This window comes from Chrysemys picta, chromosome 14, assembly GCF_011386835.1.
Source record: "Chrysemys picta bellii isolate R12L10 chromosome 14, ASM1138683v2, whole genome shotgun sequence".
Classification (NCBI taxonomy): Eukaryota; Metazoa; Chordata; order Testudines; family Emydidae; genus Chrysemys; species Chrysemys picta.
This window is the reverse complement of record NC_088804.1, coordinates 28693549-28765637: the sequence shown is the minus strand read 5'-3', so window position 1 is coordinate 28765637 and position 72089 is coordinate 28693549. Positions and strand designations below refer to the sequence as shown.

The 72089-nt window shown below is 39.9% G+C and overlaps 1 long non-coding RNA gene across 1 annotated transcript; it reads right to left on the bottom strand.

Moving 5' to 3' along the window:
* Positions 1-14684: 14684 nt before the first annotated feature.
* LOC135975628 (uncharacterized) lies at positions 14685-70184 on the bottom strand. Its single transcript, XR_010592604.1, has 3 exons — positions 69989-70184; positions 25587-25823; positions 14685-18326 (listed from the first exon to the last, which is right to left on the bottom strand). It is a non-coding gene; the product is annotated as an uncharacterized LOC135975628 (long non-coding RNA).
* Positions 70185-72089: the final 1905 nt, after the last annotated feature.

Sequence of the window (72089 nt, the reverse complement as noted above, 5' to 3'; positions counted from 1 at the left end):
TCTTGCAGCCATGTTCTCATTAAATGTTTATGGATTTTTTTAATATAGAAAGTTATTGTCCCATATACCTACATAATCATACGCTAATCAAAAGAGTTGAAAAAGCAGCCTTGCCTGAGACTGCTGTAAGGCAAATGAAGGAGGAAGAGAAAAGGGTAGGGAAAGAGGGGAGATCACTTATGAATAACCAGTTAAGTTTTGCCCATGTAAACCCAAGCTACTTCCAGCTGTTTAGGCAGGAGTACAGCCCAGGGAAAGGTGAGACAAGAGGATGGGGGGAGGGGGAAGGAAAAGATTAGTGTAAGAATCCATTTACATGTCAGATTTACAGTCTCATAATGGAAAGCAAATCCCTATCCAGTCCAGCTTTGGACCTGACCAGGAACCAAAGCCATAGAGTCAGGGGTAAATCCAAGGTGATAACTACAAAATTGAAAGTCTGGCTGAAGGTTAGTGCTGAATAAACTTTCTGTTTGTTCCACTACAACCTATGAGGCTATCCAGGCTCATGAGGAGAAATTATGGTCAGGATTTTCAAATGTGGTACAACTGTGTATTTTTATTATCCCATCCTTTTAATGGGTAAAACCTAAATAGAGTTATGAAGACAAAGCTGCCTAAGAATGAATGTTGAGCTCTTTGAAATATCAATTATTTTACTCGTAGTAGGATTTGAATGTTATGAAAGACCCAGTCTCTGAAATTGCACCCTCTGGCACTAAATAGTAATTCCCCTGGGACTAAATGCTGTTCAGAGCCCTCATGATTTTGGAATAAATTACCTCAAAGGGCATCATTATTCAAAGTTTCTTTTTGGTTATACAATTAGCATTTGCAGTTTCAAATTAGTTCCTGTTGTTCATGCATTTTTTACCAATCTAAACAATAACTGGAGGCACTCTTCAAATGATTAGAACTGAACACAGCAATGCTGAATAAAGACATTTATGATATTTTTCGATACGAATGGAAGAAGTAAAATTGTGTGTGGCAAGCCCTAGATTGTATTCCTGCAGTTTGCTGCAGCACCTAACGTCTTTGCTTCAATAGGTATGTTTCTCCTGATTTTTACAGCCCTTCTGCTCAAAGCGCTTGATAACTTGAGTGGGAGTTGCACATCATCATACATTCTTTGCACACTCAAAATGGCTATTAGAGTTAATGGGAGTTAGGTGCACATGGAATGCAGGACTCAAAAATGTGTAGATTATGGTCTGGGTACAGCATAATAGCAGTAAGGTGCGCTCTACACGTAAGATTAGCTGCCAATACTGAATAGCATGGAATTCGTTTACACTACAGGGAATGATCCAAAGGAAACTAATAACATTCAAAAAGAACAGAGAAGTGTTGAATCAAAAAGGTTTTATAGGTGGAAGCAGAAAATGATATGAGGAGGAAATTGATGTTTCTTTCCCCCACCCTCAGTTGCATAATAGAAAACCAAATCTTCCCTATTAGGAGTTACATGACACAAAGTTGCAGAGCTGGAAACACATAGGATCAGATCAATGTTTGTTTTGAAATTCAGGCAACTAGTCAGAGGCAACTTTTTTCCATTATTCATTTAGCTTTAAACAGGAAGGGTCACCATTTGTTATTCATCATAGTATTGCTCTCAGCTAAGATTAGTTACTATTTCCCTTTGGTGTACTGGTTTACAATAGGAATCATTCCTTAGGAACTGTCCTGGCAGAAGTGGGATTTATTTCTATTTATATGCTTTGATATCTAAATGGATCCATCATATTTGCCCTGCATCACATGTATATAAAATGTTTTAAAATAATACAAAATTAGTTGACCAACATTCAACTAAATATTATTGACTCAAAACCCAGAGCTCAGTTGTAAATATAAAAACATCACATCTATTATTTTGTTTCTATATACACATAGCTTCCGGATATTAAGTATCAGAGTGGTCAGAATGTACAGTGACTTCCGGCTCACATCGGTCACTGAAATGCTGGCTGGTTTTGAGAGGAAAGTGTGCTCGTGTTGTTTCTAGTCACACTAGGAATAGCATTTCCCATATTAACAACAAGGAGTCCGGTGGCTACAGACTAACACAGCAACCCCCGATACTTGACACTATTTCCCCTATTGAATCAGAAATAGAAGCACTTATGAATCTGTGACTATCATCCCTATTCGGCCATCTACTATTTACTAATTACCAGCAGCCTGCTCAGTGCTCTGAAAAACACAAAGGAAGATACAGGTCCTGTTCCAAGGAGCTCAAAATCTGAACAAACATTACAGCTCGGACACACAGGGCGAGATGATCACTGGGGCCTCAACCCAGCCTACACTTTTGTGAAACTTGAGTGCACCCATGGACTTTAATGTTTGCAAGTTCTATTAGCTGCACATGCAGGTTATTAGCTCTGGAAAAGCACTCATATTTGAAGCCCAAGATCTGTAAACAAAGGTCTGCCCCATGCGACTGAAAGATGGAATTATCATAATGTGGCTATTATGTTTGATTACAGCTGGTAGGTTGTGCTGAAGAAAGGTGTTTAAAGCTGGATTGCAACAAAAGGAGTGTGAATACTTGGTATACCAGGGGAGACAGAGTGGTCTAAGCATAGGAGAAAACATGGAGGAACTATGTCAAAGACCGTGTGAAAAAAACAAAGAGCATAGTTAGGCAGGAGTGTTGATAGAACAATGGTGTTGGTGGTGATGTTCTGAGAACCATTTGATTTTATCTGCCTGAAATGGATGATGGATTAATCCAACCCAGGAGATTAAGAATTATATAAAGCAAGTACTGAAAGAAGTTATCACTCAACAGTCTGCCTTAAATTAAAAAACATGTTATTTTGTCTCATCAGGTAGTAAGCTGTGCTAACAACACCAGTGTAAAGCAGGTACACAGAGTACACAGTGCTCTTTTGTGGCCTCAGAAATTGGGAAAGCAGAGGCCACAAAAGAGCAACGTGAAGAAAAATATTCATATTTTCTATGCTACCATGAACATTATCACCTTAAAAGTCTTCCTAACTCAGCCTGTCAGGAATCTGGCATGTCAGATATTCTCCAAATGTGGCACATGCAAAGTCTTATTCTTGATACATAATATAGGAAGAGTTTAAATTGTGTTCCCTATCCATAGCTTCCCATCATCTCAATTTAGGGGGAAAATTAATTTTGGATAAAGCTTATACACAGCATATGGTTCATGGTGGATTGGTGTATGTGTGAGTGTTTGTAGCTAGTGCTTATAAACATAATCATTACCCAACTATCCCTCTGACTTCTCACAGGGATAGTTGCCTGGATACAGTAATCAGTGAAGTTTTCCAGATTTAACTAAAAATGTGAGGCATTCAGCCCTTTGCACTAAGCAAGGGGCTTCTCCCTTTTAGCAACATTATTTGGAGTACTGAAAATGTACTCTAATTACCTGTTGGCTAGTGTGCAAGCTGGGTAGGGAACAATAGTTTTTGCTAAAGCTAACCACAACTCATTGGGGAGTTTGTCGGTTCCCAATAAATTATCTTCACTGACATATTTTTATCCTTCATCATAGAAATCTGCTCCCACTGATATATAGTATATGAAGACTGAATTTCCGTAGATAGCCCCAGCCAATTCTAGACTGATGACAAAAACTCCGAGCTATGCATAAACTCTGTACATTTACAAATGGGCCAGGCACAATAACAGTATTTGATGGTGCTGTAATCTCCTACTGATGATGTGGCTATCATCAACAGAAGTGATTTGGGTACTAACCTGGGACTTGAAAGACCAAGGTTCAATTCCTTGCTCTGCCACAGACTTCCCGTGAGACCTTGGGAAATCACTTGGTCTCTCTGTGCCTTAGTTCCCTGTCTATAAAATGGGGATAATAGCACTGCCCTAGCTCACGGGATGCTGGGAGGATATTTACATTAAAGATCACTGTGGTAATGAGTTTCAGAGAAGTACGAGTATTGCCATTCAGTGATCTGACTTCTGCACAGTCCATAAAACCACACACCTTTTTCTTCATTAAATGGATTTCACTTGGTCTGTTAGGACATTGTGACCTTTGAGAAGAGAATCTAGCAGTATATAATATGCCTGTTTGGTGTGGAAATACTGCAGAAATCTACTCTTGTATACAGGAGTTCCCCTTTGAAATGACATTTCAGCAGCGCCCCGCTCGGTTATCTACTCCCCTCCTGTCACAAGCACAACTTATTTGCAAAAAGGGCAAAATCGCCTGTATCCATGTAAACACCTTGTTGGATTATTGACTTCTTTATCATTGTACTTGGGGGCATAAATGGATGTTTAGGAAAAGTGCAGTAGCTCAGCTGAAATTGCATTCCATTTTGGCATGACACTGGAATTTGATTTCTGCGTTTGGCTCCCTGACTAAGTTTTTACATGATATGGTTTCCCTCTTCAGCAGACTCTGTTTCTTACAGACTCTGATCTCCCTGTTACTCTGCAGCTTGGCAGAATTTTTGACTGTTTCTGTACTTTAACTTTCCCATCAGACTCCAGTCCACTACCTTTCTCCCCAGGTTCAGTGGGAGTACTTAATGTGCTCATTCCTTTTGACAGAATCTGCCAGATTGAGAGAGATTCCCTTTACATATAATGAGGAATACAGCTGGGACCAGTTCACACTGTCAAAACAGTGGAACTTTTTAAGTCTGCCAACTGCAAGGGGAGGATTATGTTGGCTAGTGGGATGAGAATTATTATAACCCTCAGCTTCCAATAACTAAGAGTCCCTTCAGTTCCTTTTCTCTTTACATTTTGCTCTTTTCCCAGTTTAAAGAAGTGAAATGGGAAGCAGGCCCTTAGTGTTAATATTTATCAAGTTTTGAGCACTGATATTGCTTTCTTGATATGTTTGTTGGACAGACGCTACACCATTGACCTCGGGGAAAGTTAACACAGGGCAAAGCAATGACAAAAAGATACAAATGGATATAAACTGTCCAACCACAAATTTAGGTTTGAAATTAAACTATGGCTTCTAATTGGCAAAGGAGTGAAGTTTTGGGAACAGCCTACCAAGGAGAGAAGTGGGGGCAAAAAACCTAACTTGTTTCAAGACTGAGCTTGATAAATGTATTGATGGGGTGGTACGATGAGGGTGCCTATCAAAGCATATGACCCCTCCAGGACTGCTATTAGCAAATATCTCTAATGGCTGGAGATGGGACACAGACAGGGAGGACGCTGAGTGACTACAGAGAATTCTTTCCCAGGTTTCTGGCTGGTGGGTCTTGCCCACATGCTCAGAGTCTAACTGATCACCATATTTGGGGTCTGGAAAGAATTTTCTCCCAAGTCAGATTGGCAGAAAGCCTGTTTGTTTTTTTTTTTTTTCTCCTTCCTCTGCAGCATGTGGCATCAGTCACTTTCTGGTCTGAACTAGAGTAAATGATGGATTCTCTATAAGTTGTTTTAAGGACTTCAGTGACTCAGCCCGAAGTTATGAGCCTATTATGGGAGTGAGTAGATGAGGTTCTATGGCCTACATTGTGCAGGAGGTCAGACTAAATGATCATGATGGTCCCTTCTGGCCTGACAGTCTCTATGTTTATGTAACTCTAGTATGCTTGGTTAGCTAGAAGATCATACTGAGCCTTTGAAAGTACGATTCCCATAGTGTGTAGATTTTCCTTCTGCAATTTTATTGCTCATCATCTCGGATATTGTGATAGGGCTCATGACAGGCCTAGGCTCCTAGAAAATGCCACCACTAGTGATTAGTCAGGCAGTTCACAGAAGGGTATGGCTAGACTACCTAACAGTCCTTTACACCGCAAAGGATCCAAACAGCAACCCTGCTAATCTAATTCTCCATTCCTTTTTGTTAAGTAGTAACACTGAAGGTTTGATTGTTAAACCTTTATTCATGGTAGTGAACTCGTACACAAGGAATCCCATTGATTTCAATTAAAAAAAAATCAGGCCCAATGCTGCTTATATCAAAGCTAGAATAGAGGAAGTAGCAATGAAAGCGCAAGAGAGGTAGAGCAAGTGTTACATTTTTTAAAAATGCAACAGTGTCCTAAATGTTCAGGGTCCTTTTAAAACAATAGAGCAATACACATAGTGTGATCAAGGGATAAGGCAAACAAGACAGTTAAGAGAGTGGAGTTACACTATGGAGGGATGGATTCCTGGACGAAATAGGTTTTAGGGAAGGATTTGAAAGGGAACGAAGCAGGTGATTGGAAGACAAGGGCAGAAAGACTGCTGAAAGTAGAGGGGACACCATGAATGGAGGGGGAAAGTTGAGAGTGGAAGAAAGAGACAGAGATGAGGAGAACAGTTGGGGATGAGGTTTGGGAGATGACTAGGGAAAGGCTTGTAAAGCATGACTTGTCTATTGCTGGCAAGAGGAAGTACGATTGTAAGCATAAAAGTTACTCACTTACTAATGCTCTCCATTTTAGACAGGTATAGAATTTGTAATTATATTGTACCTCCTTGTTAGCTTTCCCTCTTTGCGTTTATTAAGTCATAAATGTTCCTCGGTTTAAAAAGTTGTAAAACTACTAATTTATCCAATATAGTCTAATAGGTAAAAGATAAGATCAGATGATGGGACAATTTTTATCTTGCACTCTTCCAAACCCCCGGCCCACTGAACTGCATTTCTACTTTCTCTTGTAGAGCAGATTTGTGGCAATATCTTTCTCAGAGCAAGAAAATTCAGCAAAGATCAAGAATCTCAGCAATCCTTAATTTGTATTTTATTCTAGTGTAGCAATAGAGATGTGTTACTTGAGTGGTCGTTTATTACCCCAGAACACCCTTCTAATCATGTTCCCGATTCAACAAGTTACTTAAATGAATGCCCAAACTTAAATACACAGGTAGTCCCATTGACCAGTAAAACCACCATTTCTTTTTTACATTTTCCTAAGAATCCATCACAGTGTTGGTTGATTAGCTCTAGTCAGTGCCAAGGTCTCTGTGTAGATGTACACCTTTGAAGAGCTGCCCTTCTGGGATTTGGAAGTATAGCTTAAGACCAAACCTGTTTGGCCCATCAGTCACACATCATGCCATTACAGTATGAGCACGAAATCCTCTCCCACTGAGAATTTCCTGAAGTATCATAAATGCAAAAACATATGTTCTGAAATAACTTGGTTATGATCCACTCTAACTGATCATCAGCTTTCAGCATTTCTTGTTTCTTAGTACACCTCTACCCCGATATAACACTGTCCTCAGGAGCCAAGAAATCTTACCGTGTTATAGGTGAAACCGCGTTATAGCGATCTTGCTTTGATCCACCAGAGTGCCTAGCCCCCCCCCCCCCCCCCGAGCGCTGCTTTACCGCGTTATATCCGAATTCATGTTATATCAGGTCGTGTTATATCAGGGTAGAGGTGTATGTTACAAGTCAGGCTGCTATGTAAACTATACTTACTCACAGGTTCAAGACCTCTTAAAGAATTTATTTTTCACACAGCCTTTCAGGCACTCTTGCATTGCTTTATTTCCTTCCTTTTATTTTGCCCTATTGAATTTAATTAAGTCAGCCATAAGGCCAGTAGCTTGAAAAATACTTACAAAGAGAAAAAGTGGACTTTTTTGTGCATGTGTGTTTTGCCAGGTGTAGGTTTCTTAACCATTTTCATCCCTAATAACAACAGTCTTTTTCAACATTGGTTAGCCCTAAAGTAGAATCAAATGTGTTCTGGTCAAGTGTAAATAAGTCATGTCAAAGCACTGTTCTTTTAGCCCTTATGAATACTGTGTTTTGAAAAACAACTATTATAACTTCACCGGTTTTTATTTTGCAGCCAGTCATTTGGGTGATAAGATCTCACTGATGTGAAAAGATATAGAAAAGTGATTGCAAAGAAGGACTGCTGGGTATCTCTTTTTCATTATGCCTGTACCTGTATCATACAGGATTTGGCCCAAGAGAGATGAGGAAATTCTATTCCAAATAACAAGCACTAAATGCATCCCATTTTACCAATCTTGAAGGGGAATTAGTCATCTAAAAGCTCGCACTGACATGGGGAGAGGTAAAATGTTACATTGATTTCCCCCAAGTGTCTAACAAGTAGATCAAGTAACACTAAAATGAAATTGTCAAACTGGAAATGATTTTCATCAGGATAACTTTTATACTCTATAAATAAATGTTTCAGACCATTCAGAGAGTAGTGCAGTCCAGCTCTGAAATGTCCCTTTACCAAAACTTACCAGTTCCCATATACATTTTTATTGCACTTGTTTTTAAACCACTTATTTGAAATTAATGCATAATTCGATATTCTGTCCAAGAACTAGGTATTGCAAGCTATTTGGAACCATCCTGGTTTTTTGTGTATTGGACTGCACCAAACACATTGCTACTGGTAAATAAATCATCATAATGATAAAATGTATATATTGGTGGTAAATAGGTACTGGGGCCCTGATTTTCAGTCTGGCATCCACTTTGCCCAGGCACATACCAGTGCGTGCACTTTTCCAGCACTAACTCTGGTTATGAAGGTGAAAGAAATTTTAAGCACAACACACATTTGTGTGCACATGTCCAGTCCCAGGCTGTCTCCCAAATAAAAATCAGGCCTTACATTTATGTAAGGTAGAAATAATCACTGACCGAGATTGTTGTGACTATTTATGTAAAGCAGGAAGCAGTGTGACATTTCCAGTGTTGGAAATATCTTTTTATACTTTGTCTTATAATTTTCCACCTCTCGTGCTCCTGAGTCAGCAGTGAACAAGGAGCTGTCAGGCGCCACCTACGCCCACTTTTAACACAAAGACATTGCTCAGGCCTCAAATGAAAGAAAAACAGATAAAAATAAAATAAGTAGTTTTTAGAAGTCCTATTTAGAAGAATCTTAAGGAAAAAGTTGATGAGACAGCATAGGAACAAAGTAATAATATGTTTGTTGGCTAGGGAATCAGAGATTCAAGAGAGAATGTGGGGGTTGTAAATTCAATCCTTGAGGGGGCCATTTAGGGAGTTAGTTGGGGATTGGTCGTGCTTTGAGCAGGGGGTTGGACTAGATGACCTCCTGAGATCCCTTCCTACCCTGATATTCTAGGATTCTATGAATGTGGTATTTTAGCCACAGGTGGGGCAAGTATGGGTGGGGTATGAGGTGCAGTTGACACACAATGGTGCTGGCGCTGGCTAGCAGAAATTACCACCACTATAGAGAACTAGGGAAGCAGGGAGGAAATTGCCCTAGAGTGGTGTCAAAGAGTCATAATGCCTCCCAGCTCTACCCTAGGGTAGTGTAGTTTACACATCCACTTCTTGGCTCTGGCACGGGCCTAAAAGTCCAATCCTAGCACTATGACTTTTAGTGAGAAGATTGCCCCTTAGACACCTAAGGATTTCAGTTCAGGCTGATGCTAGCCCCCCTGAAACAAACATTGTTCCACTTCTTAGTGTAAAGTGTGTGCAGATCTAAGATCAGAAATGAATGTATTGAGAATGCTCAAAAGCTATTCAAGAATTTTCAAAATCCACTGCTCTCTGTGTGGGTTGGGTGGGATAGTCAGACAGAGTTTGCTTTGGAGTGCATTAAAACAACAACAACAACAACAACAAAAGGTTGAGAATAACTGCACTCCAGGCAAAAGACAGACAGGCAGAGGAAAGAGATCACCTAAAAATCCAAAACTGTTTTGAAAAGAATTTAAAAGTTTCATCAAGCAGAAAGTGCTTTTATAAAATCCAGAAGAACAAAAAAAGGGACATGTACATTTTATTATGAGCTTTTCCTTTTAACTTTTAAAGCAGAACTTCCAAGCGTTCTGTCTCTTACTGACACATTTATAGTATGAGCAAATAAAAGAAGGAAAAGGGAAGTCAAAATGAGAAAAAAGGCAGACATCATCCTGAAAACAGAGCACTACAAGAGACGGATGTGGTGTGGGCTTGAGGTCAAATTACAGCAGAATAATGAGACAGGCTTTTCTTCTGGAAGCAAACACTCAGGAAAGAAGTAGAATATGCAGTTTCTAATAAGCACTGGAAAGTTTCAGGGCTGAGCAAGACAATGGCTCAGATTGCTTGACTGGTTGAGAAGTAGCTGTATATATTCCAACCTTAAAATAGAGAACTCATATTAAACTTATCGAAAGAGCAAAGTCACTGAGTTTATTTATCCAGACCAGTTTGCCCAGTCTTATTGATCTGTCTAAGCACTTCTGAAGTACCCATCACTGCAGGCACTACCATGTCCCAGTACATGGTGACACCCAAGGAAGTTTTTCATTACCAGACATAAGCCTCAGATGGTGTAAATTGACATAGCTCTATTGACTTGAGTAGAGCTGTGGTGATTTATACTGGTTGAGGATCTAGCCCCAAATTTAAGGAATGATGACAGCATAGTCCTGGCATTCAAAGTCATACGATATGCTAGAAAATACCTGCAAACTGCATGTCAGTGTGCTTTTTAATCTACCTCAACACAGACAAAATTAGGTTCAGATTTTAAACTGCCAGAGGGAGGTGATTAGAAGATTCTCATCAAAGTTTTACAATGAAAATTTCCATTTTCATCTAAATTGACATTTCAACTAATTTGTTTTTAAAAATGAAATAAAACATTTTAATAATATCGAAAGGTCACATTTTGACATTTTTAAAATGGAATTTCATTGTTTTTTTATATATAACACATTTTACAAAGTTTTAAAAGGTTAGATTCAGAACCAAATGTTCCATTGGACCCAAATGATTTTTTTTTATTTCTTTATTTCATTTTGTGAGAAAATTTGAAATTGTTTTCTGTTGTAAAATGGAAAAAGAACAAAAAAATTCAAAGTTATGGAATTTCCTGTGAATGAAAAATCCAGTTCCTGCCCAGCCAATGTAGAAGATATTTCTTTATTTTTCATATACAAATAGACATGGGTCAAGGTAAATTTTCAAAAGCGTCCATTCACTTTCAATGAGACTTATGTGCCTAATTGCCAATGTCAGTTAGGAAAATGAGGCAGACTTCTAAATCACTTGGTGCATCTGAAAATTTCACCATGTCATTAATTCTAAAACCACAAAACATGTCCTAATTATTTTTTCTTAATTAACCCCTCCCCCCAAAAAATAAAACCAAAAAAAGTCCCATAGGCCATACTTATAGAAAAATAAATGAAACCTAGACCTATTTACAATACATCCAGGTTTTGTTTATCCAGCTAGTTATGTGACTGAAAATTAAATAGTTGTATGCAGTGTAGTTGTAGCCGGGTTGGTCCCAGGATATTAGAGAGACAAGCTGGGTGAGGTAATAGCTCTCTCATCAAGAGTTGGTCCAGTCAGAGATATTACCTCACCCACCTTGTCTCTCTAACATAAATAGTTATCTATCTTGTAGTATATTTATAATGCCCTGCTGACTGGGTTAGTGGGAAATTTGAGTTTAACAAATACATAGGTAGAAACTGACTCCCAGTGACTGAGTAGGACTACAGCTAAATAGGAACTTCAGTAGTCTGAGTCTGTAAAATGTTTTGATCCTTTGGAGTCTGCAGACCAGGGGGTTGATCCTACGAGGTGCCAAGCACTCATTTGAGCTCCATATGTATTCAGTGACAGGTGAGGATCTCAGCAGAATGAAGCCCAGAAGAGCAGGAGGAAGTATAAAATAATCTTATATTAGTGTTTGAAATAATCCTGTGTCTTCCAGCCACAAGGTGGTTTATTAAGATCTCACCAGCAGCCAGAAGAGATCATTAATGCACTGTACTTTTGAATGCAGTTTATCATTTCCTTGATAATTCTAGTTCCCTGAATTTCTAACCAGTGAAGAAAAAGGAAAGCATTTTTTTAAAACTATCATTTGATTAATAACAAGCAGCAATAGAATGCCCATGCTGGGCAAGTTAATGAATGCAAACTATGTTTTATAAAATTAGTTAGAGGCTATTAATACATATAATCCTGTTGGGAAACCTCTCCTAGAAAACAATAAAATATGTATCATATGGACACCTCAAATCATTCATTTTTAAAAAGATCTTGTTCCCAATCACTCTATAAACAGGAATAAATCAAAGATACTTCAGCTGTTCACTCTATTGAGGTTGGGTATGTACTAATGCTTTCTCAAAGTAAATTGACAGAGAAATATTTAAGCACTTTAAAATAATTTTGAGTGACAGAACTTTCCAAAACATCTATATTTATTTCTGTATTTATCCTATCCCCTTACATTTGTAGCTCATGCATAAAAAAACATTTTAATGGGATCACACATCTATGTGTGAGCATTGGAAAATGCATTATTCTCTATATAAAATCAGGTTAATGTGTGTCCTTATTCTATTGCAGAAATATAATGCAGGGAGATGAATACATGTGAAATGTGAATGGCATAAGTGTGCTAGTGATACAAATTAAAGCTTTGATCTGCTCCAGTTGAAATGGCTTTATGTAGACTATTTGGCTATGTCCTTGTGTACCATAGGAGCTATTGTACCAAAGTATTAACTAATCTGTGAACTTTGAAAATAATTTTGTACCAATGTTTTTAATCATTTGCCCAGATCAGATTCAAACATTGAGCCTAAACATGTAGAATAAAATGAGCACATCTGCAAAGTGTTGGTTTTTTTGGTACTAGTAAAAACATTGGGCCAGAGTGTTGAGTAGCAGCTTACTCCATGAATAGCCTAATTGACTTGAGTGGGGCTATTCATGAAGTTAACCTGGAGAGTAGGTCACAATCTGACCCATACAAACGCAGAGACACCAAGCCAGGCTTCACTATCCCAAATAAATGATTGCCCCTTACCCACTTTAAGTAGTACTTATTCCTTGAGTAGCCTCATTCATTGCAACTGGGTTTCAAGGACTAGTATATTACTCAGTGTGAGTAAGTGTGACCCACAGAGAGTTATTTGCATGGCAGTGACTTTTACATTTAGTGCTCCAAACACACAGAAAACCACTTTGGATTCTGTGTTTGCTTAATGAGAGCAGACAGTGAGTGGCAGAGAAAATAAGGATAATTCTGCAGATATCCTCCTCTAAATTCTGTCACCTGCATTGCAATGAGCTCCAGACATTTGTGGCAGCTCTTCCGGACAGCCCTGAGATTCTGCCTGGCTGCTCTGTCTCTGGTGGCGGAGACAGGTTTCTTGCCTTCCTCCTTATGCTAATTAGAAGCATGCATGCTCTGCTGACCAGACTATGATTGAATACAAATGCTGGCTACATCCCTTCTATCAACTCAAGCATGCTCCCTTTCTCCTTCTATCCCTAGTTGCAAGATGCTTCAGGCAAAAGGCAAGAGCATTGTAATAAAATGACATCTCCAAACACAGCGCCTTTTTCCCCCAAGGCCTCTGGCTATCTCAGTTTCATTACATTTCTCAGGAGGGGGCATCGCTCCCTGACAAGTAACATCTGGCCCAAGAGACCTCCTAATTTAAAACAACAAACTAATTATTGTCACCTCCTCTTTCCTGTAGCTTTTATCTTTATTTATTTTTTTTCCAAGTGGAATTATATCAGCATATTTGCTATTTGTACTACTCATGTTCTATTTTCCCTTCATTAAGTTTAAATTTCTTCTAAGGGAATAAAATTCATATTTTATCAATTTCCACAGCTTACTGTATTTCAATACTCCGTGTAGAAGTACCAGTTTGGAAGAACATCTTGATTAAAGACCTTGAAAATGCCTCATACTGAATAACCAATCCGCCTTCCTGCATCACATGCAGCACAATGCACTGTAATTCTGTGTTTTTAAAAGTTGGAGTTATTTACACAGTTTGTTGGCTCTTTGATGAAAAGCAATAAGGAGCTGCAGGCATTTATTTATACAGTACGACTATTTCCCCCAAACATTCTGGAAAAGATGAGAAGCTTGTGGGCTGCTGTGTGGTAATGTAGTCCACTGTAATGTACACCAGGCTCTGAGTCTAGAAATCTAATGTTCTAAACCTAATTCTGCCACTGACTTACTTTGTAACCACTCACCCTGTCTGTCCTTCAGTTTCCTTATCTTTAAAATAGGAAAGAATTAGTTAATGATTGCACAGCACTTTGAAAATAGAGAAAATATAAGCATTATTGCTACTGCACACAAATTCAGGGACAGTGGTTGCCATTTAAAAGCCAACATTTGCCAAGAGTTACCACACGGCTGTGTCTGATAAGCCACTATTTTCTTCTGTGCTTTGGAAGAAATCATTGTGCATCAGGAAAAGAATAAATGGTGAAATCTTGGCCCCACTGCAGTCAATGGACCTTTTGCCATTGACGTGAGTGGGGCCAGGATTTCACCCAGGCCTTCTGTGCTTTAGAGCATTACGTCTCAAAAGTAAGGTGACAAGGAAACTATTGCTTTTAAAAAAAGAATCAGGAGGAGTTACCTGGCAACTTGGCCTGGAGTCAACCATTGTATAAGTAGTACGAAAGAGCTTATTGGAAAATACAGAAAAAGTTAAAAACTCAGAATACCATTGTTCTTTGTGAAAATAGAGAAGAAACTGATATTGGCTCTGGAAAGGTGCAGAAAATTAGAGAAGAACTTAAAAAAGGGGAAAAGAAAAAGAAAAAAACCCATGAGGATCTGGGTTTTTTTTTTTTTTTTTTTTTTTTTTTAAAGTAAAGCAGATGGAGAGATATTTGCAACTACAGTCACTTCTGCCACTGGCTACACAGTCACTGGAGAGCCTATCAATCAGCTTCACAGATCTCTCTCTACATAAACAAATCCAATAATCCAAGAGGAGACACTAGCAACTAACCATCTGTGTTCGTTAAGATTGGGACTCCTAGTCATCTTTTTTATCACATGCTGAAGTTCCTGTTCTTTGATGTATATCAGGGCTGGCTCTAGAGCCACATGTTTTAAGGTGGTCAACCAAGAGATAACTGACCTCAGGTTACTTGTGTTAAGTTAAGCTTCAAAGCATGTTTAAGGCTTTTAAGGAAACAATTATATTTTTACTCACATATTTTGCAAAACATAGTCCCAGTTCTTTGTATGTTTATAGTACTGGTGATATTAGGGTTTTGCCAGTTTTAGCTGACATTTTTTAAAGAAAGCATGTAACCCAGATATGTAATTCTCTATATCAGTTTAAAATATACTTTTGTGTTGCCTTAACATTTACATGCTGGAAAAGATACTGCAGGATCCATGACTATGTTTATTTATTTTTGCCAGTGAGCATATCGAAAGAGTCATCTACGTGCCTCATGCTTTGGGCAATAAACGGCTCACTTACATGTAAAATGGATGTAGGAGTCTTTAAAATTATCAATATAATTACTATTGTCTTTCTGAAGAGCAATTTTATTATCTTGTTGCTATTATAATAGCAACAAGAGTTCTCTTAGGTGATTTTACTTTCCTTAAGTAGGTTATTTTCAGATCATGGCTGCCTACAACATAGATCTGGAATACATACTACAGTCTGGCTTTTGTTTGGCATTCCTAGGCCTCAACCGCCTTCCTCTTGTGGAACAATCTGTGGGAGGAAGTCAGGGAGAAAAACTCCAGTGGATTGTTCCATCAGTCGTTCTAGGGGCGGGGCTGGGTTGATCCAAAGCAGAATGAGTTAGTGGTGGGAGAACTATGCCCGTAGCCTCAGATGCTGCTGTTCAATAGGAAGCTGGGACTATCCACCTGGAAGCCAGGGAGCTCTGAACCAGTACAGGCTCTTGGGTTCCTTTGGCTTCCGTGTAGTGCAGCTCCTCCAGAGCTTTGACACTGGGGTTTCCATGCTGGAAATCCCCCTGATACCCTCCCACCTTTTGTGAGTGAGGTTTTCAGATGGATGGGGCTCCACGTAAGAGTTAATATAGCCTTAGTTTGCATTACCTTTTTTATATGGTGATGAGGTGACAACACTCCCTCTCCAACACCTCCCTTCACTAGGATCTTCAAACCCATGCAAAGGGAGACCCACACCCAGATGTGTGTGAAAAATCTCAAGGAAGGGATCCTGCCTAGAGCAGGGTACTGTTTGTGACGATTCTATGGGGTATGGTTTCCAATACACCAGGGAGTATTTAGCGATAAATGCACCAAATTTTCCTCATGCACATTTAAAATTCCTAGTTACACACAAAGGCAAAGTGAAAAGAGACGTGATGCAGCTATTCACTTCAGATGAAGAGGGGCAGGAAGTTATTTGATCATGTCCTAGATGGGGACATTGAATTCCCCTGAGCTCCCAGCACACGCGTGCCTCGTCTTTGGTCTGTGTGTTTTGGATAAAAGTTAGTTGTCATTTACAACTTAGCCAGTTATCTGGCACACTCCAAAATGATCTCTGACACATTTTCTTTTTCTGGGGTTGGCTTTTGGCTCCCACTGCGATGACCTTGAGTATAGTGCCAGCAATGAATTTAAAATACTTGATTGCATAGGTTTAAGTGAATCATGACTATAATTTTACCCTGGTGCTTGATAACATTGTTATAGCTAAAAGTCTATTAGCATTTTCATTATAAAGTGGTTTATAACTTGACTGTTTCTGATCAAACAGGGCTGAACTTCGGTAGGCTGTTACTTAAAAAAAAACATCATAGTCTAACCATTTTATAAAAGACAAAAATAAAATGAAAAAAAAATAAAAACCTTATCTGAAGCAGAAATTTTACTCTGAAAATGGAAAGGATTCCATGAAATCCACTCGGGAGTTCACTATTAATATTGAATTCATGTGGAATATACTCAGATACTCCAGTGATGGGCAGTAGTATAAATAGATACAATTCACAAACTAATATTCACAGAATCCCAGATACATTCCCCACTCTCTTCATTGCATTATCAATCCGGCAAAGTGCTGAGCAACAACTGCCATTCCTGTTGACCTCAGTTGGAGTTAAGGATGCTCAGCATCTTGCAGGATCACTGAACAGCTGGAAACATGTCACATGCAGGAATTAATTACATATTGTAAACTAACATGGTTGTCAGCAAATATCTACACTGCAGAAATGTTGGCAAATGACATGCTTTTTTGAGCATAGCAGGGGAAAGGTAGATGGCATCGGAGAGTAATAATATTTCCAGTCTCATCTGTATTAAGCATGAATGGAGAGATATAGGAAATGGACTGCAACAGCAGCCAGAAAATAGAGCTACTTGTGTATTGGAATTTCTCTTCTTGTCATTCCCCAAAGATTCCCTATCCATTAAATTGCAAGTGACTAGCAAACACTGCACAAACCTAAAAAAATATATGATACTTAGCTTCATAATATGACAGCAGCAGGATATTCAGAGGTTGGGGGAAGGGAGGATGGACCAATGCGCTCATTAGTTTGATCCTGTGTTAAGATCCCATACACACTGCAGAGGCATCCACAACACGTTGGATTTGGGCCTCATTACTAGCTGGGAGGCTAGAGGAGAATCCTAAAGGAAAAGTGCTGTTATACCCTGAAAGGAACTACAAGAAACGACTGTAGCAAAAAGCTGTTTCAGTTGTTTCTGTGCAAGTCAGAAAGGTTTAAGGAGGAAGTAGTCTAATCACCTCAGTGAACATCTTGAGTATTCACACCTACTTTTTTAAAATTAGCCAGGATGAGCTTGATCTCACAGACCCTTATTCATGTTAGCAGTCTTTACTTGCACAAGTAGTTCCGCTACTCACATGAAGAAAAGTTGTCACAATGGGGCTCTAAGCAAGAAAAAAATTCTGTCAGCAATTCCAGACAGAGGATCCTCTGCACTCAAGTCACATGATGATGGGGAATTTCTGAGATAAACGCTTACAAGCAGCTCATCCCACTAACATGAGAAAAGCAGCCTCATCTCTGACAAGAATCTCATGGCATTTTTAAACAACCTTCTGTATTCTCCAGGGAACCTCTAAAAATAACTTTTGACATTGACACACTGGGAAATGATTTTGAACTGCACTTGATGTGGAAAAAATCTGTGTTTTTAAACTATGTCATTCAGTAGATTATGGCTATTTTAGTAATAGTTTCATTAGCATAAAGGTACCTTAGAGTAAAATGCAGGAATATGATTTAGGAATAACCTTTGAAGATCATGTGTATATCTGCTCCAGTGATTCAGAACACTCTAAAGTCGTTTCTTGGATTCTTCTGGTGTTTCTAGCATTTCATCTTATTGAACTTTTATTCTTTTTGATATCTCCACTCCCATCTCACAAACCAGGGTTGACCCTTTTTGCCAACAAGATAAATGGTGATTTAGGGCTGATAGTGACAGGAATGGCAGGAGATTCTATGTTATCTTCTTCTGAAAGTTTCTAGCAGTGTAGAACAGGGACAAAGAAGCATTCAGTCATTGTAGGCTTTCCTGGTCTCTGAAGTCACTGCCCTTTTCCTGAATCTCTTGCAGTTTGATGGGCTTTTGTTATGGCTGAAAAATTAGTGGAGAGGGGCATTATTTGTTTATCTATCATGGAGGAAATGTTCAAAGAGGATTTCAGTGACCTTCAGTGGGACTAGCATTCTTAAATTCCACCGGTACGTCAGAAAAATCTCCCCCATATGCTGAGCCTCTCATCAGTGTCTAGACACATTTGCAATCAAAACATAAAGTGACAGCTCAAACCAGTATTAGCTAAAGCAAACAAATTGATTACCACAATAAACAAAAATAAAATAAATTTCCCGAAGACCCCTCAAACAAACTCATCATAAAAATGTTCAGAAAATATAAGTTAGGAAAAGGTGCACCTGGAGGTACAATGTATGGAGGATCCCAGATCTTCAGCAAGTTAGCAAATCAGATAACTAAGTATAGACCTATCTGACACATCATAACTTACCCATCATAATCAATACTAGAAAAGCTTCAGTGGCATACAGGATTCCCCCAGAAGTAATCCACAATGAAGAATGAAGGAAGAAGATAGTGCCTAACTGAAGCTAAAAAGAAATTCTGTGGTTACTCTCATTCGGTCTAGGTTCGCCCAAACATTCACATGTAAACTCATCCCCATATTTTTTTGAGATAAACTTTTTTGGAACACATGATGCCTACAGTTATTTGTCACTGAGTTATTGTTGCGATTTGGAAGCTAAATGCCTAGTTTCTCTTTTGCTAAAAGCTGTGCAAATTACAGAAGGATTCTGATAACATTTGGTGTTAATTGGACTCAAAATGTTAATCTCCAAAATCATTGTGATCTTAAAAATAAAAATCCCAGTATGCAAGAAAGCACAAATTCAGACTGCATTGAATTCTTTCCAAAGTATAACTGAAAGAGGAAAAGGTGATTTGTTGCTCTTTATGATGTTTGTGTGTGATGCTTAACAGTGTGTGTGTGTGTGTGTGTGTGTGTGTGTGTGTATTTTACAAATAAATATATTCAGAATATGATACGTTTTCTAACTAGAAAATAATAGTAAATGATTTAGTGCTCAGGAAAGGTACCAAATTAACAGATGGATTCCTTTAATTTATCAAAAAAGGTTGAGCATTGACCATATACGTAAAGCCTTCCCTGCCAATATGCCTTAGTCCTGATGTGGAGGGAATCACCCAGTCAGTTATTCCTGTCCCTGTCCCACCAGTCTGTCACTCTTTCTTCCTCTCAAATCTCTTTTCAAAATACACCTCGTCCACAGGCCTAACTGCCCACTCTCTTACGTAGGAGAAAACACTAGGATATAAATTAGGTTAAAGATGTGTGCATCACCTGCCGAAGTACCCACATTGTCTTACTGCTGAACCTCCCCCTATGCACCTACACATGCATGATGATATTTATCCACATCCCTCATATGCTTTGCCTGAATACAGAGCCTGGTCCTGCCATGCTTAACACATGTTGAATAGTACTGCACTTCGCATGTAATCTCATTAATTTCAGATGAACATGACAAATGATACAAAATTAGGCCCTTACATATTAAGCTTCTTGGGCAGGGTCATCTGACTTGATTGTCTCTAAAATGCCACACACACTTAAGAGTAATGGTAATATGAATATTGATTTTAAATCAGGTCTGTAGGGGTGATTAAGAGTGCATTATAGCTTCAAAATTAGAGCCAACCAAGACATGGAGATTTAGAAATAGCACAGCGGGCATGCATTTATCCTGGCAATAAATCTTCACTCAAATGTACTGTGCATCAGGTTAATTTCTGAATAATATCAATTAAATCTATTCTGATCCTTTGTGGAACCCGGTCAGTGCTGGACTTGTGGCTGACCAAACCTGCAGGCACTTTGGGAACCTCAACTTTGGGTAAACATCAAGAGTAGACTCAATCATCATAATTTTTAGAAAGGTGTTTAAACCAATGGGATGTGACGAGAGCCTTGAAAATGTAAACCCCAGAGCTCACATGGATAGCTTGTCACTGTGACTTTTCCTAGTAATAATGGGTTATGCAGTGGATTTCCTCTGCAACCAACAAGGGCTGGTCTTTGATATCTGTGAATCCCTTGGCCACTGCTTCTTCTACAGAGGGGTGAGGGATGGACATAATGGCTTCCACTTTCGATTGAAAGAGGCATTGCCAGCAGGAGTCTTGCAGGCCAACCTGAGAATTGCTAAAACCAGCTCTGGACCTTTGCTATTTATTTCAATCTGACAGGTTCACTTAAATAAATAAGACGTGATTAAAAACTATTTAGGGCCAAATACACAGCAGACTGTTCAGTAAAGGACCCACACAATGTGCACATCTTTCTATTTATCCTATTTCTAATGTAACCAGCCCCTGTCTAGAATCTAGTTCTTACATTCAAATGAGAATTACACACAATACTCTTCCTATGGATTCATTCTCTCAGTGTTACTTCTAGCACTTGATGAGCCATTTAATACCACACACATCAGACATTTAAATATATTGTATTTGAAACGTTATTAATTTTGACAGTGATAACTGTAATCCAATTTAGTTCAGATACATGGATCCAGTTGAAAAAAACCCTGGTATTATGAGACATCATATAACCCACCTAAAGATGAATGTGTAAAATTATGCAAATGATATGAAACCATCTGCACGAGAGGATGAAGTGAAAAAATACTTATTGACCAGATTTTATATATGGCATGTGAAAAAAGTTAAGCTACACAGAAAGAGATACTCTGATGACTTTAGCAGCATGATATTAGCCATTATCAGCAATTATTTAAAAGAAAGGGAAAATAAATGTTGTGTCCTTAAGAACTTTCCATCAAAACACACACAAACAGAAAATGACTGGAATGTTTGACAACAAAAACTTGATTTTTTGTAAATAGAAATCAGAGGCTATTAAAATGATGCCGTTTCTCCAACTATCCCATGAGGCAGATTCAAATTTAGTGTGGAAACCTGACTTAATGTACTGTACATTTATGCCAGTTTTAAATAAAACAGCTCTCTGTCTTCATAGGATGCTATATTGGAAGTATAAACTATGAGATTTTACACACAAATCAAAGGGTTCTGATGACATTATAGTAACCGTACAAGAAAAACTCCACTGATTTGTAATGTCATCAGGGTGTGTGAGCACACATGTAGCTACAAAAATTGTATCAGTTCCCCTATAATACAAATACAGTACTTCTCCAGGACATTAACTTTCTTTTTGCCAAGGTGATCAAAACTAAACCTATACAACCAACTTATGTACTCATTTACTTATGCCCGTGCAACCTCAGGTGAAATGCAGGGCAACATTCAGCTCATAGGACCCACATTTTCAACCATAAATTCCTACAGAAGAATGGCCATACTGGGTCAGACCAAAGGCCCATCTAGCCCAGTATCCTGTCTTCCGACAGTGCCCAATGCCAGGTGCCCCAGGGGGAATAAACAGAACAGAACAGGTAATCATCGAGTGATCCATCACCTGTCACCCATTCCCAGCTTCTGGCAAACAGAGGCTAGGGACACCATCCCTGCCCATCTTGGCTAATAGCCATTGATGGACCTATCCTCCATGAACTTATCTAGTTATTTTTTGAACCCTTCACAACATTCTCTGGCAAGGAGTTCCACAGATTAAACGCATTGTGTGAAAAAATACTTCCTTTTGTTTGTTTGTTTTAAACCTGCTGCCTATTAATTTCATTTGATGACCCCCTAGTTCTTGTTATGGGAAGTAAATAACACTTCCTTATTTATTTTCTCCAAACCCGTCATGACCTCTATCATATTGTCTCTTTTCCAAGCTGAAAGATCCCAGTCTCATTAATCTTTCCTCCTATGGCAGCCATTCCATGCCCCTAATAATTTTTGTTGTCCTTTTCTGAATCTTTTTCAATTCCAATATACCTTTTTTTCAATGGGGCAACAGCATTTGCACACCGTATTCAAGAGGTGGGTGTACCATGCATTTATATAGAGGCAATATGATATTTTCTGTCTTATTATCTATCCTGTTCTTAGAGATTCCCAACATCCTGTTTGCTTTTTTGACTGCTGCTGCACATTGAATGGACATTTTCAGAGAACTATCCACAATGACTCCAAGATCTCATTCTTGAGTGGTAACAGCTAATTTAGATCCCATCATTTTATATGTATAGTTGGGATTATGTTGTCCAATGTGCATTACTTTGCATTTATCAACATTGAATTTCATCTGCTATTTTGTTGCCCAGTCACCCAGTTTTCAGAGACCCTTTTTGTCGCTCTTTGCAGATGGCTTGGGACTTAACTATCTTGAGTAGTTTTGTTTCATCTGCAAATTTTGCCACCTCATTGTTTACCCCTTTTTCCAGATCATTTATGAATATGTTGAATAGGACAGGTCCCAGTACATACCCCTGGGGGACACCACTATTTACCTCTCTCTATTCTGAAAACTGACCATTTATTCTTACCCTTTGTTTCCTATCTTTTAACCCATTACCAATCCATGAGAGGACCTTTCCTCTTATCCCATGACAGCTTACTTTGCTTAAGAGCCTTTGGTTAGGGACCTTGGCAAAGGCTTTCTGAAAATCTATATACACTATATCCATTGGATCCCTTTGTCCACATGCTTGTTGAACCCCTCAAAGAATTCTAGTAGATTGGTGAGGCATGATTTCCCTTTACAAAAACCATGTTGATTTCCCCCCCAACAAATTATGTTAATCTATGTGTCTGACAATTTTGTTCTTTTCCTCTGTGTAGTGCCTAAGTCTAACAAATCACTACTCGGTCCTTGAGTCAACAAAGCATTAAAGTGAATGGAATACTTACCTACTTAATATTAATTTTCTGCTTAAGTGCTTTGCTGGATCAAGGTCTTAGAAGACTAGCCCCAGAGTTTTAGAAATGTACACATGGATAATTTGCATGCAGAGTTACTACAGTTGTTTGGTATAGTTCAAGTAACTGTACATTCAAATAAGATGTCTGATTAGTCATTTGCACATACAATTACTGGGAAGGTGGGTGTACTGCACGGTGATAGTTGCACAGCAATTATAGAAGCTCATTTTGTACATGAATATCAAAAACCAGAGTCTTCATTTTATGAACCCAAATACCAGTTTGAATGCCCAGATACAGAACTGGGTGTCAGAACTTTAGTGTCCACATTTGAAAATTGGGCTCATAGTCTTAATTTAAAGGTAATAAAATAGCCTTGTAAACTACCAATATTACCTGTTTGGATTTGTACACTGTTCATTTATGCAATCCAATTTCATGTTTGCCTTTTTTCTGACTCACACACCATGCTAACATCTTAATGGATTTGTCTATAACAACATTTAGATCTTTCCCTTGTCATTATGCTCATAACTGTTCCTTTGTATATACACTTTCTACTTCGGTTCATTGCCTACACCTCAATTATTTCACATTTGTCCATGTTAAACACTAAACTGTATTTTCCACTTACTGACTTAGCCGTTTAAAAGATCCAAATCCATCTGAGTCTAATTGGTTGTTTCCCTCCTCTTTATTAGTTATACATTTAATTTTGGCAGCATTGGCAAAATGTCATCCAAATTAGTCATACAGACTTCGGTATTTCTCACCATGACAATCACAGAATCAGGCTTCTGCTAGCATATTATCACTTTCTAAAGTAGCAGTCACAAAATGGTACTTTGGAGACTGCTGACTGACTCTACTGTGCTGTCTTTAAGATGTTCTGCACCCTCTACTGTAGCAGACTGACTTACAAAAGAGTGCCCCCCCCTTTTCTCCCTCCACTCTCCTTCGAAGAAGTTACTGCGTAGGCCCCTCTAGATCAATAGGGTTGAGTAAATCAGAGTGAAAACCACAAATCAGCACAAGTCAGAAAGTTCAGATCCAGATGCAAATATTCCCGCAATTCAGGGGTGTTTGGGATCCATGGTTTTTCCTTGGTCCCAGCTCTAGTAAGAACACATTTCCCCTTGACCCAATCAGTTTCTACTGACAGGCTCTGGCTGGACCTGGCATAGGTGAAAATGCTGTGAAGAAGATTGTTCTCATGGTATTTCTGACTGCTCTCAGACTGGATTTGGAAGGCTAGCATGCCTAATAGGCTGCCTCCTGAAGAGAGGGGAAGCTGACTGCCAGGCTTCCCCATGTCTCTTGAGCTGAAGATATAACCAGGAACCAGGGCCTGCTGGAAGAAGAATGTTGTGTAGATGGGAAGGGGAGTCATGGGATCTGCTGAGAAATAGGGCTCTGTGGAGTCAGAGTACGGGAAAGCCCCCTAGAAGTCTGGAGAGTTTGGATGGCATCAGAAGTTTGGATCCTGATTTGAGTTGAATTCAAACTCTGAGCCACTGAAAATTCTCTCGTTGATACAAAATACCCAAGGGCACTTGGGTAAACCCTAGTAAAGATATCATTATTTTCTGCCTCATGTATTTAACATATGGGCACGTGGACCTAGATTCTTGTCTAAATAATTTTATTCCTCATGCAAAACTGGAATATTGTTCCCACTTCAGCAACACATGCAAAAAACTCACCAGTCTTTGAAATGTGTGGGTATATGCTCCCTAAAGAACCTGGAGCATAGCTTGATACAGTGGGGGATACACAATAGCCTGCACTCAAGCTTGCATGTCACTTCTAAAAACTCCTTCACTCTTTGTATTTGAACTGATCATTTTGAAATACTATATATAGGACTTCTGTGCCTGATGTTCCAACTGGCCTGACTGCCTTACTGACTGCCAAACCCTTAATATATCAGTAAAATAGTTTCTTTATGATCTCTTTGGGCCTTTCATTATCCTGAGGCTGTGGGAATAAAGCCTTTGTTTATGTTTAAGTAATCGCTCTTACTTTTAAGGTGCAATCTTTTGGCAGCCAATGTTTAAGGAAATGAGCTGGGTGATTTTGTCCAAGGACTTCTGGTAGACGATCCTTCTATTTTGCTTGCTTGCAGTTTTTAATTTTCAGTAATGATGTGAATATTTGAGGTAAATTAAGAGCCATCCCAAACCATCAGCCAAAACTTTAACTGAGCATGGACTAAGCTTTCTGTTTTGGGGTGAGAGGGTGGGGAAAGGTTAAAAAAAAAAAGGCAGATTTTTCTTCCTAGTTATTTGTATTTTTTTTTAAATCTATGTTTCTAAGCTCTGGTTGGGGCTAGAAGCAGAAGTGCTAAACTGTTAAGAGAAAGGGTATTTTCATGAGACTGCCACCCTAGTTTTGCACTTCATGTTATTTTGGATTATTATTATTATTTATAAACTTCAGTGGAGAATCTGAATTTTTGCATACCTGTAAGAACCAAAATATATCCTGAGCTTTCAGAGGAATTTCCATGATTCATTTTCTGCATTCTCTGATTTTTGTTCCTAGAAGAGTAAGGATGACCCAATAGTGAGGATGCAGGTCTGGGAAACATTACTGTCCCTTCTTCATAGATTTACTGTGTGATCTTGGGCATGTCACTCTGTCTCTCAGTTCCCCATCTGTAAAATGTGGATAGTAGTACTTCCTTGCCTTTAAGGGCTGCTGTGAGGATAAATACATTAAAAGGTTGTAAGGCTCACAGATGCTACAATATGTATCATATAACTACCTAAGATAGAAAGAAACATAGATTGTCTTTGCAGGGTCTTTCCTTAAGGCAGAAATTCTTCTTTATGGTGTCCTGGTCCTTTGCAGAAATTTCCAAATTTTATTTGTGAGTATATTAAGCAATTAGATGATATTTTCTGATATAGTGTCATGACCACAGCTATAAAGACCATTCTGAACATCTTCCTCACGTCTGACTCCTCCAAGGCTTTAAGGATAACTTCACAGATTTCTCCTTTGACCTCTTTCACTGGGTCAAATCTAAGCCTTATTACTTTTTACAGTCCTCATTCCTTACTGCATCTGTATTTTCTTGATATCAAAGCAAAAAGGACAGTCTGATGGACATCATTTAGTGCCTTGGATAATTTAAACTTAATTAGTGTGGGCCAAAATTATTTTTCACATGGATACTCCAGGTAGGAGACAGTCAGAATGGGCCAAAAGTCCTCCAAAACATAACCCTCAAGTTTTCATGAACATACATCTGCAAATGCAAATCTTCCACTTATATAGATAAATGACTGATTTTTGAGGTCAAATACATGAGCATATGCTGGCATCTATACAAATCACAAACATTGAGTGTAGTTTGAAAAGCATAGACCCCCAGCCCTATTCTCATTCTCCTTTAAACACTCCCCTGAATTTTTCAACTTTAATGGCATCTGCAACAGCCTTTTCATAATTCTGCCCCATTGTTATCTTTATACTATGAACCCGTAACTCCTCTACCTCATTTGAATAACTAGATCCTTGATCCAGGCACTTTCTATTCTATTCCTCCTCCACTGGAAAGTCAAAATAAAATAACTTAACAACTGCTATTTCTTTCATGTCTGTGTTCAATTCTCTGCTATCAATTTTTAGAGAAGCAATTTTCTCTTTTATCTTCTATAAAGATGAAAATACGTATCAAATAACATGAAGTTATACAGTGTAGGAATTGCAATTCTAATGGATTTAAAATTTTATTTGTAAAAAATTACATTTGGGCTGACAACTTGTGTATGAAATGTAGCCCAGCACAATTTAGAAAGAGAACGTTACATATAAACCTTTGAAAACTGGGAGTTCTAACAGAATTGCTGACAGAAATGTCACCATTCTGTCATAGTGTTACCACTATCTGAATTAATTTTCACAGTCTATTTTACCTAGGGTATTTCTAATGCAAACCTAGTATTTTGGCACTGAATACACAGATTAAAGATAGGTTCCAAGGTGGTAGCCATGTTAGTCTGTATCAGCAAAAAGAACGAGGAGTATGAAGGTGCCACAAGTACTCCTTGTTCTTTTAGATTAAAGATAGTATCAAAATTATTTACAAGTAAACTCACTTCCCTGCTCTTTCTTGTTTTCAATTCCTCTTCTCCTCCCCCTATTCCACAACAATGTTCACTGTCTATCTGCCTGAAGGTACATAAAGAGTATAACCATTAAAAAGTACTCCCCGTCTTAAGCGGAACACCAATAAAGTGATAGAATCATGCTCGGAAATTTACAAATTTTAGATAATTCTTAACCATCATTATGTTTGCAGAGGCACAATGCTGTTACAATATATCTTGCCATTGTTCTGTAACTTTCTTGCCGTGGTTAAAAGGACAAGGGTGAAGAGGTGAGAGAAACAACTTTGGGTGAAAAGTGTGTTTTCATCCCTACCTACTGCTGTTCTGTACCTTCCTTCCCAATCCAGGAGCTAGCTACCATTCTAACCCCACCTCATGCCCCTCAACCTCCTAAGTCCAGCTACACCTGATACCACTTCCCTTGATTCCTTCATGTGTTCCACATTATCACCTCAGTTCTCAGTGGCTGCTTCTCTCCCCTATTCTACTATTCCACCATTACCCACTCCCAGCTCCCAATCCAAAGGCCTGATCTAATAACAATTGGAGTCAATGGGAGTATTTCCCCTGGATGGGCCCCCACTGAAGCCATAACTCCACCAGAAGCTTGATAGCCCCCTTACTCCACCAACAACTGCTTCCCCCAACTCCTAGCTGGAATCTTACCTTTTTAAGAGATTAAGGCAGGAAGGGGAGGAGGAGGAGGAGAGAGGGGATAAAGCAGTGTGGAATGGTACTCAGCTGGTGAAATTAGAATGATTAACAAGACATCCTAGAATCAAATTTGATTAATAGATTTTAAAGTCAGAAGGGACCATTATGATCACCTCATCTGATTTCCTGAATAATACAGGCCCTAGATGGACTGAGCTGTAACATATTTTAGAAAGACATCTGATCTTGATTTAAAGGGCGAGATACACAAAGGGGTCACTGGCAAGCGTGAACTTACCAATGGTACCACCTAGTGGTTAGATCACTGAGTCCCAGCTCTTCCACATCCCTGACATCCCTTGACAGCAATCACTCACACTGTGGTAGGTAGTGACTCAGCCCTCCAGACAGTTTAACAATTGTGTTGGAGTAACAGAGTCCTACAATATATATATAGCCCAACATCCCCACAAACGAAAGGGTCTTGAGCCCATCTCCAGGGCCCTGCAGTTAGTGTGCCCTTGACTCAGGGCTTACAATGATTCCCCCTCATCTGAATGGAAGAGGTTTGTGCCACCTTTCATAAAAGGAGTGGTTGGTAGGTGAGTCCAACCCTTCTTCTACACCGGGATCCAACCCAGAGCCTTTATGAGAGGCAGCGACAGCAAATACCCAGAGTGTTTCCCACCACCTACTATCCCAGTCCAAGGGGGAAAAAATAATACACCAGAAGTTAGAGTGAAGGGTTTCCAATCCCGAAGGAAAGGCTAGTCCATCCTCTAGGGCCTGGGGCAGCTGCTGCTTGCAGACTTTTCCTGTGCAAACAGGACTCCTGTTGTACCCTTACTTTGGAGTAGGGTGACCAGACAGCAAGTGTGAAAAATCAGGACAGGGGTTGGGGGGGTAATAGGAGCCTATATAAGAAAAAGACCCAAAAATCGGGACTGTCCCTATAAAATCGGGACATCTGGTCAGGCTACTTTGGAGCTTCCATGGTAAATCTCTCCTCTCCTGTCTACCCCCCTTCTGAGCTGTCTAGCGCTTTATTAAACTCCTCCTCCAGCTGGAACAGGCTCTGGAGATGCCACAGGGCAAAGTCATCTGGGCCCAGAACTGTTCCTTAATCCTTTCTGTCCCAGCGTGGGGTTTATACACCCCATCACAGGGCCTTAGACTTAGCCTTGCAATGCCTAATGTTTAAGCATCCTGCAGCCTAGTGGAATCCACAGTGCCGAGTTAGGTGCTCAGGCTTCCTATGTGGTGTTGGGGAGAGTAAGGCACCTAAGCATGGGATTCACAAAAGCCAGACTGCTGAATGAGGAGTGCCCTAAGCTAGTCAGTAGGCAGTGATGAGGAGAGAGGTGGGCTTCATACCTACTCCCCAAAGGGAGTAGTTATGTGCCTAACTCTGGGCCAGAGGGAGCACCTTTCTCCACTTGGGATTCACACCATAAACCCTCTCCTGGAGTTAGGCACCTACATCGGGTCACTCCTTTACTATCAAAAAAATGAGCAGGGAGGAGGCGGCATTGAGCCAGAGAGAAAGAGTGACTCTAAATCCCAGTGGTTAGAGCACTCACCTGGGAGATCCAGGTTCCAGTCCCTGCTCCAGTGAACATTTCACTATTTTATGCAAAGTGGGACAGATTCAAGAGAAGAGATTGTGAGAAACCCACCCCAGGATACCCAAGAGCCTGATGATTAGGGCACTTCCCTGGGTGGTTGAAAACCCTGCTCCAAATAAGGCATAATGGGAGCGAGTGCTCAAACTACTGCGCTATTCAGAACCACATCCTTGTCAGCTGAGTTTAATGCAGGGCCCAATCTGCTAGACATCTCTTAGAACACCTACAAGTTCAGGCCCTGCAGGGGGATAGGTGGATGAGCATCTAGTTTGGGGATCCCACTGGAGCTTAGACAGCAAGCAGCTCAGTAGTGTCAGGATTTATGCAGCTTTGCACATGCCCCACCCACGGACATTAAGGCATCTACAGGTTTAGGTGATGATCTAGATGTTGGACTTAGTGGACTAAAGAAGCAGATCTTTAGGCACCTTTGCAGATCTAATCCCAAGTGACTGAGAATCCACCATATTCCTCAATAACTTGTTCCAGTCCTTAATTACATTCACTGTTAAAATTTGTGCCTAATTTCTATTATGAATTTGTCTAGCTTCAGATTCTACCCACTGGATCTTGTCATCTATCTGAAATACTTATATGGACATGTAGACAGGTACCAACCCAGGGTGCCCCCTCCTGGCCTTCAGGAATGCTGCCTCAGTTTCCCTCTGAGGTTCCAAAAATAATTCACTCACATCCAGAGTCTTCAAAATAATATTTCTTTTCTCCTGGGGTCTAATTTATTAAACACCATCCAACTCCCCCCAAAAAAGAATCCCCTTTGCTATCCTTTACCCTTTAGGTTCAGGGTTTTCCAGCTTACCTCCCGGGCCTGCAACCCCAACCCCACCCCCTGGGGTTTCACAGCCCTCCTTTCCTGGGTTGAGTGCTTCCCTTTCAGTGCTGGCTTTCCTGACCTGTAAATTCCCCTCCCCACTCCCCAGATTCAGGCATTTCATAGCTCTTCTTCCTCGGCTTGTGTCCCAGTTATGTCCTTCTGCTTCAGCAGTTCTTTCTGATGGGCTTGGAGCTTCATTTTGATTCCCCTGTCCAGTTAGCTAATCAGTCTCTTAATTCTTCTGATCTGAGTCTAATAACCCCAAACACCTGTCCATGCTGGCTGGGAGAGAGGGGAGCCTTGGCCTGGTCCCTTAAGGGAACAATGGTCTGGGATGGCTCCATACTTTCTCTCTCCTGACACCAACTGCTCCCAAGGACTATCTTCCTCTCTCCCTGTTACCCCTTCAATTATTTTCTCACCTTCTTCTGCCTCCCTGGACATATAGAATGGGGTAACTGGCTTTTTACACTTCCCTCTCTGGCCTTATAGGGTCAGTACCTCATTACAGGCCCCCATTACTGTAGTTTCTAATCCATTCATTGTCTTTAATGTATTTATCCTTACAACACCCCTGTGCAGTAGGAAAACACACTAGTATCCGCATTTTACAGATGGGGAACTGAAGCAGAGAAAGATTAAGTGACTTGCCCAGCGTCACACAGGAAGTCTGTGGTGGAGCAAAGAAGTGAACCTGAATTCTCCAAAATCCTAGGCTAGCACCCTAACCACTGGGCCATCCTCCCCCTCTTTGTCTATACTTGATCTCTATGCTAGAGACTGGCCACCCATTGCCACCACGTAAAATTCAGTGCATAAGTGAGTGTCACCCAATTGTCAAATCATGAAAAGAGAGAGGCTTACTGAGAACAACTCTGCTAGTGTAGAACATTGTTTCCAAAGTCAGAATCATTTATCTTTTACTTATATTGCCAGACAAGATGTTTACTGGGGGAGGGAAAAAGTATTTTACCAATAGCTGTTTATATTTTACAGTTGATGAATATTTGCCCCTAGAGGTTATATGACAGTTGGATGAGTTTTCTTTTAGGGAAAAATAAAATCAAGCAAGTGACAATGCCACAAAGGAAAATATATTCCATTATGAATTACATTCACCTTTTTATACCCAGGAGAAAACATTTCATCTTTTTTCAATTAATCTGACCTTCATCGAGAACTAGCACAGAACAAACTCTCTCTGGCAGTGCTAAATACTTGAACTGCAAAGTAAGTAGTATTGTAGATCTGTACATAATGTACTACAGTGACTAAGCTTAAAAATCCATTGTATACGACTGTGGATTAATATTTGGTCACACACAGCTTATAAATGATTGCCTGAACATGTGGTAAATTAATGATGCTAATGATTTTAAGCACAAAATATTGTGCAGATAGGTGCATTTCTTTCTACCTGTTGCACTATTGTGCGTTATCAGGTTGACTGAATGTGATAGTGCATAGGGACCAATCCTACTTCCATTCAGTAAAAAGCAACACTTCCATGGTCTTCAGTAATGGTAGATCAGGACTTCTCTTCTGTCTTTTGATAGTAAATACAGCAAACCAACTCACCTTCTCATAGTGATCTATAAACTCGAGCAATATTCTCCATGTTGTCCTAATAGCCTGTTTACCATTATAGTTATTTGTTGGATTCAAACTGAAAACACCTGATTATCATATTTCCCAAACCTACATGGGAAAAATGCAATATTCATAGCGGTCATATATAGTGCAGACAAAATGGGTACTAGAAATATAATTGAAAATGGTATAATATAAAATGAACAGAGAGTCATAATAAAGAACTTGTACTATTATTACAGGAAGGAGGCTCTTTTCTTGATCTGCTGCGTAGTCCTCAAGCACAGCCATCTAGCACTTATACAGGTCTTGTGAACCTGTAGATATATTATGTTGAATAGGCTCTGCAAATGGCATTTACAAACTCCCAGGTTCAGAGGGGTCCAGGGAAGAAAATAGTTAATGGTGGTCCTGGAGACAGGAACCCTAAGGAGGTGCTTACAGTTCACCTCAACCAGCTAACATGATAAAAAGACAATGGCCTTAATAAGAACATAAAAATGGCCATACTGGGTCAGTCCAGTGGTCCATCTAGCCCAGTATCCTGTCTTCCGACAGTGGCTGGTACCAGATGCTTCAGAGGGAATGAACAGTACATGGCAATTATCGAGTGATCCATCCCCTTTCATCCAGTCCCATCTCCTGGCAATCAGAGATTTAGGGACACGCAGCGCATGGGGTTGTGTTCCTGACTATCCTGGCTAATAGCCAGTGATGAACCTATCCTCCATTAACTTTTGGCCTTCATAATATCCCCTGGCAATAAGTTCCACAGGTTGACTGTGCATTGGGTGAAGTAGTACTTTCTTACGTTTGTTTTAAACCTGCTGCCTATTAATTTAATTGGGTGATCCCTGGTTCTTGTGTAATATGAAAGGGTAAACAACTCTTCCTTATTCACTTTCTCCACACCATTAATGATTTTATAGACCTCTATCATACCCCCCCCCCAGTCATCTTTTTTCTTAAGCTGAACAGTCTCAGTCTTTTTAGTCTCTCTTCATACGTAGGGCCCTACCAAATTCATGGTCCATTTTGGGCAATTTCACTGTCATAGGATTTTTAAAATGGTAAGTTTCATGATTTCAGCTATTTAAATCTGAAATTTCATGGTGTTGTAATTGTAGGGGTCCAGACCCAAAAGAGAGTTGTGGTGAGGTCACAAGGTTATTGTAGGGGGGGTTGCAGTACTGCTACTCCTACTTCTACGCTGCTGCTGGCGGCGGCACTGCCTTCAGAGCTGAGCAGCTGGTGAGTGGCGGTTGCTGGGCGGGAGCCCAGCTCTGAAGGCAGAGCCACTGCCAGCAGCAGCGCAGAAGTAAGGGTAGCATGGTATGGTATCATATGCCGCTCAGCTCTGAAGTCAGCACAGAAGTAAAGGTGACAATACTGTGATCCCCTAAAATAACCTTGTGATGCTCCTGCAACTCAGGACCCCCAATTTCAGGAACGCTGGTCTCCTCCATGAAATCTCTATAGTATAGGGTAAAAGCACAGAGAAGACCAGATTTCATGGTCCGTGACACATTTTTCATGTTTTCATGGCTATGAATTTAGTAGGGCCCTACTCATATGGAAACTGTTCCAGACCCCTAATCACTTGATTGAGATGGGGCAACCAGAACTGCATGCAGTATTCAAGGTGTGGGCATACCATGGATTTACATAGTTGCATGATGATATTTTCTGTCTTACTTTCTATCCCTTTCCTAGTGGTTCCTAACTTTGTTAGCTTTTCTGACTGCTGCTGCACATTGAGCAAATGTTTTCAGAAAACTATCCATAATGCCTTATCTACTCTCTGATGCTAACAGTTGTTAAAAACACATCTCTTTTTTCCTTGTGTGGACATGACCAAATTATAATTAATAATCAGGAAGGAACAAGATATAAAGATGGCCAGGGAAACACACATCCCTACAGGCTTGGATGGAGCTGGATTCACCGGTTTGGGAACTATGGCCAGCCATTAAGTCAGAGGAAAGGAAGGCTTAGGGTACGTCTATACTTACCTCCGGGTTCGGCGGTAAGCAATCGATCTTCTGGGATCGATTTATCACGTCTTGTCTAGACATGATAAATTGATCCCGGAAGTGCTTGCCGTTGATGCCGGTACTCCTGTTCCGCAAGAGGAGTAAGCGGAGTCGAAGGGGGAGCCTGCCTGCCGCGTGTGGACCCGCGGTAAGTACCTTGTAGTTCGAACTAAGGTACTTCGACTTCAGCTACATTAGTCACGTAGCTGAAGTTGTGTATCTTAGTTCGAACTGGGGGGTTAGCGTAGACCAGCCCTTAGTCAACAGACTGTCTGACCAACCATTGGGATGGAGTGTTTCTAGGACTCCCAGAGATAATAAAGGACAGCCTGGGGGCAGACTGTGAGGGATTTTCTTGCCTCTGAGAATGCAGCTTGACCACTCGAGGAATGGGAAAGCACTGTCCCTGATTAAAGTCAAGACCTAGATACTGATTGCAGGTTTTTCTCCTTTGGAACTGATCCCAGCTTGTACCCAACCCAGGTAGGTGTTGATTGTCTTGCTTATTTGTTACAAGGAAAGAGGTTTATTTTTGTGTGTCCCCCTGTGACCCACCCTGAGTCATGTTTTCTTTCTGGCTTTATTGATGTGACATCTGCAAAGTCTCCTGTCCACCTATCCCTACATCTTCCCATTCTGATTCTATTCTAAAATGTTTATATAAAACGCTGGTACTGTATCAGTTTCCCCCCAAAAAGTATTTGTCCATATAGCTGGATTATGCTTATCAATGCAAGCAATTTGTTTATAGTTAAGATATTTAATTTTATTCTAGGGATCAAGAAAGGACTAATTTTTCAGAAAGGGGAGAGGTTCAGTCATTCTCCAGCTCTTTTGAAGTAGTTTAGTGGTGATAATTTTGCACATTTCGGAGCACACAAAGGATATTCACATATTCAGCAATCATGTATATGCTGACACGTTTTGTTTCCTTTCTACATAATTGTGTATACTAATCTGAAATCCAAAATAAAAAGTTGTTCAAAAAGGAGAAATTTCCCCCAATGTTGCTTGTGATTTCACAAGAAATTCAGAATTATGATTTTTCATTTATTTTTAAGTGCCATCCCTCCATTTTGTTGTAAGCATATTATATGATTAATTGAAGGGTAGACTAATACGGAATGAGTGTTCATGAGAAAGCTAAGTACTAAGCTGTTGCTATGAATTGCTATTCACCTCACCTGAGTTACTGAGCACTCTTTACTGCCATTTATTTTACACAGAGTTAAGGCTGTGCAGGACCATGAAGGATCAAACCCAAAGAGCAAATGTATAAAATTATTTGCAAATGCCATCACCTCCATAGTTGCCAAGTCAATTTGGCTGGTAAGACTAAATTGACTCAGAAGTACAGCTATTCCCCAGCCAAAAATAAGTGTATATGACCTTACATTTTCCTCTCTACATTTCTCATAGATACTTACATTTATATCAACACCTAATGAATAAAAGGAGACAGAGAAATGTCAAGGTGAATACTTTTTAGCTTGTCCAAACACTATTTTTCCTTTCTGTCTCCCATCAACGCTAATTAAAGTTGGGGAAATAAAGCACAGCATACTCAAATGAGAGCAACATTCATATGTTACATTTAGTTAGTATCTAATGAAAGGACCCCCCCCCGCAAGACATTTTACAAACTATGTCCATAGCAAATGCCCATAAGACATTTTACATAACTATTTCCACTTCACCCATCATTAAAATGCAACCAGTTCTTGGGTGAAACAGAGAAGCTCCAAAAAGTGAACAACAGTACACAGCAATTTAAGTAGGAAGTGAAGAAGACTCAATTTAAATGCAAGGGGATGGGATCTGATAGGTAGGTCACACTTAGGCAGGACAACAGAGCTAACATTGCTACTCTTGTGAAAAAAAAATCCCTATGAATAAAATCAAAGCATTTGTCAAAAGATAATTGAAACCATGGTCTTTACTGCAGAGATTCATAAATTTGAAATGTAGGGCTATATAGACATTGTTGGATTCTGGTAACATCATAATAAATCAAAAGACCAGTAAGGCTTTTATGCTTTTAGTACAACCCAAAGATATATTTGCAGCATTTGTTTTTTTCTAGTCTCCCTTTTTCGTCTTGTAGAATGCATGCTGCCATCTACATTTAAGTCCAAATACAAAACACAGGCATTATTACAAATCAGAAAGGGTAACGTTTCTGCTTGTTCTTATGTGCTCTTCAGTTCACTCCAATACGTCCACCCCCGATCTGGCTTCTTCTTGTTTTTCTGATCTACATGCTGTTTCATTTATTCTCACTTCCTGCATTCGTTCAGTTCCCTGTTGTTCCTTTTTTCTCTCCTTTCAGCTCCAACTCTTCTCATCCCGCTCGTTCTTCTCTTCTATTCTCAAAAACGCCAGCCAGGTATTAAAAGTCAAAATCAAAAGCTCTTGTTACGGCTGGTCTGTTCTATAGCACCTAACTAAACATTGTGCCTCTTTTATCTTTAGGATTTTAACACAAATCTTTTTTTCTCTTATTATGGTTTGTTTAATCTGAAAATAGTCCAAGTTACTATATTTTAAGAGTATGGGAGGCTGCAGCTGTGCTGATGCTGACGACTGAATTGGCTAGTGCAACATATGACATCATATCAATGGTTTACCACCTTTCAAGGTAAGTCATGTCCATCAATCACATCCTGCTTTATATAGTTGGTTTTGAGTCTAGATCAGAACTAAAAAGGCCTATTTTTTCCAATTCAGATTCTGCCAAAATCTCAGGAGAACAATTCATTACAATGTGGTCCCATCTCAACCATATCGTAGCCTTGATTCTGCCTCACACCAGACCTGTAACCTAATCCTGATCCCAGCTCCACCTTCTTGGCCCACTTGGTCTACAGATAGACAGACAGGAGTACATACGGAAGTTACCATACCATACAGGATTTCAGATAAATTAGACATACAGTTGTATGCGCAAAATACAAGTGCAATGTTATGTTTAGTTTGGAAATGGTGTGTGCCAATTAGCAGAATTGCCCATTGCCACTCTCAATTACCCAATTTGTGGATGCAGTCATGGTACATGGGCATCTAACTTGCTTGGAAATCTGGCTCAGTTTATACTTCTCCTAAAAGCATATCCTTTAAAGCACACCAGAGTATAAAGTTTTAATGATTCTTACTTGAATGGGTTTTAAAGATTTTTTTTAAGTGGTTGCCTCCAGGGATGCGTAAACAATCCTGTTTAGTGTAACTGATTAGCATTCCAAAAGTATTAAATTCATTGGGCACATTAAATCAGTAAGATTAAGCTAAGGAAAACTTATTTTCCACGCAACCTTTGTGGGGTGTACAAGTAATACAGAATCTAAGATATGTTTCCTTTTGAAAAAGAAACACACACATAAACATGGGGAAATCTCAATAGTTTGGCCTTTTGAGCCTCTTCTATATCTTGTATGCTGTAAAAGCAATTTAACAATACATGTTAAAAAAAAGCAGAAAAACAGGATTTTGAAACATATTTGTAGGAAACTGCTGCTTTCTTGGATATATTATACAGAATATATAGGCTTCCCCACCCCCATCTGAGAAAAGGTTGCTTTCTGATACCTTCTGGAAAAATACATCAGTGTTAAGGATCATCTTCAGTTGTACAGCTGGTACTATATACGGCAATATTTGTGTACTGTCAGTTCTCTGTGACAACTGATATCCTGAATGAAGATGAACTGTGGTTCTTCACTGACATTGTCAGACAGTGAGAACTTGAGTTTGAACAGAATTCTGCCACTATTTGAGTCTGATAATATTAGGCTGTTGTGGGTTTGTTTGATACAGTGTACAAGAGCACTCCACCGTCTCCATTATAGCATCGTCTTTGTGGAATACACATTATGTTATAGCAGGAGCTAGTTTTATGGGATATGACATGGAATTGAGGGACAATTTAAGGGCTGTGGGACAAATAGTGGTATCTCCAAACCAGAGGGGAGGTAGCTCAGCAGCTTGTCCTTAAGACAAGTGTTTTTCTACTTATTTAATAATCTTCTAAGAATGGTTGGATGGGTTTTATTATATTGATTAAACACAATTGAAAGCACAGCTGGCATGTGGGAAGTAGAAAGTGCCTCTAAAAACAAAGCTTAGGTCAGCCTTCCATCAAGAATTGCGCTCACCTATTTTCAAGAAGCCTGATCCAAAGGTGGCAGAAGTCAGGGGAAGGACTCCAATTGACTCCATCAGTCTTTGGATCGATTATCACATATAACACCATAATCATTAAGCATTGGAAACAAAAATCTTGGAACTAATAGGACTTGTTCTGAACTTAATGTAGACACCCTTTACTAGAGGGGCCTTGAACTTTATTTGGAGTGTTCCAGTTGGGAAGATCCTGTGTGCTGCAATCTAGCCTTAGAGACGACAACTCCCATGATGCCTTGGGGAAAGGATGAGAGATTTGCTCTTGCAGGCAGTGCAGGGAGAGCAGGCGGTGGACTCCAGTTTGGGAAGAGGAGTGAGATTGCTGGTGTGGAGCTCTGTCCATATCAGGAGCTGCTGCTGGGAGCCTGCAGGAGCTTTGATTGAGCAGGGAGCCTCAAAGGCTGTTGGTGGCTTCACTGGAGCCAGGGCAGAGACTGTTGCTGTGCCTAGAACTGACTGAGGTGGGCCTGCAGGGAAGGACTGTGAGTAACCCCCACTCTGGTTTGGAAAAGTACTTGTAAGGGAAGAGGCACAGCAGAGAGACAGTCTGAGGGGGGCAGAGTGATCTTCCCACCGAACCAGGACCCAGCGCTGCTGACATTTGGTGGGGCCAGCTCCAATCGTCAGAGGGGTTGTGCAGCTTGTTGCCTTGGCTGGACTGATACACAGAAGCAACAGAGTGCTGTCTCCTTCGTGAAGCTGCAGATCTTCAAGCGTACCCACGCAAGCGTCTACGACTCTGAAATCCAGAGGAGTGTACACTCCGGGGTAGGGTAAATGGTGGCGGGTAAATGCCAGTTAAATAAGTTTCATTACTGTATATTCTATTTGTTAATTGATTTTATTGCCCCTGTGGATTTAAATTAGTAGTGACATTTAATCTTAGTCTGTTATACCCTGATTTTGTAAGTTGTTAAGTAAAGGTGTGTTAACTCTAATTTAAGTATATTGGATGTATATTATTTATAATTGGTATTTGAGTTAGACCCATGCCACAGGTTGTTGTTATTAATTATTATTACTATTGAAGGAGTTTATTCCCGGAGGTTCCCAAGTCACACCATTTAGTGTGTACAGCCAGGTGGAGGCACTGCCAACTTTAACTTCCATTAGGAGTAAAGGGACTGCAGCAGAGGGGTGGATAGAGGATTCCAACTTATCCAACACCACCACTGGTATACTCAGGATCTTCTTTAATGTCAACAACATCAGGTGCCCAGGTGAGTGTTGCCTGCTCCCGAGTAACCCAGGGAAGAAAGGGGGGTTACATTAACATCTCAGCCCCTTTGCTGGTATGTTGTATCCATGCACTCCTATTCTCCCACTTCATCTGCATTTAATTCTTCCGGATGGGGACCTGACTTGCACCATGCACATCCACGGTGCTGCAGAAATTCACACATACATGCAGCAAAAGTAGCACGTAATCTCCCCACCAGAAAAGAGGGAGAGGGGGATAAATAAAATGGTCAAAAAGAGTTGTAGATCATGCCATTGTGGGGACTCAAGCACTGGTATACCTCAGTCCATCCTATTTTCTGCCTATGGCACATAATGGTCTAGTTTCCTGTGGATTGTAATACTTTGGTCTCCTTTTGCTTGTAGAGGTTAATATGTGGGTGCTAGGCAGTGGTAGTGGCTGTGATATACAGGAGGTCAGACTACATGATTTAGTGGTCCCTTCTGGCCTTAAACTCTATGTCTCTGTGAGGTCTTTTATCTCCTCAGCCTTCACAGCTAATGGTCTGGAATAAAACAGTCCCACATTCACACACGAAGATAAAAGAATTCCTAGACAGAAAATTAATAGACATGTCTATAGCCTCTGCTCTGGGCACCACTCTGCAGGTTCTTCTGTTATAACAAGTGAACCTGCATTAGAAAAGCATGCTGCAGCCTAGGAAGTATCTGTTGTGCTTCTGTGCATCATTATACAAGTTCCTCCCAACTAAAGAACATCTAAGGAACAGCGCAGTGTGTCACTTCTGGCTGCCAACCTCAGAAAAATCACTCGTTTGACTGAACAATACCAAAGGCTGTCTGGAGCTTCCTTTTACATTTAATGAAGGAATAAATAAATCAGAAGCTCTGTTGCTGAGTTCAGAACCCTGATAAAAAACAAGGTATATATAACATGTTGGATAAGTGTAATTTTGTGTCACCCTCTAGAAGCTGGGGCACACAGAGGATAAAAGCCTACTAGTACTACCAGCTGTAGGAATTATGCCATTAGCTGAAGTGACAGGGATCTGTGTTTTTGTTGCAGCATGTCCTTTGTTCTGTCTGTCTGACAAACCATGGGGGGCGGGGGCGGTTATGTATGCAAGATACTGCCTACCACAATAGATGGTATTCTGGACCCAACAGCAATAGCTGTAAGAGTATTAGTGTCTTTTCTAACTATAGTTTAGATATGGATCACCTGGACATTTTTATATTAGCATAGAGTAGCTCAGATGTATCCAAGAAAACCAAATCTTCTCTGTGTCTATATCAACAGAATACTATTTATTTGATGAATAGTCTAGAAATGTTAGGAAAGTAAGTGATGTTTATAGAATTTGGCTTAGAATTTATAGAAGTTGACTTTGGCAAGCTCTGGTAAAAAAGACTGTTCTCCACCTGATTTTTTTCAGCATTTAGTGAACATGCACAATGCATCCTCAGTGCCATGCTATGCTCTATATATTTGATTTATGATTATACAGCTGTGACTATGAAATGATGTATGAAATAAAAATCCCAAAACAATGTATAGGGAATACAGACTGTGTAAACTACCAAACGTGCTGGATAACTGCTGTTTGTTGCACTCAGCAATAAGGCAAAAAGACTGTTTATTTTAGCCGGATCTGAACACCAAGTACAGAGAAAACCTTTCAGAATATACAAATGCCTCTTTAATGTGCATTATGCATTGTAAGATAAGGCTGAACAAGAGAGTCATATGGGGGATCTTTATTCAACCTGGGAAGGTGTGAAGCTGAGTATCTATTCCAATCCCTTGTAAACTAGCTAGGGCATGCTGTTGTATGCCAGCACATACTCACTGGCCTGAATCTCCAGTGTCCCTACCTTGTATAATCATTTACACCAGGTCAGTGTGACTGTAAAACGCTGCCAGATCAGCTTGGCAGTGGTTTACATTCACTTCCTTGGTATAGATGACTGAACAACGTGCAGGGCAACATAGCATCCATTCCACTAGCTATTGCCATGATAGTGCAAATATAGCAAGTTGTTCCAACCTCTCAACGTTTAGTTGAAAAGTAAAATGAAATGGATGACTTGACCCCTGCTCTTTGCCCTGGGCACCAAAATACAAGACTTATAGGCCACCACTCAATATTCACAACGTTCACTTTTAGCTTAGAAAAAACAAATGCTAAATGTCTGGAACTTACCATCACTGCCCTTATTTGATAATTTTTTTAAGCACAGCGGAGCTTGCTCCAACTAACATATTCTTAAGGACTTAACCAAAGTCTTCTTTATGGTATGTCTAACGTAATCTATGATTTTCTTGCGGTATCTTTTAACTACAGCTGAGTGAATACATGATGCCTGGTGTTATGCCATCAACCGTGGTTACTCTGGCCGACTCAACAGACCTTAATAGACTATGTATATTTGATGATGGTGAATAATGAAAAAAAATATTCATAAACATTGTCTCTCTTTAAAAATCATAATATATATTTGTGCATCTCTATTGTAGTTTTTGCTCTCTAAGACAGTCAAATAATGACAAAAATATTGAGTGAATAAAATATTTGACGATTATTATTCTACCAGCTCTGCCTGTAACCTGATGGTAACCATTAGAAGTCTTATGCACACTTTTCCTGACTTTCCATAATGCTAAAATCCTTCTTAAACATAGCCAGCAAAAAGTTGCATGGGAACCATTGAGAGGGCATTATTAAAAATGTATTAAAAATGTGTCTTAGTTTGATGGGTTTATACAAGTATAACAGCTAAGTTTCTATACCCTATAGGAGGATAGCCTTGGTTTATACATTCCTCTCTCTTCATATATGAAAGCCTTCTTTTACTTCTCTCTCTATATGTATATATTTCCTGAGGGAAAAGTGTGGATTTTTGTGATTATGTGAAACAAGAAAAATCTTTAGTTTTTTAAGAACTCATAGACTCATAGACTTTAAGGTCAGAAGGGACCATTATGATCATCTGGTCTGACCCCCTGCATGCTGCAGGCCATAAAACCATCCCTACCCCTTCCCTGGACTCTGCTGCTGAAGTCCCCAATCCTGTTATTAGTGACTTCAATCAGCAGAGACCCTCCTGCTAGAGATCCCTGCCCCATGCTGCGGAGGAAGGCGAAAAACCTCCAGAGGCTCAGCCAATCTGCCCTGGAGGGAAATTCCTTCCCGACCCCAAATATGGCGATCAGTAAGACCCCGAGCATATAGGCAAGAGTCTCCATCCTGACCCCTTTTAGCCATTATGCTATTTACCTACCATTGCTTGGTTTTCCTTGACTACTATGTTTTACCATTAAACCATTCCCTCCATAAACTTATCTAACTTAATCTTAAAACCAGACAGGTCCCTCGCCCCCACCGTTTCCCTCGGTAGGCCGTTCCAATATTTCACCCCTCTGACGGTCAGAAACCTTCGTCTAATTTCCAGCCTGAACTTCCCCACGGCCAGTTTATATCCATTCGTTCTCGTATCTACGTTAGTACTAAGCTGGAATAATTCTTCTCCCTCCCTTGTATTAATCCCTCTAATATATTTAAAGATAGCAATCATATCCCCTCTCAGCCTTCGCTTCGTCAGACTAAACAACCCAAGCTCCTCTAGTCTCCTTTCATACGACAGGTTTTCAATTCCTCTGATCATCCTAGTGGCCCTTCTCTGCACCCGTTCCAGTTTGAGTTCATCTTTTTTAAACATGGGAGACCAAAACTGCACACAGTACTCCAAATGAGGTCTCACCAGCCCCTTGTACAACTACAGATATACTTGCTCAACTCTTGTTATGAATCAGTTAAGGTAGAAGAGTCATATGAGAGATGGTGCTATTAAATAAGAATCTTCTAATAAGGGTGGACTATAATTGTTCTATTGACACTTTTGATGTATGTGATTTTAAAGTATAAACAAATCTAAAAATGATTAGGCATCATTACCCTGCAGATGAAAAATTAATTCTTTCTAAATGGGGTGCTCTGTTTGAAAGGGATGTGTAAATCCCCAGTTCTTGTGCGTGGTTTACACTGTATTGATTAAGAAGAGATCGGGTGTTCACTAATGATGAAAATATTGAGCATCATTAGCAACTGCTTCTAAAAATGAAGGATTTGTTATTGATTTTTTTTATATTAAAATAGCTCAAGCAAGGAGACCATGTCGGAGAGGAATATGCATAGAAAAATGCACAGGGGATTCTGTAAAATGCACAGATATGAGGCAAGGCCAAATTCTCTATTTTTTCATATTATGTTGCACCATGTAAGGATTCACATCACCACAATCCTCTACAAGGGTTCTGCTGAGAGAGGGCAACTTTAATCTCTGTGGCCTCTCCAGAAAAGTGTGCCTACTGGATATGCTGAATTAATTCAAACCCTGGCTGTACTACCCATACTTTGACAGGTCCAGATGTAAGAATGAGTACTGTTTCTTTAATTTTTTTACCAGTTAGGGTTGCCAACTTTCTAGGCACACAAAACTGAACACCCTAACCCCAAGGCCCTGTCCCACTCACTGCATTCCCCCTCCCTTAGTGGCTCGCCTCTCCCACACCCTCACTCACTTTTACTGGGCAGGGGCAGGGGGTTGTGGTGCGGGAGGAGGTGAGGGTTCTTACTTGGGTTGCAGGCTCCGGGGCCAGAAAGTAGACATTCAGGATGCGGGAGGGGGCTGCAGGTTGAGGCAGAGGGTTGGGGTGTGGGAAGGGGTGAGGGCTCTGGGCATGGGGCCAGCAGCCGGGACCCCAGGAGCAGATCCCCACACGCGGGGCCAGCGGGCCCCGGGATTGGTGGCCCGAGAGTGGGGGTGGGGTCCCAGGGCCAGCAGCCAGGACCCAAGCCCCCTCCCCCCTTAAGGTGAGGGGTTGGGGGTGGAGGGCTGGGAGCAGGGCATAGGTGCAGGAAGAACCCTCGGTACCCCTACTTCCTGCACCTATGCTAGCACTGCACTGCGCATGCCCCGGAAGCAGCAAACAACCAGCAGGTCCGGCTCCAAAGTGGGGGTGGGTGGCCAGGAAGCTCCACGCGCCGCTCTCCCTTGCAGACACTGCCCCCCACTCCCATTGGCCGGTTCCTGGACAATGGGAGAGTGGAGCCAGTACTCGGGGCAGGAGCAGCATGCAGAGCCCTGTGGCCCCCCCGCCTAGGAGTCGGACCTGCTGGCTGCTTGTTCCAGGGGGCAGCACAGTGCCAGCCAGGATAGGTAGGGACTAGCCTGCCTCAGCACCGCAGCACCCTGACCAGACTTTTAATGGTCTGGTCAGTGGTGCTGACCAGAGCCGCCAGGTTCCCTTTTCAACCGGGTGTTCCGGTCGAAAACTGCACACCTGGTCATCCTATTACCAGGAAGCCATGAGGGAGTCTGAGGAAAGTTCTAGGCAGGGCTGTCTACATTATAAAGTTCCCTCACTTATGTCTGTGGCAACTACTGTGCATCCACACACACAATTTCCTTCCATTGATGGTTCCTCTGGACATCCATCCATTGATGCATGTTACCTTGATTCTCATCCACTGTAGCATCCATGGGAGTTACACTGGTGTAGTGGAAATGTGGTGAACATCAGTTTGGAGTAAAAGAATAGGTGCATACAAAGATAATTCTTCTTTCATTAAATAACAAGGTAGCAGGTAAAGGCATAACTAAATATTCATTCTTAAAGGCCCCAGTAAAAAATAGCCAATTGAAAATCAACAGAAAGACCAAATTGCAGCAGGAAACTGACCATTTAATTTTTTAAGAACATATTGTGATTCCCCACTCTGGTATACAGTGGGGAAAAACCCTTACACATAAGAATCACACCAACATTTTCATTCGAGAGATTATACATTGAGAACAGTGCCATACAGAAGTAATACTTTTGGATTGGGAGGCTCAGTCAAAAATAGAATGATATATTAATATACTTTTAAAAAAAAATGAAACTTCATGAAACAGCTAGAGCATTAAAGCCTAAAGTTGGCAGTCAGTGGAATGATATGGAAAGTATATGTAACACAGACCTAAACCAAAATATGCAATTTTTAATTTTTTTTTGAGAAATGCTTTGCAAAGGGTATGATGTATAAGTGTCAGCCACAGAAAGGAAATATCAAAGTAGTAACAGGAACTGAGCTTAAGATTTCTCAATACGTTCATTTTAGTTACAAAAGATTTTTATGCTCCATTTCAGACATTATTTAAACATTGTTATTTCTGCAAACATGCCGCACTGAGATAAGGTTTCATGCTGCACCACATCAAAATGCAGATTGGTGCAGAATGTCTGAAATTGCCTTTATTGAGGTAACTGTTTATTAAACCTTAGAGGAACTGAAATTGCAAACTCTTAAAGAAAGGGGAACTGGGAAGGAAAAAAGGATTTGTAATGTTCTCCTTAATCATATGATTTGCACAATATTAGTACTGCTATAATCCAAATAAAGTTTCCAGAGTCATCAAGATATTATACTGTAGCTCAGGGGTCGGCAACGTTTGGCACGCGGCTCGCCAGGGTAAGCACCCTAGTGGGCCGGGCCAGTTTATTTACCTGCTGACGCGGCAGGTTTGGCCGATTGCGGCCCCCACTGGCCGCGGTTCGCCGTCCCGGGCCAATGGGGGTGGCGGGAAGCGGTGTGGGCAAAGGATGTTCTGGCCACAGCTTCCCGCCACCCCCATTGCCCAGGATGGCGAACCGCGGCCAGTGGGGGCCGCGATCGGCCGAACCTGCCGCGTCAGCAGGTAAATAAACTGGCCCGGCCCGCTAGGGTGCTTACCCTGGCAAGCCACGTGCCGAACGTTGCCAACCCCTGCTGTAGCTGAATCATTTTATCTAATGATTTACATTTGGGTAATTTTCCTGAATTTTAATCTATTTAATGACCACCTTCTTTTGGCTTATTTACTGTGTCTGAATCTATGGCCTTGGCTACACTTACCCGCTAGTTCGATGGCTGGAAATCGAACTTCTGGGTTCGACTTATCGCGTCTAGTCTGGACGCGATAAGTTGAACCCGGAAGTGCTTGCCATCGACTGCGGTACTCCAGCTCGGCGAGAGGAGTACCGCGGAGTCGACGGGGGAGCCTGCCTGCCGAGTGTGGACCAAGGTAAGTTCGAACTAAGGTACTTCGACTTCAGCTACGTTATTCACGTAGCTGAAGTTGCGTACCTTAGTTCGAATTAGGGGGGTAGTGTAGACCAAGCCTATATTGCACTTCATTTGCAGGACTTGGGACTTGAGCACAATCTTATGCAAAATAAAAGAGAGACAGAGAAACTCTGGTAAATATGCTATTTTACTACAATAGAAATGTTTGTATGGTTCATAATGTGAAATAATATTTGAGAGAATTTCAGAGCATGAATTTGGACTTGATTTGGATTTACTTCATTGTGAAAGAGGATGCTAAAGTTTCAGACTCTGGTGACCTATAAAGATGGACAAGAAACTTGAGCCATACATTTTAAAAAAATCTCCAAATCTGGATCCCAATTAGTATCCCAATGTTATGTTTGAAGCTTGCCTTCATAATGCGCTAAACCACTTCTCTGAACACCCCTGATCCCCAGATATTAATTTTAATACTACAGCCCATCTGTGCTAATAGATGAAGTAATTTGATTAGCATCCCTGTACTTTAGCACGGATTGTTATTGCCATGGATTGCGTCATAAACATAAAGCAGACCCTCACTTTACACCACACGGCACTGGAATATGAGCAATAAAGATTACATTGGCATCTGAGCCAGTCCCTGCAGTGGCAGGGCCCCAGCACGACTGCAAGTTAAGCAGCATTCTCTAATTATAACTGCGTGGGCAGCTGAAGTAGTTGTGTGTGCAAATTAAACATGCTGCTGGGCATGGATTCTGCACTAGCAACTTACTCTTAAAAGTTTGGGGTTTTTTTTAAACAAAGGTCCGGTCCTGAATTTGCATAATTAGGAAACTTAGAAGGTATTGCAAAAAAACGTCAGACCAGGAGGGTAACAAAGGGGCTCCAAAGTGGTATTAGATTCACTTTAAAAAAAAAAAAAAAAACAACAACACAACAACTTGTATGTAGGGGACCTTACAGAGGAGATTACACTTTATGATTGGGAAATAGCAAGCAAATAGTAAATTCAGAATGATCTGAATAGATTTAGCTATTAGCAGATAATGAGATCATGAAGTTCAGGCTATCAGATGTAAGATAATGAAACTAGGAACTTAAATCACCATCTATATAAATGTTACAGGATAAATAACATTATAGTTGAGAAGACAAATCTAGAGGTAAATATGGCTAATACATCAAAGTGACTTAGGCTCCTAAAGCCCATTGAAAATTTTAACCATCATCACACAATATATGGCAGTAGAGATTTTATTTATTTATTTGAACACAAAATGTATTTATTAAGTGTGCCAGGAGGGCTTTGTTTTCAGCAGCATCTTAGAAAACATTGTGTTCAGCTTTGTGTTTGAATAGGGTTTCCTTTCTGAAAATCTCCCCAGATCTCCCTAATGGTCATACAATTATGCTTGATGGTCCCTGGGAACATCCCTCTGTTTTTTCATCCCTTTGGTCTCCTGGTTTTCAGCGCTTATCTTTGAACCTTTGGGGGCGGTGGTATATTAGCATTTGGCAGGAGTGTTCTATTAACATTTATGGTGCTGGCACACATAAAATGTGTCTGGATTAAGGAGTTAATCCGGAAAGTTTTACTACACGTGGAAGTAGTGCTTACTATCTGTATCATTTCCAAGTTGTCTGTAATAAAGTAGTTACGCTTGTTGAAATAACAAATGCTTCTGTGTTCTCATTGCTCCTGCCTGCACCTAGTCCACACCAGCAACAAGAACAGATTAACATTTCACTCCATTGCATTTCAGACACACAATTAAAAAAAATGTTAATAAGGAAAAAAAAAGTCACAAGATCTTTTTATCCTAGGTCATAACAGCAGCCCTTGTCATCAGCCTAAGGATGACAATGTAATCTGAAATCTCTTGCTATTTCCTCTAGCGACCTCGCAACAGGAGGGCCAACAGAACATATTCCAGTGACAGGCACCTAGAAATATTTAAATTAGAAAGATAGAACAGAATCCTGCTGAGAAAGGACCCTCAGGGTGGATGAGCAATTACCTAACACAGCCCACCGAGATGCCTGAAAAAGCAAGTAGCAGAGCCACTGAAGAATAGTCCTGTCCATCCATGCCAGATCCCACAGACAAGGCAGCAATACTGTAAAGTCAACAGCTTCAAACATTGCTGTTTATTTTAGCAGCTTCTTTAAAGTTAATCTCGTTTCCTGACTAAAGAATTGTATTAGTTATAACTATTTAACCACAGACTGGATTTTGCTCTCTAATGTCTACTCCAGATTCCCTCGCTCTCACACACAGAAACACTCATCAAAGGTAGTCTGCCTCCCCTGGATATAATGGGTGCTATGTAAAATGGCCACCGGCTGGGAAGCATGGGTATGTCTGTTACAGCCAGCATGCAAAGCATTAGAACCTGGGTACATTTCGGATAGAGTTTTGTGAAGCACATGAAGAAGTCAGAATGTGAATCAGATACTAGAGACCAGCAGCTCTCCCATTTCAGAAAAACTGTCCACAAAGAAAATAAAGCACTACTGAATATTTCAAACATTTTTTAAAGAATATATAAAATGCATGTGTATCCTTTGCATTCTTTCACTGTTCAATTCAATAGAACACATTGATAAAATATTGTCAGGTGATTACCTCTGTAACAGACACCTACAGTAACTTACTTCAGCTAGTGTCTAAATTTTGAATGGAAAGAGACAAAGAGAGAGCGAGCACTTTGGGTGAAAAACTACATTATAATTCATTGGTAAAATTATTAATTTCCACATTACTCAGAGCCGACAGTAGATAAGCACAGGCAAGAGGTCAATTTCAAAAATGTTGCTTGTCAGCAAAACATATTTATTCTGAAGTTATAATAAGCCTGCTTCTCATAATGATTAATGGTAATTAACCTTTTAAAGCTTAGTCATTTACCTGAGCATTTCCTGCCTGACAAGTTAGAATACTTACTGCACAAAGGTTTCCTAGCCTTCTCTCAAATGCTCACAATAAAGACACAAGATTTTGGGCCTAAATTAAGGGCAAGAGGAAAGAAGCCTTAATTAGTCAATGCCTGAATCATTCAGCTTCAGACATTTTATTGCTTAGATCTGGCTGAAATCACTCAGTGGTTAATAAAAAAAGCTAGCAGGCAGGTTATGGGACTCTGCTTTTCCTATGATTACTTTGCATTGCAAAATGCATCTTTGTGTCTTCCTAATGCCCTCATAGAATGCCATTTTGGTTGTCAAGGCATTTCAATAATGCATTCTACAATTATCCTCTCCTTTCTAACAAACAACAAATTCTATATTTTTTTTTTGGCATCTGACAGCACATTTTTCAAAGTAAATGGATATATTTTAGTTGTGAAACAAGAGATGGTGTTTTGGTGGAATAACGCACAAGTAACATGTTTTTATAGTTGCTCTGTGCTCAGACTTATTTTTTGATAGGGCAGTCTTGCTGGAGAGCTATTTGACTTCTACATTTCTGTCTAAGTTCCACAATGTGTTATATTTTTTCAAATGCTCACTGCAGAGGAGATGGAACCAGGATAGGTTGTATTTAAGATAAATTCTTTTCAAGTAAAACACTTTATATTTTACAATGGTAACTCCCATCCACTTCTGAGTAACTACTCAGACACAATAATAGGAACACGTACTCACGGCATTCCAAGATCTAAAAGTTTGCTGAGACCCCTGATAACAACAGTTACTTGATATTATTGTGCAGTGGTATGACATGAGCTCTTCCCCTGTGTAACTTGCACACCCCAACTCAGATTGACACTGCAGCGAATGTAGGAGGAGATCGCTGGGGCAAGGTTTCTGAGCTTCTTAGTCATGTACAGTGACATCTTGCTGTACAAGTAGTCCCTTTGATTTCAGTAGGATTATTTGTGGAATAAGGTACTACTCAGTATGAACAACGATATACAAGCTTGGCCCAAGATGAGTAAAATTACATGCTAGTATGCACTTAATTTGGGTCATCATTAAAACTTATACAGAAAAGGTTTATTATATAACTGCATTAATACATATAAATTGCATCTACAAAAAGCAACAACGAAAGGCCCATAGAAATCAAAGTACCTCACTATGTACAAGGTTGGAAATATTGGGGTACACTTAAAGTTTTTACCGTTTTGACATTTTTACCTGTTGTCGGGATATTCTCATGTCTAAAGAAACTCTCTCAAACAAGGAATTTCTTTTAGACTGGTTAAAAAAAAAATGTTTTAATTGTACCCACTGTCAAGCAGTTTTCCGTAATGTGAGTGATGAATGTCTGGAAATCAAATGGAGGAGCAAGAGGGTTCTTAAATGCACTTTGTTGCTTGAGATTGCTTTCATGTACCTTAGATACATGGAAAGCATTGTTAAGTAGTCCCTGCTATGCAGTATGAATACATCCCTAAGAAAAATGAGAAGAGAGTCAACAGTGCATGCTGCACACCCAAAATTACAATTGCTACCTTAAAATTGAGGATCATTTGGTTTAATCTAAAATTCAATTTAAAGACTACAATTAGAGTCCTATTTTGGAGTATTTCCTGGGCTGGGCAAAAAGTTAATTAAAGATGACAGCAGGATCAGAATGGCTTCATGCTCCGGAAACATTTTCAATAAAGCGAATGGTGAGATCATGTTCTCGAGCGACTCCCTACTCTTTGAAAATATTAAATTGTAGGTAAGATGTTTTAACAAAGGCTGATTTAATGAGACATCCCTTTAGTTTTTGCAGTTGCTAAGGTCATGTATGTTCTGTGTCAGAGTCAAGCATTCTGATGGAATAAGTGCTTGTGATTTCTTATCTGACAAGACTCTGTACTGTTAATGAAGTAGCTACATGACTGTCATCCCCTTGCCACCTTCATACTGTATGTCTGCCCTGAAGCTAGAGGCACTCCTTCCAGTCTGGGTAGGCAGATTTGCACTACTAGGCTTCAGTAGTTTGGGCTGCAGTTTGCGCTCTCAAGCCTGAGGGTGCAACTTGAGTGCCCAAACTGCAGCCTTAGCCACCACATAGAGATGACTACAGGTAATCCTTTTCAGGAGCATGGAAGAACCACAGATAACACAAACTCTGTCAGGTGAAATTCACCCTTGCCTGACTGCACCCCGGAAGCCTTACAGGTGTCATGCTTAACAGAGATGTGCACAGTAACCTCACATGTAGGTTCCAAACAAGCCAGCACAGAGAAGCGGAGCAGGGGCAGGACCTCTAGATCTGCACTTCTGTTGATTCAGTTGCCCAAATACCCAAATAGGGCGTAATGGCTCCAAACAGCCTACTGACATCAGTGGAAAGGCCCCTCTCGACTTCAGGGGTGTTTGGATCAGTGAATATAAAAGGGAAGTGGGTGCTCCTCTTGTCCTATTATTTGGGCCCTGGGATTTCTTCCCTCTCTCTGCCCCTCCAACCCAGCCGTTCATAGAAAACGTGCATAAAAAAACAATGGTTTGGGTATTGTGTGGATTTCCAGAATTTCAGCATAAATGACTCATTTTGTAATGTATTGTTATTAGTTTTAATTTCCAAATGCAGACCGAGAATCTTCTCCCTCTTTCCTGCTCTGCAGTACTGACAAAGGCTGAATATAGCATTCAAAACTATAACAAACAGGGCAGATCTTACACTAAAGTCCACACTACTGAAAGCTTCTGCAATAAGCAGAAGCAGATATAGCTTGTGTTTCTTTACTCCCCTCAAAAGAAGCCAGGCACTAAAATCTTTCTGAGAAAAGGAAGCACAGCAGAGAAAATTATTTTAGCAGGATGTGAAGTTAGCCAGAGGTGTTGGATTTCAAGATGTTACTCACTTGCAGCACAGTGGAAGCCACATCAGATAGTTATTAGAGGAGACTTATTATCCAAGTGATTGTTTCCATTTTTGTGAACATCCCACAACTTTTTTTTATCAGAACCACAAATACGTACAAAAGAAAAATGTTAAATTCTTTTCCTCCCCTATCCCACTGCTCGTGGTGCTTGGGAAAGAAATAATACAACAAATTTATAGACTCTCTCTCTATTGCTTTACAGTTTATAGCCTTCTATGAAGACAGATCATAACTACCTTCAACTTATAAGCAGTGATTCTTTGCCACATACACCATGTATAATATAGTGGGTTCAATTAAGTGGTTGTATGGGATCTTCACAGCACAACTTGTGCAGTAATCACTGTGTGCAAATGTGTATGGCTTGCATTTTGTGGAAAGCCAGACTAGATCATTATGGCCCCTTCTGACCTTGAAGCCTATGAATCTATGAACTTGCAGAAGAATCTATGGGCCAAATTGAGCTGTAATGAGCACCTACAGTTCACAAAGAGCTAAATAGAAGGTGAGGGGACTTGGCAGCTGTCAGAATTTGGCCAAGAATGAAACGTGAGAGTTTGGAGTTTAGACTTTGGAGTTTTTCTGCTTAACATGCAAGCTTTATTTTTGAAGTTTCTATTTTAGTGTTTTGTGACTCGTCAGGCATGCCACAAAACACATCTGTTCAATAGGGTTTCTGGAGAAGGCCAAGATTGTGCCTCTTAGATGATGAAAGGGTAAGGATGCAGGGCTCCCCAGCCAAATCCCTGTGGAAGTGATTTCAGTGCTGCTGAGGTTTATTCAGTTGTATTTATTGTATGTTTAATTATATGAGGGCATCTAGGAGCTTGGATAGGAGCCTTTATTATTTTAAAACTAACTAAATGCAAATAAAGGTGTGAATATTTTTATTCAATCACTAGTTCTAGAATTTCATTGACAAACCCTATGCTGTCTGTCCCTTTAAATGTCTGAGTTCTCTGCAGTGCAAAAACCTCGCTTCCATGTTAGTTTCAGTTTTGAAGCCAGAACAATAAAGCAGGCACAGCACACAGCTGTGTGTCTATCAACTCCCTCTGTGTCAGTCCATCTATCTCGTTCTTCGCCGGCTCCAGAAATATAACAAGACCAAGATTTCTCATCTTTGCTCCCATAATTGTTTCATTTCACTCCTTTATTACCTGGAAATGTCTTTCATGACTGATTTACAAATGTACCTCATATAGTTACAGCCAGCCAGTGAGAGCAGTGTACATTCAGATACACATGTTAAGTCTGATAAAGTTATGTGCCCACATCTACAGTGTGGAACATAACACTTAATAGCTACGCAGTGGTCAGCTTTGCTAATAAACTGTATGTTTGATGGATGTTAGATAATTCAAAGACAAGCTCTGGATACAGAGTAACTGCCAAAAGAAGGCAATGGGCCAGATTCTGCTTGCACTAACACCAATTTAAGAAAGATCAGAATCTGACACAATAGGAGAGATTCAGATTCAAGCCCAGATACTTAGACTCCTGTTTGTAGTAGTATGTGCAAAAATAATGGATGTGTATAATAATGGTAATGGAGTAAACAAATCAGATTATAAAGAAAGAACTTCATTTAGAACCTATCGTGATCCATTTCAAACATTTTCTTTTGTACTCATCTATGGCTCCTCCCCACAAGCACATTGTAACAGTTACATTAGGGATGGCTGTAATGGGGACAATGTTCTTAGAGTTCCCAAGATTCATAGAATTACAAATGCAGCATTCTCTCTATTTTCTTGGAATTTGTCCACATTTTAGAGATTATCCCTCAGGATCATTTCTATTTGTCAGCATCTTCCAAGGCTCTCCCTTTACCATATCAATCCACATCCAAATGAAGACTCCTCTTCACCCTAGAAGATTAATTAGAAAGTCTGTCCCTGACCCTTGCTTTTTAGATTATATCAGTCTTCTTCCTCCTATATTTTTCCCCATCCCACCAAGAAGGTAAATATGATTCCATGCCATGATGAGGCTGCTTAAATTTCCTTATATTGCAAATAACTTTTCCATCTCTAGACAAAATAAGGATGTTCTGCAAAATATTTAATAGACCTGGCAAATTGGACTAAAGGATCCTCCACTCTTCAAATTTAGGAGGAGGAAATGAATATGTATGTAGGTAAAAACAAACAAACGTATTTTCAATAATTGGGAGAACTGCCAGCTTTTTAACCTTTGCAAACGACTCTTACATCGGGACACCTAGTCTCTTTCAGTGTCATTCCAGTAATATGCTGTGCCCCCATGGAACCAAATGAAGTGTACACATGTAAATGGAAAGAATAATCATCTTCATAGAATCATAGTAACTGAAACTAGAAAACAGCCATAATATCACGAAGTCCACCTCAGTGCGAATGCTGACTTCTCCCTCTGGTACATGTTCTAGTGCAGTCTAATTTAAACATCCTAGTAGCAATAGGACAGACCTGAAAAACTTCCCAAAGCTTAGGGTTATTTGGATCTGTGGTTTTGGTTTCATGCAGTACAGGGATAGGAGCCAGTCACAACTTCCACATCCAGGATTTTGGTTTAGACACACTTCTAGACCCAAACAACAAGGCTTCCAACACTTCACTGGGGAGACTATTTCTGAATAGTCTCTCATGGGCAGGTTACAGTCATAGGAGTGCATGCATAGAGTTGAGATTCACTGAGAAAAGTAATGTGCAATGTGTTTTTTTCCAATAATTGTATGAAGAAATTGGAGAAAACTTCCTCTCCATATCATGGTGCTCTCATATTTCTTATGTCTGGCACAGCACACAACTATGGTAACTATGGAATTACAGTTGATGTTTGACCCACTTCGGTGTTTACTGGTTCTTTTCTATAAAGAAAGGGAAAAATAATTATCCTCTCACTCAGCTGAGGGAAGCACATGACCCTTTGGATTCCTGGGGGCCTGATCCTACAAATGCAGAGCACCTAGTGGGAGGTACTGAGTTCTCTCAACTTCAGTTGCTATCAGTCAGGGTTGAGGTACAGAACAGCTCTCAGGATTGAGCTCTGTGTGAGCATACAGAATAGAAACACTTTACTGTGTTGTTTTTCCCCCCAGAACTGCTATGAAATAGCTGCTAGATAGGTGAAACATGTGAATAATACATATCTGGCCTAAGAAAACCTTTCACCTGTTCAAAGGCTACTTGTGATAGGATATGCAAATTTCACAGCAAAGTGAGCTACTTGGTATGCTTATCTGAATGTCAGTAACCAGAATGTTCTTGTAGCTCGCAGCTAGCTCAAAGCAATGCTGGTTGTGAGAGAAGTCTGAAATAGTTGGGATTTATATTCATGTGAAACCAATTAACTTATATTCACAAACAGATCAATGGCAGAGGTTTTTGACCATCCCTTTGCATTGCACTGAGCGTTCACCCTTACTGACTTGCTGGCCTTATGGACTTCAGTAACTGAGCAAGAGGTTATGGGTGAGGTTCTGAGGCCTGTGATCTGCATGTCATGATGACCCTTTTTGGCCTTAAGGTCTGAGAGTCTAAATTATATGTTTTTCAATATGCTTGTTAACATGATTATATTTGTAGTATTCTTGCTTTTCAGAGGTCACTCTACTATGATTGAAGTGACCTTTCTTCAATAAATTATAGACACCCATTTGAGAATATAAATATAATAGTATACCAAAGTTCTGACTTTGAGGTCTGTGAATTAATTTCATTATCAGAAATTATCTACAAATCTTAATGTCCTTCAGTTAAATATAGTCTTTAAAATAGTTTTCATGAACCTAATCATTCACGATATAGCATTTGTTTTGTTTTTAGTAGCATTCAACTGAAAATAGTTATTGCTGAAATGAAAACATCTTATATTAAGGACCTTAAATCTCTGATGTATATTATCATCAGATTTTTTGGACAAATATCCATGCTAATGTTAAATCTCTTTCCTAAAGCGATAAAGAGGTTTACTGTAACCTCTTAATGTATAATATATCCAGTGCAAGCTCTGGGAGCAGACTTGAAAGTTGAATAACAAGGGCAGAAGGTACTTGAAAGCAATCTGGTTTTGGAATAATCCAAGAGAGAGTTAAAGTAAAATAAGAAAGAAGCATATTATGAGATGTGTTATTACATCCCCTTGTTCCTCTTTTGTTTCCAGCCCTTTTTCCTCTTCCTTTCCCATTACTGTAGATAGGATACTATGCAAAGTGCTCCCTTTGCCTAAATGACTTAAATCAATGCAAACATTCTTCTAGCAAAGGACTTCCTACTGTATCCCCATAGCCTTGCTATTCATTATTGCCCTTCATCCAGTAAAACACTTACAGATATGCTTAAAATTAAGCATATGAGTAAGTCCTATTGACTTCTGGATGGGGTCTGATGGTGCAACCCTGATGTTGGTGAGGACTGCTTGTGTGAGTAGCCCCAAGGAAAGCACCAATATGAGTTAGGAGTTGCACAATTGGCCGTGGTTCACTTATGGCCTTTTCCTACATTCTTAATGGTCCCCGCTGCCATTTAAAAAATAAATCTCACTTTAAAATGTCTGAAACCAGTCAAAATCCTACTTCCACTTTTAGGACCAGCACAGCTTCAAGCTGCTAGGTCTGACTTAGTGACATCTTGGCATACAAACACCATGGTGATGTGCGCCAAAATAACTGACACATTCTGGCAAATTAACTGAGTAACGACCTGCTGATGACCTAATATGGCAATATGCCAAGTAATACAGCCCTTCACAGAGTCCTTAACGCTGAAATTTGGCCCATGGTCAAAAGTTAGCAAGATCCACTGCCACATACCATAAAACTACCTCTGTGATACTTCTCACAGCCTTGTTCAACCCAACGTGCCAACAGACCTGACAGTTGTTTAAACAACGTCACAGAATCTTTTGCAAACAGTTTCTCGCTAATGTTTAATTAAAAAAAGCAGCTTGTCACAGCTCACCAGCAAGGTGCACAGTGTCTCCAAATACTATGATTATGCTGGCAGATAAATTTATCAAACTTCTTCTGTATAAATGTGAGTTTATCTCATGTATGACCCAGGCTAGGGATGAAAGTGCTGTACTACCCACCATTACATTAGCGGAGTGAGAATAACCAGTACAGCACATTGAACATTCTGTAATATTTCCTGTTTCAACTTATATGTTAATCGCAATCTCAATGTAATGATGCAGGTAGAAAAGATACACAAAATTGTAAGATTGAGCATAGCTCTGAGTTGGAAGCTTAGATTTAGTTTTTAATCACATGATTATTCTTAAATGGGATGTCTAGTTTACAGTATTTGAAAATCACCTTATTTATTTATGCATGTATTACAGTTTCCTTTTCCTTATCATTGATCCTTCTTTGGATGCAAACTGTGAAAAAAAAAGGTCAGTGATCCAGTTATCCAACATTTTATGATAGTGCTACATGCATCCAGTAATTCATACTGCTCAGTGTAACATGTGCAAGGTACATGCACACACTGCTCCTTTCTTCTTTGACAAATTTCCAGAGTAGCATACTCCCTGGTATACTGGAATCCAGATGCTCATTGTTATTGCAATGCCCCAGCATGCCTATTTCTAAAAGAAATCAAACCAGCTTCTTAAGTGTAAATGAACAGTTCATTCAGACTGTCAGTCTCAAGAAAATGTTAATCCAAAATCATGTCTGCTTTGCAATACTAGTAATTGCACAAATTCTAAATTCAGTGGCATCCCGTGCTCCATCCCTGCTGTACCAGCTCTCATTTTTATATCTAAAAAGATACCACAATTTTCAGCTAACAATACATGTTTTATATTTTATTAATAACATTATTGATCTTAAAAAAAATAAAAAAACCCTGAAAACATTTTATTGCTTTGATGTGACTTAAAAGAACTATGTTCAAATTCCCTCTAAAAGGAACGTATATAAGAATCTCATTTCAATACAGGATATAAAGGGATTTGTCAAAAACTGTTGCAATTTCAGTGATGCAGAAAAACTGCAGCGCTATTTGCTGAGCTAGTTCAATGACCAAATTACAGATATAGCTATGCTTTTTCCACTGCATTGGCTCTGACAGTCTCAAACTTTCCCTCTCCCCAATACCCCGTGTGTTTTTCTATTGTGTTACTATTATTGTTTTAATCTTAACAAGAAAGAGCCCTAAATACAAGCTTTGCAGTCTATTTAGCAAATCTTAAAGCTTTGCCTTCAGAGCAGACATGCTAAAGGGGTTTATGAAAGTCTATGTAAATTATCCAGCCAGATTAGACCATCTGATAAAGATTTAGATCACAGTACACAGCTTGCATCTGAGTTTCAATCTGCACAACACTAACGGAAAATTTCAGCATATTTTATTGTAGAATCACCAGAAGATCCAGCTAAATCAAGAATTAAACCCACTCACTGCATTCACAGGAGGCTGATGGAATATGCATTTGAAAGGGTTTAGGCAGGAAAGAATAATACATTAAAAGTATTTTAACAAAAATCTGGGAATCAGTTAATTCATCCTTACAATAAATCCATTCTCTGGTTCACTTAACAGTATCTATACCCATAAGTTAACCAGTATTTTGAGTATTACTATCAGGTCTTGGAACAATCTCCCATTCATAAACCTTAATGAGTGAAATTGTGTTTTTTGTATCACTATCAGTTATTTTACGAATATAGTATTGCTTTGTTAAGTGAGTGAAGCAACATTCTCTCAGGGCCTGATTTTGCGGTGGCTTTGTATACAAGACCCATCCTGAAGTCAGACAGAATCTGACTGTTATTCCTTTGATTTATTGTTTTGATTTTGTTTTTTAAAATCACAGCATGTCAAGGCATATGTTGACTGACGTATGAATATTTTGAATAATACATGGTATGGCATTATGTCAAATACTTGTACTGGGCCCAAAGCCATGTCCTCCTTCAGGCAAAACCAGTGTCATTGATTCCAATTCATGCTGAGTAACATGACTGCCAATGCACAACTGGAATGAGACTCTCAGTTCACCAAATTTCAGCCAAACTTCAGTCTGTCACCTGCTCGCAGTCACCAGTCTCACCTTTTGAGTAGATCCACATCTAAGAGGATAAGGGCAAAGGGGGTGAAATATGGAGAGGAGAAAAGCCTTGGGGAATGAATAAAAGTGATTATCGGTTTGGGTAAAAATGGAGGAACAGAGGACCAAGTTGGTGGAAATTCAAGAGAACGGATGGGGGCAGGGAGAGAGAGAGAGAGAGAGAAGATGAATGGTGATGATCAACTGGTACAGAGATGGGAAGGAGGACAGGAAGATAACACTGAAGGTGAGAATAGATTTAGCCTGAGGGAACAACCACAGCACCTGAAGAGGGCAAAAGACAGATACACGAAGATGCAAATGGAAAAGATGAGACAAGGGAGAGTAATGGCAAAGAAGAAGAGTAAAACTAAGGCTAGGGCTACACGAGAGAGCTTACAGTGGCGCAGCTGCACTGCTGTAAGCTCTCTCCTGTAGCCTCTCTAAGCCAACAGGAGAGAGCTCTCCCGTCCATTTAATTACTCCAGCCCCGGGAGCAGCAGTAGCTATGTCGGCAGGAGAAAATCTCCTGCTGACATGGCACTGTCGACACCTCCACTTAGGTCAGTGTAACTTATGTCGCTTGGGGGGTGGCTTAGTCACACCCCTGGGTGACATAACTTATACCGACATAAGTGGTAGACATAATAGACAACATACTTGTAGTAAGATTGGCTTGCATGGAGCTTGCTTTACAGTACATTTGAATCTACTAAGTATGGTACTTCTAGTAACAACCACCAAAGTCAGAAAGGTTTTCTAGCTTTGTATAGGCAAAGCAGTGCAAAACTATGCACAAGCCGCTGACCCTAGCGCCTTTGAATGTTACAGACTACACATTTTATTTTGGATGGTGCCAGCTATAGGAGTATGGACTATGGCTTGCAGCCTATTAAGCCTACTTGCAGCTCTGACGTACAAGCATTTAAGGTCTGATCCAAAGCTCACTGAAATCAGGGAGAACCTTTCCATTAGCTTAAGGGTCTGATCCAAGGCCCTCTGAAGGAGCAAGTGAAAATGCATTTTTGTATAACTAAATAGGTTGTGTTTATTCCAAAGAGTTGTGTAGTTTGCTGTTTGTATGGTATCTGTGTTCATTCCTGCACAATACTTTGAGACTGCCATTTGAAATTATTTATGTAATCGCTACAGAGTATATGGACCAGTGTATGAGCGCACATACACCATGCATGTGGGTAGGGCATCATAGGGAATCACTGTGCTTAGTGAATTCAATGTAACAATATTTAAAAAGGGGCAACATTGACAGCTGGGCTAAACTGAAGGATGACATTCAGCCCTAGCTGATTGTCTTACTTCAGATTCCATATAAATATTACATATTTTATATTAAACCCACAAACAATAATACATCTGATTGACACAGACTGTAAATCCAGTCCTTCAGCCAAATGAAAAGTGCTTCTTAAAGGTTTCTGTGTGACACCATCCTTCAGAAGGGAGATATTATGACTTCCGCACTGAAAGGTTATTGAGTTCTTGATTTCATCTTCAGGCTTGAGAAAAGAAATACCTTCACATGGCAATAGAAAGAGCCGTAAGAAGTGTCCTGGCATTAAGGTAAAAATCAGTTCATGCAGTAACTGGCTCTGAGATTGTGAGAGTATATGAGACAGAGAGAGAATGCTTTATCAAACAGTCCTCCTTTGTACTGTAAACATACTCCCACCTTTGAAAGCTTTGAAATAAAAGGTTAAAGGAGTTAGGCTATACTAGTGGCCAGTGATTTTTGAACAGTGAGAAGGATATTTTATTATACAATTGGCTGATCTGCTGTAATAAAATGCATGTTGCTTACTTAGGATCTACACATCTGCTACTCTCAATATCTAGTGATGATCTGGCACTTCTCCAATTCCTTTAGTAATAGTTTTATATGGCACCATGAATGCAAACTCATTACACATAATAAATGATCAAGGGTGTTTACACACTCAACTTCCTATGCAGTGCACAAAGAAAACAAAAGATCATATACACCCAGACAGTTATTTGCTGATTTAAAATGTGTACTTTACTTTGATTTTCATGTATCCATAAGCCACTGTCTGTAATGTCGTGGGTTCACTTACCAGGCAATAAACCAAAGAACACTCTCCAGCCTCAAGAATCCAGTCCCCTTTTCTTGAGGCACTCAGTTTGAGTTCTTCAGAATATGTACTACAAGTTCCACATATCAACCATGTCCCTGGTTCCTGCAGAGGACTTTGGGTCAATCTACTCCCTGAAGGGTTATATACCTAACACCTAAACATCACATATAAACTGGCCTTTTTTTGAGGGTCTCCTGCAGGAGCCTTCCCACTCCCTGCAGCTCTCCAGCTCAGCTGAGCTACTTGGTGGCTTTTATGAGGACCAGGTGATTTTTCAAGCTATCACCTGGCCATACCTATGAGACTGCTGACTAATTAAGAGGGATTCACACCAGCCCCACCTTGAAGGGCCAGCTACCCTGCAGTATAGTCAATATTAAGAAATATTGTCAGACAGTTTGGAATATTACAACAAAAATCCACATAGCTCTCTACCAGATCTGGATGTGAATAGGCTTTTTCTAACAGAAAAGAATTAGGGTTAAGCATAAAATTAACAGAACTTGAGCATGAAAAGTCTTAATAAAGTCAGAAAGCTCTCAAAAGGACCATTTCCTTTGTTGTGCAATGTTGTGAGGCATGATCTCCAATATCTTCATACACAAGCATGAACACATGCACACAGGCATGAACACACACACAACTGCCAGTTTAGGCCATACTTCTGCATCACTAAATTCAATGTGAAAAGGATCAAGGTGCTAAATTTCAGAGTAACAGCCGTGTTAGTCTGTATCCGCAAAAAGAAGAACAGGAGTACTTGTGGCACCTTAGAGACTAACAAATTTATTAGAGCATAAGCTTTCGTAGTGGGCTGTAGTCCACGAAAGCTTATGCTCTAATAAATTTGTTAGTCTCTAAGGTGCCACAAGTACTCCTGTTCTTCTTTTTTCAAGGTGCTAAAGACTTTTTTTCTCTGCCTGAATTGATGATCTATGCCCAGATCCATCAGCATACTTAAGTGCATGGATAATGTTAAGCACATACAGAAGTTTTCTGTTGTATCAATACCTGTGATGCTGTATTTCCCTCAAACACCTTAATACAAATACTGCCCTGTAAAGATTCCTTCAGACTGAAAATTTAGATTTTGGACATTCACACTGGAAGGAAATAAATAGAAATTGAGAGTCATACAGGCCATTCCATTAGACACAGAAAAGCCATATACAATTAGAGCTGTGCAAACTGATTTTTTCAGTTTGCAGGCTGATCCAAAATAATTTTTTAACAATTGTTTTGTGTTGATCTGCAGCAATTTTTAAAATTCTTTTTTTCAGGAACTGTAAAGTTGAGTCAAATGAAATGGTTTGTTCAAACTGAAATGAAACATTTCATTTCATATAAGGTATTTTAAAGTTTTATTTAAATAAAATTTAAGCAAATTTTGAAATGAAAAGTCATTTCAAATTAAAAATGAAAACATTTTGATTTTTTAAATTTTGTTTATTTTTGACCAAAACAAGTCAATGAATGCAACACAAGGTTTTTGTTTACCCAATCTTTTTTCCAGCACAAAAAACAGACAAAAAAAAGTTTTGACCAAAGAATTGCACCGAGTTCTGTATATATTTTAGTTATACAAAATTGCTTAATTTTACACATAGTTATCAGCATACTTTGATCATAGAAAGAATGGCTGTTCTTCTGTGAATTACATTTACTTTGCATGATCTAATAAGGAGATCAGAGATATTTATTTAATTAGACACACACAAGCACCCATGGAAAATTATTATAGTGAATACTAATGGGAAGGGGGTAGGTTTAGCGGATAAAATAAAAAAAGAACAAGTTAAAAATCACTTAGAAAAGTTAGATGCCTGCAAGTCACCCGGGCCTGATGAAATGCATCCTAGAATACTCAAGGAGCTAATAGAGGAGGTATCTGAGCCTCTAGCTATTATCTTTGGAAAGTCATGGGAGACGGGAGAGATTCCAGAAGACTGGAAAAGGGCAAATATAGTGCCCATCTATAAAAAGGGAAATAAAAACAACCCAGGAAACTACAGACCAGTTAGTTTAACTTCTGTGCCAGGGAAGATAATGGAGCAAGTAATTAAGGAAATCATCTGCAAACACTTGGAAGGTGGTAAGGTGATAGGGAACAGCCAGCATGGATTTGTGAAGAACAAATCATGTCAAACCAATCTGATAGCTTTCTTTGATAGGATAACGAGCCTTGTGGATAAGGGTGAAGCGGTGGATGTGGTATACCTAGACTTTAGTAAGGCATTTGATACGGTCTCGCATGATATTCTTATCGATAAACTAGGCAAATACAATTTAGATGGGGCTACTATAAGGTGGGTGCATAACTGGCTGGATAACCGTACTCAGAGAGTTCTTATTAATGGTTCCCAATCCTGCTGGAAAGGCGTAACGAGTGGGGTACCGCAGGGGTCTGTTTTGGGACCGGCTCTGTTCAATATCTTCATCAACGACTTAGATATTGGCATAGAAAGTATGCTTATAAAGTTTGCGGATGATACCAAACTGGGAGGGATTGCAACTACTTTGGAGGACAGGGTCATAATTCAAAAGGTTGGAATAAACCAATGGCGTGTATTTCTAAAACACAAAGTAGAGCAGCAGCTACTATTAGTGAAGGTTTCATCATATATCTTCATGCTGCCTCCATGACATCCTTCCATACTCTTTCATTTTCCCATAGAAGCCTTTCCCTTTAGGTGCTCCACGGCATTCAGGATCTGAAGAGCTTGCAGCAGTATTAACTCAGGGTCTGGGCCTATTCCCCCAAGAAGACAATGTTGTATGCAAGTGACAGTAAACTAGCCAATGACAGTATAGCCCCTGCAGAAGCTATGCTGCCAAAGGTGAACATAAGCACAGGTGCATTGCAATCTTCTGCAGGACTGAAGGATCTGTAGGTTTGGAATGACTTTCACCACCCCCATCCCAATCCATTCCACCCACAGAGGCCAATTTGTCAGAAATTCCATGATGTGAACCTCATTGGGTCCCTATAGCCCTTGCCACTAGATGGGGACAATCCTGTCCTTAGCATCTTGCAGAACAATTCTATGTTTTATCATTTTTATAAATTAACTGTAAAAGTTACAATACACCAGAGGTGTTTTAGTATTGTGGGAGAGGGGTTCATTTGGCTTGCATAAAGATTTAAAAGGTAATTTGATATGTTTTGTCTATTTCTTAAAGGACTAGTCCCAGAACATTTATAGAAACAGCATACTTGGGAATCAAAGATGTTCTGCATTTTCACTAGACAATTGATGGGTCCAGGGTCAGTTTTCTCTGTTCTCCCCACTGCCAAACTATTTGGTGACTATGAATATTTTAAGGCCTAGTATCGTGTCCCTTTGGCATGAGTTAAAAACCATGTCAATTAAAAAGCAACAGAGGGTCCTGTGGCACCTTTGAGACTAACAGAAGTATAGGGAGCATAAGCAAATTTGACACCATCAGATCAGGATTAAACAAAGACTGTGAATGGCTATCCAACTACAGAAGCAGTTTCTCCTCCCTTGGTGTTCACACCTCAACTGCTAGCAGAGCACCTCACCCTCCCTGATTGAACTAACCTCGTTATCTCCATACTGATTTATACCTGCCTCTGGAGATTTCCATTACTTGCATCTGAAGAAGTGAGGTTCTTACCCACTAAAGCTTATGCTCCCTATACTTCTGTTAGTCTCAAAGGTGCCACAGGACCCTCTGTTGCTTTTTACAGATTCAGACTAACACGGCTACCCCTCTGATACATGTCAATTAAGTTTTCCTTTGTCATTATTAATTGTTTTTTATTTGTTTTCAAAGCATATTTGGAAATATTTACTCAGCTTATAATAATTTCCACCTCAAAATGTTCACTCCTGAATTTCAGGCCCTTCCATGTTATGGCCAGACTCTGATACCCTTTCTCTGTAGGTGCATTAAAATCAAATCATCTTACAAACCTTGACAGCAGCTCTGATTAAAGGCCTTATCTACTCTCAAACTTTTTTTTAAGCAATGGGGAGGAGCTGTATGGATGCCAGTACCTGTGTAAGTGCTAGATTGGTCACAGTATCACAATAGACCAACTTTCTGAAAAACTTACTGCTCATCAGGAGGAAGGGTATCAGAATTTGGCATCTTTGGTAAGAAGCATTGTGCTGCTAATTTGAGGGAGGACGATGTTATCATTGTGGCACTGATTCATTACAACTTTCATTGCTTTAAAATGCTAGCAGTGGAAAGCACTCTAATCCTCAGCTGGTGTAAACCAGTTCAGCTGTATTGACTTATATGGACCTATACTCCTTTATAGCAATGGATGATCTTGCCCTTTGTGCTGTTGCCTGATTTATTGATTATATATTGATTATGTTGGTTATATTGATTATTTAGAATCCCCAATTGTCAGGTAATTAGACTTCGGAGGTTTGGTCAGTTCTAGCCCCAGAATCAGGCACAAGAGACTTATGATTATTGTCTGGTTGGCACCCTGATGTGTACAGTGGCATCACTCACACTGAGGGCAAAGGTGGTTTTTTAAGATTTTTATGAACGTTGCTAGTAAAAACATAAATGTTCCAATCCAAATGAGAATGTAGCTAGAGTGCAGTATCACTTTGCTGTCCCATGTCCTCTCATATGCATATTCACACACAATTCTCAGGGAGATCTACAGAGGGGAAGGCAGGTGGTGGTCCCCAGGCACCCTATCCTGTCTTTCTGGAATGCTAAGTCCAATGGTCAAGGTTCCCCGCCTAAAGCATGGCTGGGCCTATTATATGGTATGGTGGCTGCCATGAATAGTCATAGGAGAGTTCTGCCTCCAACAACTAACTTCCGCTTCCTAATAATGTTGGGCTGTTCTTATTCTATAGAATAGTATATTAATTATCCCACACTTATTAGCCTATGCATCAATCATTTATTATGGCAATATTGCGGTTGTACATCTGTTCATGCTCCCATCTCAAAATACCCAAAATTGGCATAAGCTGACTTCTTGCTGTTACCTGTCAGCATTTTATGCAAGATCTCAGCAAAACTAAATATCGTAAAATAACATTTGATGCCCTCTTGTGACTTTGGTCACTGCTGGTCAGCTCACTTATGCTCAGGCTTGTAGGCCTGACTGCATTATGCAAAGTGCTTACAGGTTTGAGGCCTGCAGGTTTCTTGCATTTCCGCTGGGTATAACATCCTTGCTGTCCTAAAATCCAGCAATACTCTCTGTAAGCTACAGGGCTAGAAATACTGCACTCTCACTGGGAAAAATTCAATGCTGTACTGCTCTGCTAAGTTTTGCTAGCATAGCTGTAGTCAATATACCATAGCAAATTATTTTACGAGTTATTATATGCCAGTGCAGCTGCAACAATGCTCGCATCAGTGTAAACGATAATCCAAACTGGACTCAAGAATTTTCAGCCTCATTTTATATACTCCCAATCAACAAAGGATTTGATGACATACTGAGAAACGCCGGGTAAGCTACTCTAGACTGCACCAACTGCTAGCACCAATGCAGCTCCAGTCGTTACTAACAACAGGTAAAAGTCTGATGCAGAGAACTGGGCTTTTAAATCAGGACCGCTGTCAGGTGGCGTTACTGGAGGGTCCCATGGGACCTAACTCAGTGAGAAATAACATCATGAATATTTGATGTGAACAGCACAGGAGAAGTGGGAATAGCATTAAGAATATTCCCTTTAACTATCGGTTCCCACCCAGCATCCTGTTTTGTAACTTTTATTCACAGTCCTCCCCCACTACATTCCTTAGAAACCAATCTGGGACTTTTTAACATGCTTTTAGTTCAAGGCAGCTGAACCAAACCCAATGGAAAAAACTAAATTCATTTACACTTTAGAATAGTATTAACTAATCTTGAAATTAAAAAAACAAAAAAACAAAAACAAACAAAAAAGTGAAGGTAAAGCAGACGCCGAAACTAACAAATGCAAGAACATTTTGATTAAAGGTTATAAAAATGAATCCTTTTGCTTGGCATTGAATCATATTCAGTTTGTAACATTGCCCACTGTTCAGTGGTCACTTGGTTTTTGCTACAATATCTGCATACAGAAGGATCAAGAAGCAGCTTTTATGGTAGCCTTAACTCAGGAGTTCTGTGCTATTTCTGGTTTATACTAAAAATGTTTCAAGTCATGTACCTTTATTCTCTTTTTTTAAAGTGTCACTGAAAGATTTTACAACTGCAAGAAACACTGTTGTGTACAAACTTACTATATAAAAAGGGCAGGAAACCTTGCACAAAAATCCCTATGAAATGGAGCTATGTTTAATAAATATAATTGGGACTTGCATTCTTCATCACATCCTTTGTCCTACAGAATGTCAAAGTGCTCTGTAGACTATGGACCCGATCCTCAGCAGCTACCAAGTGCACAATACTCTGGTGTGCATGTGTGTGTGTGTGTGTGTGTATAAAGGTGGTTATAAACCTTTGTGCTCCCCTGGAGCAGTGCCGTGACATGTTTAAGTGCTGACTCACCTAACACTTCTCAGAAGAGATCTAATCAACGTGGTGCTTATCCTGGTTGTGGGCAATCTCCTCTAGGGACCCCAACATTGCTAAAAGCAGGAGAGCTATATACTAGAAAAGGCTGGCAACATTGGGAAATGTTTGAAAAATGTCCCTATTGTAGATCAGGCTTCAGAAGGAAATTTCACTTTGCCAACAGCTTTGGATGGAAGCATTTGTCATTTAGCAGCTAAGTGTGACATGCTGCATTCCAAGGGGATTTCTTCTCCTTTTTTCTCAAAGCCTGAGCTAAGTGGAAGAGGGAGAAGAAGTGCAACAGCAATGTGCTACTGTAGTTGTTCTGTGCTGCAGTCTGACTTCAATTCATGAAGATTTTAATGCATAAAACTCCTCTCACCTCCATTACTGGGCAGGCCAGAGACTGATAGCTTGAGAGCTCACAAGATCACTGCCTAAGACAATATGGCCCTAGGCCAAGAATGGAAAGAAAAAAAAATTATGATAATTCTTACCTCATATGAAAGTTTTGGTGCCAATTATTTGACTCTTTTAAGCATTAACCTCTAATTTCATCTTGCTTACTTCCCCCCTCTCCCACCCATCATTCTGGGTGTTGAAAGTTTTTATTGATTCATGCAGTGCACTATTGGGGGTGGGTGGCAGGGATTTAAAATAGGGAACTGGAGAAATACTTTTGTGAAAGGCCTTCTCACCCACCCTATTTAGGCATCTGACTCAAACATAGGCAGAATAATAAGGGCTTTAATTTTGTCTCCATTAACCTCAGCTGAAAGATTCCCATTGATTTCAATAGGAGCAGGCTCAATACATAATTGAAGTAGAAAATGGAGTCAGGAATGTTACATTTCAGTATATTTGAATGTAATGAAGCCCCTGTGGGGACACCAGCTGCACTGCACAGGAAAAGAGGCAGATAGAACTTCAGTTCCACTCTTAGTTTTGAAAAGAAAGAATTATTAAAAAAAAAAAAAAGATTCAGATTGCCAACTGACAGCACTTTGATATGGATTTCCCCCTTTGACTCCAGCTATCCATCTGTCACCATGCTAAATAAACAGTGCAGCAAGCAGGATTATTAGTGTATGTCCACCACAGACTGTTTTAATTCCAGAGGACAGGGTTATGAATATACTATTGTGAGTTCCTTTCCGTAGGTTATAGGGCATGGAGTTCAGGTCATTCAGTGAAGCAGGACAAAAGAATGGTTCATGACAACAACTTCTACTTGCAAACTCATTCTAGTCTCAGTTCAACTCATGACCCTGTACCCCTATACCACTAAGAAATAACCATAATAGCATATCCACCACCACCCCACCACTCTCATGCCAGCTGGCTCATAAGAGTCCTCAAAACTGAACACGTAGACTTATAGTGCAGGAAAGAGCTGAACAAAGGAAAATACAGTGTTGCAATTTTTTAAATGAGAACAAACATGGAGCAACTAAGAAATGTAAAAAGCTCGAGGCCATGAAAACCACTAATTGCACAAACTCCCTGTGAACAATACAAAGTATCATATAAGGTGAAATATTTAGTGCTCTTTTCTTGAAAATTATACATACTTAGCTTCCTGGCTTTCAATTTCTGAATATAGTTGATTTTTCAATGTTATGCGAATGTAGAAACATTAGCAGCCCTTCTGTGGTTTAAGGTGAAACACTCTTCAAAACTTACCACATCCCTGTTTACACTGCTATTTCTAACCAAGTTTATAACCAATTACAGGCATGGTTGACTATTATTTTTTATTAACCTATATGAACTGAGAAAATGTAATCATTTAAGTTATACAGATGTGTCTCCTTATTAACATTAGCCACATAATTTCATATTTCCACACACGTATGATGAATCTTATCTATAACTATAAAACAATTTCCCTGTATCTCTCCTATTAATCCCAATTTATTTAACAGGAAAAAAAAAATCAAGAGAGCCTGCCTCAAGCCTCTAGACAGCACAACACAAAATAGCAGTTTAAAAAAGATACAGCCAAGAGCCCACAGCACACATTGTCCAGATGTAAATAGTTACCTTCATATGAGACCTTCCAGAAGTTTTTTTCCTTCTTCTATTATTTTCCCTTCTATAAATCATGTAATTCGTACCCATCTGCTATGTATGTCCCTTCATGTGGGTAATCTATATACAGCATCGTTAAAACACTCAGTAATTCTGGTGTCCAGCATTGCTTTGCTTCTGCCAGCAGCCTAGTTTTGTATATGCTCCCTCTCCCTGCCCCTCCCCTCCCTGAACTGGTTTTATTTATGTGTGCACAAGATCCCCTAACCATACTTTTGTAATTGATTGGGCCACTCCTACCTCCCAGTCTTTTGTGCTATGAAGCATACCAAAATGTGTGCTGAACTTGTTGCATTATGGAATAGCTCCCCAGGATTTCCCTGTGTTGTTCTGACCCTTGCAGACAGAATCTATCCTGAATCACAGAGTGGCTTCAGAGCTGAAAGGTCTACTATCAACATGGTCTTCTCGCTGTGACAACTACAAGAGAAACTCAGAGAACAAACAAAAAAAAGCCCCTCTACATAGCCTTCATTGATCTCACGAAGACTTTCGACTTTGTCAGTAGAGTGGACTATTTGCGCTTCTAGAAAAGATTGGATGTCCCCCCAAGCTCTTAAGCATGATTCAGTCCTTCCATGAACACATGTGTAGCAAGTCCAATATGATGGCTCAGTCTCTGAGGCTTTCCAGATTCATAGCGGAATTAAGCAAAGTTGAGTGCTTGCCCCTACGTTGTTTGGGATCGTCTTCTCCCTGCTACTGAAACAAGCTATTGGTTCCTCAACGGAGGGAATCTACTTGCACAGAAAATCTGATGTAAAGCTGTTCAATCTTGCAAGACTCAGATCTAAAAACAAGACTCAGGAGTCCTTTATCCACCACCTCCTCTTTGCTGATGACACAGCAGTGACAACCCACATAGAAGCTCATCTTCAAATCCTTATGTACAGTTTTTCCAAAACCTGCCAAGACTTCGGGATTACTACAATCCTAAAAAAGACTAACAGAATGTGCCAAGGAGTTGAGGAAGCACGCTCCATCAAGGGCAACAACTATGAACTTGAAGTGGTGAATGAGTTCACATACCTAGTGGGGTCCACTATCACAGTCAACCTTTTGCTTGAAACAGAACTCAACATCCACAGTGGAAAAGCTGCCACAACAATGTGTAGACTGAACAAGAGGGTATGGCAAAATAACAAACAGACAGAAAACACAAAGATCTGTGTGTATCATGCATGTGTTATCAGCACACTTTTGTATGGGAACGAGACATGGACCTTATACTGTCATCAGGGAAAAAAAGCTCAACAGCTTTCATATGTGTTGCCTTTGTCAAATCTTTGGAATCTCCTGGTGGTATAGAGTCACCAACCCTGAGGTGCTCAAACGGGCCAGCATATCGAGCATGCGAACACTCCTCAAACAGAGATGCCTTTGCTGGCTTGGGCATGTGTGTCGAATGAATGATGGGCGCATCCCAAAGGACATCCTCTACCATGAATTGGCATCTGGAAAAAGAGCCAAAGGATGTCTATCATAAACATACAGCTAAGGGTAGCATAAAATCCCTCCTTACCTGTAAAGGGTTAAGAAGCTCAGATAACTTGGTTGGCACCTGACCAAAAGGACCGATTAGGGGAGAAGATGTTTTCAAATCTGTAGGGGAAGGTTTTTGTTTGTGTGTTCTTTTCATTCTCTCAGAGTCAGCAAGGAACCAGGACAGGGAAAATCCATCTCCCTAAGCATCTAATATTGCAGAAATAGTAAGTAATAGCAAATAAATGTGTTAGATTATCTTTTGTTTTAGCTTGTGAAGTTCCCTGTCCTAAGAGGGAGGTTTATCCCTGTTTTTGTAACTTTAAAGTTTTGCTTAGAGGGGAAATCCTCTGTGTTTCTAAATCTTTTGTTATCCTGTAAGGTATTTACCATCCTGATTTTACAGAGGTGATTCTTTTACCTTTTCTTTAATTAAAATTCTTCTTTTAAGAACCTGATTGATTTTTCATTGTTCTTAAAATCCAAGAGTTTGGCTCTGTGTTCACCTGTACCAATTGGTGAGGATATTATTCTCAAGCCTTCCCCAGGAAAGGGGGTGTAGGGCTTGGGA